At 35.1% G+C, this 72089-nt stretch overlaps 1 protein-coding gene across 1 annotated transcript; it reads left to right on the top strand.

Annotated features, from left to right (window-relative positions):
- The first annotated feature begins 40818 nt into the window (after window positions 1-40818).
- LOC141717208 (uncharacterized) lies at window positions 40819-41549 on the top strand. Its single transcript, XM_074519303.1, has one exon. It carries the CDS (start codon window positions 40935-40937, stop codon window positions 41325-41327), a length of 393 nt encoding a protein of 130 aa, XP_074375404.1. The 5' UTR covers window positions 40819-40934; the 3' UTR covers window positions 41328-41549.
- Window positions 41550-72089: the final 30540 nt, after the last annotated feature.

The raw sequence follows: 72089 nt of genomic DNA, 5'->3' as shown, positions 1-72089 counted from the left end.
AAACTGTTATATTATCTTCTCGTACTTCATATAACCAAAGCGCTGAGACCAAGTTTGTATTTATAAAATGTATAGTTTTGGATAAGTATCTTGAAACCGGTACCGATTTGGATCAGTTTTATCAAATAAACAGTATATTTTATATCCGATATGATCCAACGGGGTACCAATATTCCGTAAATATAAGTAGCCTTTACCGTATTTTATTTTGTATAACAAATCATTTGCAGTCAGTAAATTATATAATTTCCAGAGAAAATACATAATATTCATAGTGTTCTTTAGAATCAAACACCAATTTGAAGGCGTTAGCGATATCGGATTTTGGAGTTCTAGTTGTCAAAACGAAGCTTTTGAAACCTATTTTCGGAATCTGTAATTCATACTACTGCAGAATCAAAAGGTAATTTCTTATAATTTTATTTATTTTCGAATTATTTTGGGATTAATTATGAATTTTTGATTTTGATGTTTGTTAGATATATTTGAGATGTCATGTCTAATATGATTTTTGTTTAGTTTTCAGAACTTAACAACAGGACAAATCAGGACTTACTGAAATCAGGACTTACTGCAAGTTAGAACTTAATATTAGAACTTAAGGTCATATTAAAACTTAAGTGCGGGAAGACTTTCAGTTAAGGAATGAAGCTGATTTACAGGAGAAGATATGAACTAAAACAATAAAAGATATGCATGGAAAGAGTTAGAAGACTGGAAGACTTGTAGAAGATATCTGATTGATATATTTTAGGAGACAGAATTGTATTCCATATCAATTAGAATATATCTTGTAACTGTGTAGTATATAAACACAGACTTAGAGGCCCGCAAGGGTTGGCTCAACTGGTTAAAGAGGGGATAACTATCCTCTTAGTCACAGGTTCGAATCTCACGGGAGGAGAATTTCTGATTATGCCTCCTGAGCCAGAGCCTGTCGCTTAAATGCGGTTTACCTTTGTTCATGTGGTTTGCAGGCTATTGCGTGAGCCCATAGGGTTTACCTAGTGCGCACCCGAAGGGTAGCGGTTGCGGGCTACCTACGATAAAAAAACACATACTTAGGGTTTACACTATATGTGTTATCATTATCGAGAAGATTATACATTGTAACCTAGCAGCTCTTAGTGATATTATTCATCACTGAGAGAGAACAACAGTTCTTATTGTAACAGAGTTTATTCAATATACTTGATCTTTGTTACATACTTGTGTTAAATCGATTTGATTTTATAAACACTGTATTTAACCCCCTTCTACAGTGTTGCGTGACCTAACAAGTGGTAACAGAGCCTTTCTGTTAACACACATACAATAAAGATCCAAACAATCAATCATGTCTGATCAATCAAAAACACAAGACCCTGAAAAGAAGCTTTCCAGGAAAGGTGGAAGCTTTAAAAAGAAAGGTTTCAGAAAGACTGAAGTCAAAGGAGGAAAGTCTGACAATGGCCACATCCCTCCTGATTGCAAGAAGAAAAACCAGACAGACACTTCAGATTCTGAAGAAGAGGTAAACTATGCTTTAATGGCAAATGCTGATAGCAGTTCTGAAACGGCTGAATTGAAGGTACCTCAAACAACCTTTACTTTTCATACTGATGATATTACTGAGTTGAGATTATATCTTAAAACCATGTTCATTAGTTATAGAGATCAGACTTTAACATGTGAAAGGTTAACATCTGAAAATCTTGCTCTTAGAAACAGGAATGACTATTTAGAGAAAGAGTTAGTTATGTTCCATCAAACTCCAAAAGAAAGAGATGATGCCTTTTATGTTAGAGATGAAGTGCTAAAATTAAATGAATCTCTAAAAACTGAGTTAGAAAAGGAAAGAGAAATTATCAGAACTTGGACTAACTCTGGCAGAACAACTCAGAATTTGCTAAGTAGTGAAAACTGGAAAGAGGGCTTAGGTTATGGAGATGATAAAAGTGCGAAAGAAACTGTTCAAATTGAGCCAATTGTTGTTAAACAGACTGCTAAGCCAAAGGTAAATCCTATTAAGTTTGTAGCTAAAACTGTAAAGTCTGATTCTGAAAAGATGAAAGAGTCTAGGACAAAAGTAAAAGAAAAGTCAACTTCTAACAAATGAAAACAGGATAAACCAGCTGAAGTTAACATAGGCTTAATAACAAAGAAGCAGCTTAAGCATAAGCTGAAAGAGATTATAAATGTAAACAAGGTCAAGGAAGCTAGGAAAAATAGGAATGGAAAGGAAGGTGTAAATAAAAACAATATTTATATGCCTGTTCCTAAAGCTCCTAGAAAGAAATGTTATAACTGTGGAAACTCTAACCATCTTGCTTCTTTTTGCAGGAAAAATAAAGATATAAACTCTTTACCTTCTAAATCAGGAGTTAAGAGTAAGTCTGTTAGGTTTAAACCACAAAATCCTTGTTTTGATTGTGGTAGTTTATGGCATTCCATTTATACTTGTAAGGAATATCATAGTTTGTACTATGATTATTATCAAATAAAACCTTCTTTAAAGAAAGTTAGCATTATTTCTTCTAGTATAAGTTCTGATGCAAAGTCTGATATAAAGTCTGATAAACAGCATGTTAGTATAAACTCTGAAATTAAATCCGCTGCAAATGCTAACAAACTTAATAATGCCAAAGGATCCAAGCAAGTCTGGGTCCTTAAAACTAACCAATAGTGGTCTTTGTGATTGCAGGGCAACATGAAAAATATCCTAGTTCTTGACAGTGGATGTTCAGGACATATGACTGGAAATAAAGCCCTGCTATCAGACTTTATGGAGAAAGCTGGGCCATGAGTTTCTTATGGAGATGGCAACATGGGAAAAACTCTGGGATATGGCAATATCAATCTTGGGAATGTCATCATTGAATCAGTAGCTCTTGTCTCAGGACTTAAACACAATCTGCTAAGTGTGAGTCAAATCTGTGACAGAGTTAATCATGTGGATTTCTTTGAAGAACACTGTGACGTTGTAAGAAATTCTACAGGCAAAGTAGTTCTGAAAGGTTACAGGCATGGTAACATTTATGAAGCCAGACTTTCAACAAGTTCTGATGGTTCTGCAATCCTTCTGTTGAATAGAGCATCAATTGAAGAAAACTGGAATTGACACAAGAAACTCTCTCATTTAAATTTCAACAATATAAATGAGCTAGTAAAGAAAGATCTTGTGAGAGGATTGCCAAAATCAGTATTTGCTCCTGATGGCCTTTGTGATTCATGTCAAAAGCCAAAACAAAGAAAATCTTCATTCAAGAGCAAAATTGAATCCTCAATTCTTGAGCTTTATCACTTATTGCATGTTGATCTATTTGGTCCAGTCAATGTCATGTCCATTGTAAAGAAGAAATATGCTATGGTTATAGTGGATGAGTTCACAAGATACATTTGGGTGTATTTCTTGCACAAGAAGACTGAAACTGCGTCTACTCTAACTGAACATGTCAAACAACTGGATAAATTTGTCAAATATTCTGTTAAAATCATAAGGAGTGATAATGGCCTGAGTTCAAGAATTCAATCATGGAAGAGTTCTGCAAAAAGCATGGAATTAAGCAGGAATTTTCTGCACCTGGAACTCCACAGCAAAATAGAGTTGTAGAAAGAAAGAACATGACTCTCATTGAAGCTGCAAGAACTATGCTTGATGAAGCAAAGCTACCAACCTACTTTTGGGTTGAAGCTGTGCAGACTGCTTGTTTTACACAGAATGCTACATTGATCAACAAGCATGGAAAAACACCATATGAAATAGTGAAGAAAAAGAAGCCAAATCTAAAATATTTTCATGTATTTGGATGAAAGTGTTTGTTCTTAAGACTCATCCTGAACATCTATCAAAATTTGATTTAAATCTGATGAAGGAATTTTTGTTGGATATCCACTTTTCACAAAAGCCTTCAAAGTCTACAATTTAAGAACAAGGGTGGTCATGGAATCTATCAATGTATCTTTTGATGATAAAAAGATTACTGGACTTGAAGATTTCAATGATCATGATCAGCTGAGATTTGAAAATGAAGATATAAATTCTGATTCTGTAAATTCTGATGACTTAAATCCTGATCCTGTAAGTTCTGATGGGTTAAATTCTGATGTCATTGAAACTATGGTAACAACTCTAAAGGAAAATGCACCTGTTCAGGGGGAGCAAGCTGAAGATCCTACCACAACTCAAGATCAAGAAGCATTAGAACCTGTCACTGGCTCTTTAAGTTCTGATTCATCAAGTTCTGATGAGCGAAATTCTGATATTTCTAGAAACTCTGATTCTTCAAATCCTGAAGGATCCAACTCAAATTCTGAAGTCTCAGGGATCATAACTACAGGGGGAGCATCAGAAAATGCTGATGGAGACAACATGGATCATGGGGGAGGATCCAGTTCTAGAGAACAACTTCCATCTGCAAGGAAGTGGACTAAGGCACATACACCTGACTTAATAATTGGAGATCCTGAAACAGGTGTCAGAACTAGAACAACAACATCAAATGAATGTCTCTATCATTCCTTTCTGTCTCAGACTGAACCAAAGAAAGTGGATGAAGCTCTTCAAGATGTTGATTGGGTGCAAGCAATGCAGGAAGAGTTAAATGCTTTTGAAAGAAATAAAGTCTGGAACTTAGTGTCAAGACCAAAGAACAGATCTATTGTTGGTACTAAATGGGTGTTCAGAAACAAAACTGACAGTGATGGTATAATTACAAGGAATAAAGCAAGGCTGATTGCTAAAGGCTACTCTCGACATGAGGGTATTGATTATGATGAAACATTTGCACCAGTTGCTAGATTGGAAGCCATAAGAATCTTTTTGGCTTATGCCACTCATAAAAAGTTTAAAGTCTTTCAAATGGATGTGAAAAGTGCTTTTCTCAATGGAGAATTGGAGGAAGAGGTATATGTTGAACAACGTCTAGGCTTTGTAGATCCTAAATTTCCCAATCATGTCTACAGGCTTGACAAAGCACTTTATGGCCTTAGGCAAGCTCCAAGAGCATGGTATGAGACTTTAGCACAATTTCTTCTGGAAAGTGGATTTCACAGAGGCACAATTGACAAGACTTTATTCTACCTCAACCATGGAAAGGACTTACTTTTGGTACATATATATGTTGATGATATCATTTTTGGCTCTACAAATACAAAGCTTTGTGAAAGATTTTCCAAGCTAATGCAGTCAAGATATCAAATGAGTATGATGGGAGAGTTGAGTTATTTTCTGGGACTTCAAGTCAAACAAAATGAAGATGGTACTTTCATCAGTCAATCCAAGTACACCAGAAATCTACTGAAGAAATTTGGAATGCAAGACAGTTCTACTGCTTCAACTCCCATGGCCACTGCAACCAAGTTAGATAAAGATACTGGTTTATCAGTAGATATTACTAACTACAGAGGTATGATTGGCTCTTTGCTCTGTTTAACTGCAAGTAGAACTGATATCATGTATGCTACCTGTCTCTATGCAAGATTTCAGGCTGATCCGAGAGAACCTCATCTAATAGTTGTGAAAATAATTTTTAATTTTCAAGTACCTTAAGGGTACAACTGATCTAGGATTGTGGTATCCTAGAGAATCAGACTTTAAGCTAATAGGTTAATCAGATGCAAATTTTGCAGGATGCAAAATAGATAGGAAAATCACTAGTGGAAGCTGCCAATTTCTTGGAGGCAAATTGGTTTCTTGGTTTAGAAAGAAACAAAAATCAATTTCCCCATCAACTGTAGCAGCAGAATATATTGCTGCAGGAAGCTATTGTGCACAGATTCTTTGGATGAAGAATCAGTTACTGGACTATGGGTTAGAATTTTCTAGAATACATATTTACTGTGATAATCAAAGTGCTATTGCTATGACAGGTAATCCAGTTCAACACTCAATAACAAAACACATCAGCATTAGGTACCATTTCATAAGGGAACATGTGATGGAAGGTACAATGGAATTGCATTTTGTTCCAACAGATCAACAACTAGTAGATATCTTCACAAAACCACTCTGTGAAGCTACTTTTACAAGACTGGTAAATGAACTTGGAATGGTTTCAGGTTCTTTTTCTAAATCTGCTTAATTTTTGTTCTCATGCATCAGACATTATGATCAGTGTTTACAGATTGTCTTATCTTCATGTAATTTGTGCTTAAATTATAATACATTAAATGCTGATTATTATCTGATGTTGATCTATATACTCTGATAGTGATTTGAATGTTTTGTGGCTATTCAATCCAATGAGGATACATGTGTTAGATGCTGACCTAGTAGTCTTTAACATACTAGAAATCCCATGTTTGAAATAGTTGTTTATGTGGAAACTCATTAACACAAGTAAATCCTGATGTTGAGCTTAGTTAAATTTACTTTGTGTATCTTATTACTAAGTCACAAACTAGATTCTTGCTTCTCATCTGTCAAACTCTGATGTCAGTAAATCTTAAGGATGAACCACATGTTTGATAAGCCTCTCTTATCTGAAGAAAAGAAAAGAAAAGAAAATTGAAGTCAGGTACTCCTTTGAGATCTATAGTAAATATGTGGAAGGAAAGACCCAAGTGCATTGCTGGTATTAAGTAATATGCATTAGAAAAGCAAATAAATTTTTCTTGGTGACTTTTCACATTCTCTGATTACTGGAGAAATACTCTGATAATAGCATAAATTCTGATAGCAGTTGTGACTCACTTACACTGAAAAGCCACTGTGAAAAAGAATGTTAAAAGATGCATAAAATGAGCACAAACAGTTGAGGTGGACTCTTGCATAAATTTTTTCTATAGTAGACTTCATTATTAATGACAGATTTTAAGCACTTTTGTTAGTTATGCCTTATTTCTAAGATGTACTGAAGTTTATCAGACTTTAATCTTTATCTGATATTTTGCTAATGCACACACTCTCACTCCATACGAATAATGAAAATTACTGTGGTGATTCAGTTGTTTTAGATAAGCAGTCAAATGTCATTTGCATAAATTCTGAGGACAAGTTCTGATGGAAGTTCTGATAATTAAACTCTGAAGAAACACGTCAGTACTTGTATGAAGAATCACTGATACAAACATTCACTTTTTAAGTAAGGAAGCCATGTTCTGAAGACTGTTAAAATCTGATAATAGTCAAGTTCTGATATTAAATCCTGATGCAAACTCTGATGCTTATGTGGCATTATTTATTTACTTGACTTATTTATGGTAAATACTGTAACGGTCATATTTTATTAGAATATAATTAGGTGAGATAAAAATAGTTATAATCATTTGGGTTAGTGGTAAACGTGTTTGTCTTGAAAAACTGCATATGCCATTAAGTATTACTTATTTCCCGTGCCCACTAACTCCTGCTTTAACTATTGACTGTTCACATGTTGCTAGGTGTAAACTGTCTGCCATATTTCATGTGCGTTGTATAAATAAGAAAGTTAAAAGATTCTACAATCTTTTACCTACATCTCTCATTCTCTTATCTCTCTTATTTTCTCTCACCCACTAATATTCTCTAAAGCTGTTTTTCATACAGGCATTTTATCAAACACCTTACAAACACTCTTTTTCTCATTTAATTTTTCACAGAAATGGCACCAAAAGATATTGTTTTCAATGGAGCTAAGTTGGTTCCCAACAACTACTTGGCTCTTCTTAGCAAGGGTGAAGCTCCATCCGAACTTTACTTTATTCAGGATTTCCTTGCTAACTTTGAGATTGGGTATGCTTTGAGCCAACCAGAAGTCATCTCTGGAACTCAAGTGCTGGAGTTTTGGAGAAGTGGCATGTATGATGATGGTGGCTCATGGGTCCCCAAGTATAATCTTTTCAACAGGGGAGGATGAGCATGTAGTGACTCTGGCTACAATTCGACAGGCTTTACATTTTCCAGAAAACTGTGTCTATAGTTCAACTGTTGAGGAGCCAGTCCTTCAGCAGATGATGGCTAGTTTGGGGTATGAAAAGACATTGGCAAAGCTGGGTCAATTAAAGAGACCTCACATAAGGAGGGAATGGAGTTTCTTCTTTGACTGAATCACAAAGGCCTTCGCCAACAAATGTTCTAATTTTGATACAATCCCTATTCTCAGTCAACAAATTGGGTATGCTCTCATTAATCAAACTCATTTTGATTATGCAAGTGCTATTTTAGGCTTTATTGGGGATAGGATGACAGAAGATAGAAATACAGTTTATATTGCTAGCTTTTGTCAGCTTATTTATAGTTTTTGTTGTTCTGATGCACCCCAATTAGCAAGTGAGTTAATTGAACCATTTAAGCTTGCTAAGAGAGCCTTTACTGACTTATTATCTACTGATAATAAGAAGACTATTTTGAGACCCCTCCAGATTCCTACTTCTGTCAAACAGTTTTTGGTAAACTCTGATTCAGTCACATATTCTACCATATATTTTTGATGTCCAGCCATCCCAACCTCCATCAGCAACTACACAACCAACCACCTCTCAACCTCAACCAACTCAACCAACAATCAAAACTTACTTCTAACCATCAGCTCAATCTTCACAACACCAATCATCAACACATACAATCAGACCTTCATCTTCCAAGCCAAAGAGGGCAAAGTCTGTTCCTCAACCTCCATAAAAGAGAAGAAAAATGATTCTCAGGGATGAGTCTGATAGTGAAGAATAACAAGTACAGGTTCATGCATCAGAACCTGTGACTGTTGAAGCTGACACTCTGGTTTTTCAGAAAGAAACAGAAGTTGCAGGGTCAACCCCACAGATAAATGCTAAAGCTCAAAGTTCTGATACTTTGAAGAGAAAGAGAATTGCTAGTTCTGATGCTTAAGCAACTCCTTCACTAGCAAGGAGATTGAAGAAAATGAGAGCAAAAAGGCACATGGCTAAGCCTCTATCTGAGGATACTACTAAAGCTGAGGAAGGGGATCAGGAATCTCTGATCTCATCAGAACCTGCTGTAATTGAAGCTCTGCTATCCCCTACTCAAGCTCAAGATATTGTGCTAACACCTCATGTCTCTCCTATTAAAGCTATAGATAATGCTGAAGAACAAGACACAAATTCTGAAATAGATATTCATAATCTGAATATACCAACTGTTCTTTATTTGGAAGCTCCTACATCAACTCAGACATCTCCACCTCACTCTCCAATCTTAAATGCTGAGATACCATCTACACCACCAATTCCTAATCTGGAGATAAATCTGATGATCAGAATTTAGATGAAGATGTACCTGAATCTCCAGTTGTCTCACACACTCTAGTGCTGTCAGAACATAATGAGTCTTCTTCAAGTTCTGTAGACAGTGTTTCTGTTGATACTCCAACTCCCATTGAGAAGTTTGTTGAGCAAGCTGCTCCTATTCCTTGGGAAGATACTCACAGAGGTGTGGAGTGGACCAAGAAGTGGAATGCAACTGATTTCATTCCAAGCTCCAAAGTACTGATGGACCATATTGGTAAAGCTGATGAGTTGCTCTCAAATTTTGATTTCAAGACACAACTCAAAGTCACAGCTCTATCTACAAAAAATCTTCAAGGTCTACACTCTCAAACTCATGCAAAGGTTGATAAGCTTCTTGAGTCAGCTGAAAAGCTGGATATAGAGACCAAGCTTGATAAAAAGAGGTTTATCAGACCTATTGCTGAAAAAGTTGAAGCAATTGAAAAAGCTCAAGAGAAGCAACATGCCCAAATTACCGAGGTTCTGCAAAATCAAGCCTCTCAGCAAACTCAGTTGGATGAGATTCAATCTTCAGTAGAACTTCTTCTCTCTCTCCTACTTCCTGATGATGCCAAATTGGGGGAGAAGGTAGTTAAGTACAAATGTTCTAATGATCAAGTACTGAAGAAGAAAGATGATGAAGCTGATGACCAGGGAAACCCTAGCAAGGGTAGAGGTCAAGTTCAAAGTAAAGGAAAGAGCAACAAGGTTTCTTCAAGGAAACTAATTAATGATGTAAACAAATCTTCTATTCAAAAGAAGACAAGTTCTGAAGCTGCTCAAACTCAAAATCTGATAGCAATTACTGATACTCAAAATCTGATATCAAGTTCTGATGAGCAAAGTATGATGACAAAGCCTGATGTTCTGATTCAAGGTGGAAATCAAGATTCTCAGAAGTTTCTGCAAACTCTGAAGCTCAAGGGAAAGCAGACAACTGTCTACTACAAAGATCCCAAGATCCAGACACTTGATGAGGAAATTGCTAGAAGATTATATCTGAAACATAACCCAGGAATGGACTTAGAAAATCTCAAGGAGGAAGAAGCTAGATTTTAAAGCTGAAAAGACAAATCTTAAACCAAAATCTTCTATTGCAAAGAAACCTCTAAGGCCTAAGGTAAAAGGCATTGTGATCAAGGAGAAGTCAAGTACTGAGGCATCAAAGCCCAAAACAAGATCACGGATTGAGATTGATCCCAAAGATAAAGGAAAGGGAAAAGTTGATGAACCTATAAAGCCACAAGAGAAGAAACCTATGTGCAAACTGGTTCAAGTTACTGATGATTTTCTTGCTGAAGATGAAGATGTTCAAACTCTGAAAAGAAGGAAGATTTCTGAAGAATCAAAGACAACCTCTGACAAGGCTCAAGTTGTTCAGAGTGAAGAATAACAAGCTACAACAGAAATAACAAGTTCTGATAAAGTCATCAAGACATCAACCTCTGACAGTGCTCAAGTTGATTTAGACAAGATGGAAGTAGCTGATAAAAAGAAACTTCTGTGAAAGAATGTCAAACCATCAGATCCAAAGAAAAGCCAACTGCTGTCTACTTTTATGACTATTGGGTTAAATGCTAGAGAACCAAGAGACAGGGCTGGGCTAGGTTCTGATGAAGCTAAGATCAAGACAGGAGTTGAAGTTGCTATTAGAGATCCATTTCTACTGACTAACAGACCTCTTGAAGATGTTACACAGAAACACCTTGATAAGGTTATCTCTGTTCAAGTAGTACTGGATGTTCATGACAAGCACAATGTCAAAGAAAATCTGATTCTTTTTCTTAAAGATGGAAGGACATATCAGATGTCAGAATCAGATGTGCTAAACAGATCACTGAAAGAACTTCAATTTTTTCATTATCTTTTAGAGGTAAAGTCTGATATTACCAGGAGATGGTCAAATTTCATATTGAAGACCAGAAGAGATAAATCAAGAATTTCTGGTTCAAGACCAACAAAATTCATTCCTAATATTATTGAAAATGATGGAAGTGAGATTCCAATAAAGTAGGATTATGTTATGCTTGAAGTGATACTGAATGAGAAATGTCTATGCTACAATGAAGATTCTTCTAATCCTAAAGTAATAAGACTGAATGATGGTTTAAAAAGAAACCATATCTCTGCTTTAAGGATTGCAATCTACCAGATTGGAAGTCAGAATGAAGAGATGAAGCAAGTCAAGACTACACTATCACAAGTCCTGCGGAGTAAAGAAGAAAAGCTGATATCAAGCTTTGTCAAGAATCATTTTAGATTCAGATTGACTCAGTGAGATTGGTAAAAGCTACAAGGACTGTAAGTTGTAGTTAGTTATCTATTTAAACTCTTATGTGCATTTATACTTAAATGTTTTTGACATCATCAAATCTATTAACTTGTATATTTTGCATAATTTACAAGTTGGGGGAGATTGTTAGATATATTTGAGATGTCATGTCTAATATGATTTGTGTTTAGTTTTCAGAACTTAACAACAGGACAAATCAGGGCTTACAGAAATCAGGACTTACTGGAAGTCAGAACTTAATATCAGAACTTAAGGTCATATCAGAACTTAAGTGCGGGAAGACTTTTAGTTAAGGAATGAAGCTGATTTACAGGAGAAGATCTGAACTAAAACAATAGAAGATTTACATGGAAAAAGTAAGAAGACTGGAAAACTTGTAGAAGATATCTGATATATTTTAGAAGACAGAATTGTATTCCATATCAATTAGAATATATCTTGTAACTGTGTAGTATATAAACACAAACTTAGGGTTTACACTATATATGTTATCATTATCGAGAAGATTATACATTGTAACCTAGCAGCTCTTAATGATGTTGTTTATCACTGAGAGAGAACAACAATTCTTATTGTAACAGAGTTTGTTCAATATACTTGATCTTTGTTACATACTTGTGTTAAATCGATTTGATTGTATAAACACTGTATTCAACCCCCTTCTATAGTGTTGTGTGACCTAACAATGTTGTTTGTGTGATTTGATGCTTGCATGTTGTAGATAATTTTATCCTGATCATTTCGATATAGCATATATGTTGAATTTGGAGTTCAATAACATGCTCAAATCTGTGTTTTAATTTCGAATTGTGAAATTAGGGTTTATAACCCGTGTTAGATATATTTGATAATGTCATGGCTAATATGTTTTATGTTTAGCTTTCAGATCTTACTTGAACAGGATAAATCAGTAATTAACTGTTGATCAGTACTTATACTGGAAGTCAGGACTTAAGGATATCAGTACATATGTTATCAGGAGATAATCGTCAGAAGATAGATATCAGAACTTAAGTGTTGAAGGACAATCAGATAAGGACAGTAGCTGATTAAAGGAAAGAAGATCAAGATAAACATAAGAAGAGATATGCATGAAGAAGGAATTCTGTAAAGAATGGAATACTTGGAAGAAAAGATATCTGATTGATATATTTTAGGAAGCAGAATTATATTCCATATCAATTAGCGATTATCTTGTAACTGTGTAGTATATAAACACAGATATAGGGTTTACACTATAAGTGTTATCGTTATTAGAAAAGATTATTCATTGTAACCCTAGCAGCTCTCGTGATATTTGTTCATCACTGAGAGGTAACAGTTCCATACTGTAACAGAGTTTATTATTTCAATAAAGTTTGTTTTCTGTTACTTAAGTTCTTAAAGTTCGATTTGAGTGTACTATACACTGTATTCACCCCCTCTACAGTGTGTGTGTGACCTAACAATTGGTATCAGAGCTATCTGTTAACACACATACAGTTAAAGATCCAAACACAATCATGTCGGACACAGAAACTCCAACTAAGCCTACCACAACTGAGGAACCACCAAAGACACAAATTCAGAGTCGGTATGAGACCATCAGAGTCCCCATACTGAGACCATCTGAATATCCCATATGGAAGGTAAGGATGACCATGTTCCTGGAAGCAACAAATCCAGAATACCTTGATAGAATCAAGGAAGGCCCTCACAAACCAACCAAGCTCGCTGTTGCAGTTGCAGGTGAAGCAGCAAAGACCGTACCAAAGGAGAAGAGTGATTATACTGCTGAAGACATAGCATCAATTGCTAAGGATGCTAAGGTACGACACTTACTGCATAGTGCCATTGATAATGTAATGTCAAACAGGGTAATCAACTGCAAGACTGCTAAGGAGATATGGGATGCTCTGGAAACAAGGTGTCAGGGAACTGACACAATTAAGAAGAACAGGAAGACAATACTCACTCAAGAGTATGAACACTTTCACTCAAAGACTAATGAGTCATTGAATGATTTATATGATAGATTTGTCAAACTTTTGAATGATTTGTCATTGGTTGATAAAGAGTATGATCTTGAAGATTCAAACCTTAAGTTCCTGTTAGCTCTTCCTGAATGCTGGGATTTGAAGGCAACGACAATAAGAGACAACTACAATCTTGATCAAACAACTCTTGACGAAATCTATGGAATGCTCAAGACTCATGAGTTGGAGATGGAACAAAGAAGCAAGAGGAAAGGAGGAAAGTCAAGGACAGTTGCTCTTAAGGCTGAAGAAGAATTCCCCAAAGCAGCTTCCTCAAAGAAAGACAAGGGAAAAGCTCTTTTCATAAAGTCTGATACCGAGTCATCAAGTTCTGAGAGTGATGATGACTCAGATTCTGAAAGCTTGCCTGAGACTGATGCTGATGAGGAGATGATGAAGCTGTGTGCTCTTATGGTGAAAGGAATCACAAAGATTGCATACAGGAAGTTCAGGAAGGGAAAGAAGTTTTCCAGGAAAGGCATAAGTTCTGATAAGAAGAATTTCAGAAGATCTAAAGGCAGAGGAGGAAAGTCTGACAGAGGAGATTACACCAATGTTAAATGCTATAACTGTGGTGAGAAAGGCCACATATCTCCTGACTACAAGAAGGTAAAGGGTGACAAAGGCAAGGCTCTTGTCACAAAGCAGAAAAGCTGGACAGACACCTCAGACTCTGAAAGTGAGGAAAACTATGCATTGATGGCAAATGCTGATAAATAAAGTGCTGAGAGCAGTTCTGAAGCTGCTGAAACAAAGGTACCTCAGACTACTTATGCTTTTCATACTGATGATATTAATGAGTTGAGAAGATATCTTAAAACCATGTTTGTTAGCTATAGAGATCAAACTTTAACATGTGAAAGATTAACTTCTGAAAATCTTGCATATAAGAAAAGAAATGATTTCTTAGAAAAAGAGTTAGTCCTGTTCCATCAAACTCAGAAGGATAGAGATGATGCTTTTTATGTTAGGAATGAAGTGCTAAAATTAAATGAATCTCTAAAAACTGAGTTAGAAAAGGAAAGAGAGATTATCAGGACTTGGACTAACTCTGGCAAAACAACTCAAAATTTGCTAAGTAGTGGAAACTGGAAAGAGGGCTTAGGTTATGGAGAAGATAAGAATGATAAAGGAACTGAAGAAATTAAGCCTGTTGTTAAACAAAAGCCAAAGTTTAAACCTGTTAAGTTTGTAACTGTAAAGTCTGATTATGAGAAATCAGAAGTTAAAGAGGAATTAACTTCTGACAAACTAAAACAGGAAAAGACAGCTGAAGTGAACATAGGCTTAATGACAAAGAAGCAGCTTAAGCATAAGCTGAAAGATGTCAAGAATGCAAACAAGGTAAAATCACCTAGGAAAAATAGGAATGGAAAGGAAGGTGTGAATAAAAGCAATGATTATAAACCTGTTCCTGATGCTCCTAGGAAAACATGTCATAACTGTGGAAGTTCTAACCATCTGGCTTCTTTTTGCAGGAAGAATAAGAATATTAACTCCTTACCTTCAAAATCAGGAGTTAAGAGTCAGTCTGTTAGATACAAACCACAAAATCCTTGTTTTTATTGTGGTAGTTTATGGCATTCCATTTATACTTGTAAGGAATATCATAGTTTGTACTATGATAATTATCAAATAAAACCTTCTTTAAAGAAAGTTTCCATTGTTCCTTCTAGTGTAAATTCTGATTCAAAGTCTGATAGTGTAAGTTCTGATAAGAAAAATGTTAACATAAACTCTGATGCTAAATCCGCTGCAAATGTTAACAAACTTAATAAGGCCAAAGGATCCAAGCAAGTCTGGGTCCTTAAAACTAATAATTAGTGGTCTTTGTGATTGCAGGGCAACAGGAAAAATATTCTAGTTCTGGACAATGGATGTTCAGGACATATGACTGGAAATAAGGCCCTGCTATCAGACTTTGTGGAGAAAGCTGGCCCAAGTGTTTCTTATGGAGATAGCAACATTGGAAAAACATTGGGATATGGCAATATCAATCTTGGAAATGTCATAATTAAACAAGTAGCTCTGGTCTCAGGACTTAAACACAACTTACTGAGTATAAGTCAAATCTGTGACAGAGGTTATCATGTTGATTTCTTTGAAGAACACTGTGAAATTATGAGTAAATCTAAAGGCAAAGTTGTTCTGAAAGGATACAGGCGTGGTAACATTTATGAAGCTAAGCTTTCAACAAGTACTGATGGTTCTGCAATCTGTCTAATGAGTAGAGCATCAATTGAAGAAAGCTGGAATTGGCATAAGAAACTCTCTCATTTAAATTTCAACAATATAAATGAACTGGTCAAGAAAGATCTTGTGAGAGGATTGCCAAACACAGTATTTGCTCCTGATGGTCTTTGTGATTCATGTCAGAAAGCCAAACAAAGAAAATCTTCATTCAAGAGCAAGACTGAATCATCAATTCTTGAGCCTTATCATCTAATACATGTTGATCTATTTGGTCCAGTAAATGTCATGTCTATTGCAAAGAAAAAGTATGCGTTGGTCATAGTGGATGAGTTCACCAGATACACATGGGTGTATTTCTTGCACACAAAAAGTGAAACTGCATCTATCTTGATTGATCATGTCAAACAGCTGGATAAAATGGTCAAAGATTCTGTGAAAATTTTAAGGAGTGATAATGGCACTGAGTTTAAGAATTTGATAATGGAAGAGTTCTGCAAAAGCCATGGAATAAAGCAGGAATTTTCTGCTCATGGAACTCCACAGCAAAATGGAGTTGTTGAAAGGAAGAATAGAACTCTCATTGAAGCTTCACGTACAATGCTTGAAGAAGCAAAGCTTCCAACCTATTTCTGGGCTGAAGCTGTGCAGACTGCTTGTTTTACTCAAAATGCAACACTCATTAACAAGCATGGAAAAACACCATATGAGATGGTAAAGAAAAAGAAGCCAAATCTGAAATATTTTCATGTATTTGGATGCAAGTGTTTTGTTCTCAAGACTCATCCTGAACAGCTATCAAAGTTTGATCTAAAAGCTGATGAAGGAATCTTTGTTGGATATCCACTTTCCACAAAAGCCTTCAGAGTCTATAATTTGAGAACAAAAGTGGTCATGGAATCTATCAATGTCTCTTTTGATGACAAGAAGATTACTGGTCTTGAAGATTCCATTGACCATGATCAGCTGAGATTTGAAAATGAAGACTCAAATTCTTATACTGAAAATCCTGACAGTCTAAGTCCTGATACTGTAAACTCTGATGGATTAAACTCTGATGTTATTGACATTGTGGTGACTACGTCAAAGGAAGATGCACCTATGCAGGGGGAGCATACTAAAAATCCTACCACATCTCAAGAAACATCAGAACATGCATCTGGCTCTTCAAGTTCTGATTCGTCAAGTTCTGATAAGCCAATTTCTGATAGTGCTAAAAATCTAAATACTGAAGAATCCAACTCAGAGAGCATAGTTTCAGGGGGAGCATCAGAAAATGAAAATGAAGATAGCATGCATCATGGGGGAGCATCCAGTTCTAGAGAAAACCTTCCATCTGCAAGGAAGTGGACAAAATCACATACACCTAATTTGATAATTGGAAATCCTGATGCAGGTGTCAGAACTAGAACAGGTACTTCAAATGAATGTCTTTACAATTCTTTTCTCTCTCAGACTGAGCCAAAGAAAGTGGAAGAAGCTCTTCAAGATGCTGATTGGGTGCAAACAATGCAGGAAGAGTTGAATGAATTTGAAAGAAACAAAGTCTGGACCCTAGTGCCAAGACCAAAGAATAGATCTGTTGTTGGTACAAAGTGGGTATTCAGAAACAAAACTGACAGTGATGGCATAATTACAAGGAATAAGACAAGGCTGGTTGCAAAAGGATATTCTCAACAGAGGGAATTGATTATGATGAAACATTTGCACCAGTTGCTAGGTTAGAAGCCATAAGGATATTTTTGGCTTATGCTGCTCACAAAAAGTTTACTGTCTTTCAAATGGATGTGAAAAGTGCTTTTCTCAATGGAGAATTGGAGGAAGAGGTATATGTTGAACAACCTCCAGGTTTTGTAGATACCAAACATCCAGATTATGTCTACAGGCTTGATAAAGCACTTTATGGACTTAAGCAAGCTCTTAGAGCATGGTGTGAGACTTTAGCTCAGTTTTTTCTGGAAAGTGGATTCAACAGAGGGACAATAGACAAAACACTGTTCTACCTCAACCAAGGAAAGGACTTACTTCTGGTCCAGATTTATGTTGATGATATCATTTTTGGATCTACAAATGACAAACTTTGCAAGAAGTTTGCCAAACTAATGCAGTCAAGATATCAGATGAGTATGATGGGGGAACTTAGCTATTTTCTGGGCCTTCAAGTCAAGCAGAATGAGGAAGGCACTATTATTTGTCAAACCAAGTACACCAGAAACTTGCTGAAGAAATTTGGAATGCAAGATTGTTCAAGTGCATCCACTCTAATGGCCACTGCTACAAAACTGGATAAGGATACCGGTAAATCCGTAGATATTACTGACTACAGAGGTATGATTGGCTCTCTACTCTATCTAACTTCTAGTAGACCTGATATCATGTATGCTACCTGTCTTTGTGCAAGATTTCAAGCAGATCCAAGAGAACCTCACTTAACAGCTGTAAAAAGAATCTTTAAGTATCTTAAAGGAACAGCTGCTCTGGGATTATGGTATCCTAGAGAATCAGATTTTAAACTAATAGGTTACTCAGATGCAGATTTTGCAGGGTGCAAAATTGACAGGAAAAGCACAAGTGGAAGCTGCCAATTTCTTGGAGGCAGATTGGTTTCTTGGTACAGCAAGAAACAAAAGTCAATTTCCACATCAACTGCAGAAGCAGAGTATATTGCTGCAGGAAGCTGTTGTGCACAGATTCTTTGGATGAAGAATCAGTTACTGGATTATGGGTTAACATATTTCAAAATCCCTATTTATGTGATAATCAAAGTGCTATTGCTATGACAGGTAATCCAGTTCAACACTCTATGACAAAACACATCAGCATCAGGTACCACTTCATCAGGGAACATATGGATGAAGGTACAGTGGAATTGCATTTTGTTCCCACAGATCAACAACTGGCAGATATCTTCACAAAACCACTGTGTGAAGCTACTTTTACAAGATTGGTAAATGAACTTGGAATGGTTTCAGGTTCTTTCTCTAAATCTGCTTAGACTTGTTCTGTGTTATCAGACTTTATGCTCAGTATTTACAGAATTAATCTCATTGTATATTCTGTGCTTAATTGATAAATGTCTTTAAGTACTGACTGTTGTCTGATATATGTTTCTAAACTCTGATAAGTGATATGTCTGTTCTAGTACCTATTCAATCCTATGAGGATAACTGTGCTAGATACTGACCTAGTAGTCTTCAATAAACAAATGATTCCATGTAAGAAGTAATTATTTCAGTGGAAATCTTATGACACTAGCAAATTCTGATAATTGAGCTTAGTTAAGTTTACTTTGTATATCTTATTACTAAGTCACAAATTAGAATAATGCTACTCATCTGTTAAGTTCTGATACTAGTAAAACTGCTGAATGTACTAAGTGCTGATAAACCTCACTTATTAAAAAGAAAAAGCAAAAAGATCAAAGAATAAAATCAGGTACTCCTTTGAGATCTAGAGTAAAAATGTGGAAGGGACGACCCAAGTGCATTGCTGGTATTAAGTAAATATGCATTAGAAAAGCAAAATATTTTCTTGGTGACTTTTCACACTCTATGATTACTGGAGAAATACTCTGATAATAGCATAAATTCTGATAAACAGTCGTGACTCACTTACACTGAGAAGCCACTGTAAAATAGAATTTCAAAAGATGCACAAAATTAGCACAAAATAGTTGAGGTGGACTCAAGCATAAACTCATTCATCAGTAGGTTTCAGGACAATGACAGCTCTTTAGAAAAATTTTAGTGATGCCTTATTTCTAAGATGTACTGAAGTGAATCAGACTTTACTCTTTGTCTGTTATTTAGCTTAATGCACACACTAATCACTCCATCTGAATGATGAAAATTTCTGTGGTGGTCTATGTTATTTTAGATAAACAGTCATTGTGTCATTATTGCACAAATTCTGAGGACAAGTTCTAGTTACACGTTCTGATGATTAAGTTCTGACGTCTCTAACTCAGAACTTGTATGAGGATTTACTAATATGGGCATTCCTTTTTCGAGTTAAGAAATTATGTTCTGATGACTGTTAAGTTCTGGTATAGGTCTAAGTTCTGATTTCTCAGTCTAATCCTTTACTTGGCTTATCTGTGAATAAAATTTGATAACAGTCTCAGTTTGAACTAGAATATGTTGAAGTGGAAGATTAATAGTCACTATGATTAGGATTAATGGTATTCATCCTTGAACAGTCCACTGTTTCTTGTGTCTTGTGCGTTTTAGACCATGATTCCTCTTTCCAATGACTGTTATTCTTTTTCAAAATCTAGGGAGACGAGGTAGAATTAATTCTACCTGTCAGCATTCAATTTCTTTGCGTCTCCTGACATTCTCTTGCCTATATAAGCAACCACTTCACATCAGCCTTCCCATCACACTTTTATCACAAAATCACTCTCGTTTTTCACTTATCATCACAAATGGCTGAATTTGGCTGGTTCTACAATTATGGTGATGAGACTGTTCATGTCTTTGTGAATGGAATTCCAACTCTATACTCTATCACCAACATTCCTCACAATCTCTGAATTCAATTTCCAGAGGTTATCAAACGTGATCTGGTGGCCGTTCGAAGAGAACTTCATCTTCAGCGTCTCCGCCAACAAGAGCGAATCATCAGACTCGCCATTCTGTTTATCGAGAGTAGGAAGAAGAAGATGACTTAATCTCGTCTTCTTCCTATTTTTCTTCATCATCAGCTTTGTCAGGCTTCTTAGCTAGGACTAAGGCTGTTGATGTTAGGATTAGAAGCTTAGGGAAAATCTTGTATAAGTATTGATGTAATTTCCATTTCATAAATGTATTATCTTGATATATTAATGAAAGTTGTTTTTACTTCAAGATTTTGTCTCTGAGTTATTTTATCTTGTGTTGATAAATCCTGATTGATATTCTGATGACCATATAACTTTTGTTTTATATTAAGTTCTGATTCATTTTCAGCACTTACATATCTAATTTATCTTGGTCATTTTCATGTGATGTATTTTCAGAATTTCAATGATGCAGTGAAAAATAATTCAATCAGTGCTAACGGTTTAAATTTTGAATTAAAACTGTTTCTCTTGATAAATGGAACGGTTTTTCCTTGAAACTAGGCAACTGGGTAAGTAATGATTCCTGTTTTCTCGAGCCCAGTAACTGTCCGTTATTACTGCATGTCTGACAGGTGTCCAACGGTAACATTTTTGTTCAGAGTATAAGTACAACAGAGAGAAGATTTCTTTAATCTTTTATTTACTTTATATTTTATCTCTCTCCTTTCTTTTACTCTCTTTCTCTTTCTTTCTCACGTTGGTTTTTCATACAGACATTATCTCAAACACCTAACAGGCATACTTGAATCTCAATATTTTTTCACATGGCACCAAAGGATTTAATCATTGATGGAGCTAAGTTTGTTCCAAACAACTATGCTGCAATTCTTGATCATGCTGAAGCTCCATCTGAATTGCATTTTATGCAAGATCTTCTTGAACACAGTGAGATTGGGTACGCATTAACACAGCCTGAAGTCTTTTCGAGTCAACACGTTCTGACGTTTTGGCGGACTGGGCACTTTGATGATGGTGGTAAACATGGCACTCCCAGTATTATTTTTTAAGTGGGTGATTCATCTTATGTAGTCACTCCTGGTACAATACGCAAAGCTCTACATCTCCCAGAAAATTGTACTTTTTCAATTCCAGAGGAATCAACACTTCAGGAGTTAATGGCTGATTTGGGATATGAAAAGAGTTTGGCAAAGCTTGGGAAGTTAAAAAGAGCTAATATCAGAAGAGAATGGAGTTTCTTCTTTGAATGCATCACCAAAGCTTTTGGGAACAAATGTTCGAATTTTGATGTTATCCCAATTCTGAGTCAGCACATAGGGTATGCTATTATTCATCAAACTCATTTTGATTTTGCAACTGGAATAATTGGTTTTATTGGGGATAGGATGATAGAGAATATAAATATTGTCTATTTTGCTAGAATCTGTCAACTTCTATATACTTTTTGTACTGATGAACCTCAATTAGTCAGTTCCTCAATCCCACCTTTTAGAGTTACAAAACGATATTTTAATGATCTGGTAAATGCTGATACTAAGAAAAAAGTGATTAGACCATTACAGATTCCTCAGTCTGTAAAACAGATCCTAGTAAATGCTGATCCTGATACTTATAGATCTGTTTACTTTGATTTCCAACCAACCACAAACACCCAAAAACCATCATCCTCGGCACCTACCACTCATTCTACTCAACCTACCCTCAGGAATTATCTCAAATCATATCTCTCTACTTCACAGACTGTTCAACCCTCATCCTCCAAGCCAAAGAGGACAAAAACTATTCCTCAAACATCTCAAAAGAGAAGGAGGATTGTATTGAGAGATGAATCTGATTCTGAGGAACAGGTTTCTTCTCGAGAACCTGTTGTTTCTAAAGCTGAGAAAGAGGTTTCTCAGAAGGATTCTGAAATTGGGGGTTCTAGGCTTCTCAAGAGGCTTAGACGAATGATAGTTCCTGAAACTCCCAAGGAATCCAAATCAACAAGGAAGTACAAGAAACAGAGGGCACAAAGGCCAGTTTCAAATGATGAAGAGGAAGCAGCTAAGGAAGGGGATCAGGAATCTTTGATCTCACAAGACAAGGAATTTGCTCCAGTCACTTCTTCTCCATCAACTCCATCTTAGGAAGCTGTATCTGACAAGGCTAACTCACCATCTGTGTCTCTTGTTGATCCAGGCACAAGTGCTGAAATTGATATTCAGAACCTGGTTGTGCCTGAAATACTTTTCTTAGAATCTCCAACAGCAAATAATCCTTTCACAACACCTGTTACTGATGCTGTTCAAACTCCAGAGTTATCAACAACACCTTCTTTGCATCAAGATGCTGATGATCAGACTTTAGGTGAGCATCAGGATATGGCTGTTGATCAGAACTTAGTATCAGATCAGCAATTAGAGGATGCTGAAGCCTCCATTGCTACTCACACTGTTGTCTTATCAGAAGATACTGATTCTTTAAGTTCTGATGCTGCAAATGCTGGAGATACTGGTGAAGCTGCTCCAACTGTAGATGCTGATGAAGCAGGTCCTTCAGGACATACTCCTCAACCGACTCTTCCTAAGTCTGAACTGGTAAAGGAGTTTGTTATCAGGGATGCACCAGTACCTTGGAGTGAAACTCCTGCAGGTCAGGAGTGGACTAAGGAATGGAACTCAGTTTCATGTGTTCCAAATGCATTACATCTTGCTGAGCACTTGACTAAAGCTGATGAAATGTTAAATTCTGATGATTTTAAAACCCAGCTTAGAGTCACTGCATTGAGTACTAAACATCTACAAGGTCTTCATTCAACTACTCATGCAGAGCTACACAAGATTCAGGAGAACTTTATCAAACAAGAACAAGTTTGGAAAATTGATAAGAAAAAGTTCTTTCAACCTACCATTGACAGGATTGCTTATATTGAGAAAACTCAAGAGAAACAACAAGCTCAGATTGATGACATTCTGACAAATCAAGCTTCTCAGCAATCTCAACTTACTGAAATCCAATCCTCAGTGGAATTACTTATCTCTCTTTTACTACCTGCTGATGCCAAAAAGGGGGAGAAGGTAATTAAGTCCAAATGCAAAACTAACAAGACACTGCAAGGAAAGGATGATGGAAATGATGATCAAGGATACTCTGGAATGGGTAGCGGTCATAGTCAAGGTAGAAGGTTTACATCAAGACAAGCTAGTCACAGGACAAGTTCTGATACTGGGAAAAGAATAAGTTCTGCTGCTGGTAAAAGGATAAGTTCTGATGAACTTCTAGATCTTGATGAGGAAATGTCAAGACAGTTATTTCTTCAAGAAAATCTAGGAATGGACTTGGAAAGTTTAAAGGAAGAAGAAGCCAGACTTAAATCAGAGAAAGTCACATCTAAATTTGAAGCTTCTGGTAATAAGTCACTTCCAAAACTTAAAGGCATTGTGATCAAAGAAAGGACACATACTGAAGCAACATTGGCTAGATCACAACCACAGATAGATCCAAGATCCAAGGGTAAAGAAAAGGTTGGTGAACCTATCAAGGTTTATGTGCCTCCTGAGGAAGAAGAAATTGCTGATGAAAAAGATGATCTTGGTCTGACTTCAAGAAAAGTTCTTAAAACAACCTCTGACATGGCTCAAGTTGTTCAGAGTCAAGAAATTGTAAGTTCTGATATTCAAAAGAAGCAAGTAACCTCTGACAGAGCTCAAGTTAACTTGATATCAGAAAATAGATCAAAGAAACTCCTACCAGGATTCACTAAAGCAAAATAGACTTAATCTTTGAAGACTACTGCAAGTGGTTTTGAAGCAAGAGTAGTTACTGGAAAGGAAGCTAGAGATAAAACTGGATTGGGAAGTGCTGATGAAAGAAGAGTACACAACACTACCAATGATCCAACTTCCTTGAGTGAACCAGGTATTGGAGCAAATCCTGAGAGATTGGATCAACTGGAATCTGTACAGATGGTTTACCATACCTACTTGAAAGAATACATCATGTTGTATTTCATGAAAGATGGTAGGGTTTATCATATAAGACAAAATGCCATTCCATTGAAGTATTTTGAAGAATTGGAGCATGTACTTTTCTTACTTCAAGTGGATGACAGAATAACAGAGACTGCTGCAAACTACTTAAAAGAACAGATTCAGAGACAGAAAAGGCTTTATTCTGTTAAGTCTGACAGCATATATGTTCCAAAGTACAGAGATCACAATGGTGATATTGTTGATATGAAGCCTAATACTGCACAGATCAGAACGTATCTTGGTATTAAGGGACTTGAATTCAATCTAGAGTCTGACAAAGCTTATGTCATAAGACTAGATCAGGAGTTGAGAAAAGCAAAGATCAATGATCTCAGAGCTGCAATCTTTCAACTCTGGTGAAGATACTGCAGAGCTTAAAGATGTTAAAAGGAGAATGATTGATGAACTAAGATATGCTGAGAAATGTTTGTTGAAGAACTATCTCAGAACAACTCCTGACATCAGAGAGATCAGAAAATGATGAAGCCAAGTCGAAGATCTACAACTGCTTAAATTCTGATATTTAGACAGACTGGAGTTGTTATCAGAAGTTGAAATTGGTAAAAGCTTTAAGGACTGTAAGTTGTAGTTATCTAGTCTAATTCTCATGCATTTGTACTTAATGTTTTTGACATCATCAAATATCTGTTAAACTTGTATATTATGTTAATTTACAAGTTGGGGGAGATTGTTAGATATATTTGATAATGTCATGGCTAATATGTTTTATGTTTAGCTTTCAGATCTTACTTGAACAGGATAAATCAGTACTTAACTGTTGATCAGTACTTATACTGGAAGTCAGGACTTAAGGATATCAGTACTTATGTTATCAGGAGATAATCATCAGAAGATAGATATCAGAACTTAAGTGTTGAAGGATAATCAGATAAGGACAGTAGCTGATTAAAGGAAAGAAGATCAAGATAAACATAAGAAGAGATATGTATGAAGAAGGAATTCTGTAAAGAATGGAATACTTAGAAGAAAAGATATCTGATTGATATATTTTAGGAAGCAGAATTATATTCCATATCAATTAGCGATTATCTTGTAACTGTGTAGTATATAAACACAGATATAGGGTTTACACTATAAGTGTTATCGTTATTAGAAAAGATTATTCATTGTAACCCTAGCAGCTCTCGTGATATTTGTTCATCACTGAGAGGTAACAGTTCCATACTGTAACAGAGTTTATTGTTTCAATAAAGTTTGTTTTCTGTTACTTAAGTTCTTAAAGTTCGATTTGAGTGTACTATACACTGTATTCACCCCCTCTACAGTGTGTGTGTGACCTAACAACCCGTATGAATGTTTTCAATTGAAATTTGGGGGTTTATGCTCTAGGGGTTATTCGATTGAATGATTGGTATGGATGTGTAGACTTTGAAAGGAATCGATTTGTGGTGGTCTCGTCAACAGATGATACCGAAATCGAGCTTGCTAGAGAAGAGAAGAACTCGCCGTCCAGCGAGTTTTCTTCAAGTTATTCCGGTCAACTCAGGGGTTATCTGTGTGATTTGATTACATGGTTAGATTGCTTTTGTTCTGCAGTTTAATTCTGGAGGAGATGGTGGTGTGACGGTACCGGAGTCGTGTTCTCCGGCGAACCCGTCGTTTTCCAGCGAAGGGTTTGGAAAATTGCAGTTTAGTACCTGTAGTTTTGTAGGTGATGAAGTCTGGTCTCTGTAGTTTCAGAAATTTATAAAAATAGGATTCCTGTTTTAAAAATTTATAAAACATATTTTTTATTTATTTTAATTTCAAAAATTCATTTTTAATTATTAAAAATTCCAAATATCATTATTTTAATTCCAAAAATTATTTTTAAATCAAAAATAAATCTGAATTATTTAATTAATTAATTTTAGTTGATAATTAATTAGTTAATTGGTCAATTAATTCGAATATTAATTGATTTAATTAATTATTAATTGATTTTAATTGATTATTTAATTAGATTTAATTATTTCTTTTGATTTAAAATTTTGAAAATAGTTTCGAGTTTTAAAATATTAATTTAAATTGTTTTCAAGACTCGATAATTATTATAAAATGATTTTAAAGTTAGATTCGGGTATCCGAACCCTATTAATTGTTTATAAATGATACAATGACCCGTTTTAATCCCAAAAAATATTTAAAAATTTGTATTAAATATATGAAAAATCATTTTAACCCTGAATCTTCTTTGAAAAAGTATTTTTATCGAATATCTTACGTGCTATGTGCTATATGTGATCCGATTGATGTATAATATGTATATATATATGTGTGTGTGTATTGTTTGACTGTTTTAATCGTAACTTTCAATCCGTAAATCGGATTTGGGTGAAACGAAGGGTAGATTGAAGCTTATAACGAATAGGATAAGTGAGAAAGAGTATTGATAGATACTTATGATGTTTAACAGAAGAATTGAGGCGTAGGAAAGGAAAGCAAGTAGTCGGTGATTAGAAGTCGGTAGACGCAAGCAAGTGAAGCGCAAGCAGAGTGAGAAAAGGTAAGTGTTTTGAACCTTCTCAAGATATATTGCGAGTAATTGAATAGTTTTATTTTATATTGCAAGTGCTTTGAAGCATGTAACCCTAAACCTTGATTCCAGTTATTGATCTTTGAACCGTATACTTTATTTTTTGTAAACCATTGATTATTGAATACCCATATACGAACCACAAATATACGATACTACTCCACAAATACATACAAACTAAATACCGATCACTGAACCGAAATTGTTTAACATATAAACCTTCATACCTTAGATATCATAAGACTAATCCTTATAACCATGAGACCTTGATTCTTCTAATTATCTGATTCTTTTACCCGCTGATAACCAATCCATGTACTTACCTTGTTATATCCTATGGGTGGATGTAAATCACCTTATGCTTGAAAATCAATGTTGTTTATGATTATCTTTATTGATTTATATTGTTTATTCTATTATTTTTATAGAATTGGATTGTTTAATAAAATGTGGATCAGATTCGTGGTCAGACCAGATTGGTGGTCATGTTAGGCCAATGTGTGCCTTGGATCCAGTAATTAGAGCAGAGTTATGTGCCTTGCTCGGGGTTAGTGCGTGACTGATTAGCAGCCTAACCTTGGTTTTTAAAATAAAAATTGAATATCCAATTATAGTCATTGCTTATAAAGGAACTTGATACCCTAAATCATTTCATTTTGATCACTGTTTAATCTTAGTATTATCACTGTGACTTGCTGAGCTAGTTAGCTCATTTGTGCGATTCTGTTTATGTTCTTTTCCAGTTAAGAAGGAACCTGTTGGTAGCGAGGATCCCCAATCAAGTGTGCGAGCTAGGATTCCAGGTGAAGCGGAATAAGCTAGCTGAAGTCTTTTGTAATAGTTTAAGTTTTAAAGTTTGTAAGATTGTTTAATATTCAGATGTAAGTTTAAATAGTTGGGATTTGGAACGTTTGTAATATAAGTAAGTAAGGTGTGGCTTGTGTGCATACTTTAACCTATTCCGATCCGTGGATGAAGGTAAGTAGGCTCACTGCATATATTATTATTATTGTTATAAGCAGGTTTATATATATGGTGTGTGTGTTGTGGACCCCATACTTCTGACCCGAGTTTGGAGGGCGCCAAAGGTTTGGTATCAGAGCTACAGGTTATACATCACTGACATAAGCCTAGATTGTCTGGAATGGGTAGAGGGTTAGGATTAGAAGTAAGGAATAGAAAGATAGAACATTGAGAGGTTGAGTGCGACTGTATAATAGGTGTTAGTATGGTTCATGTTATGGTTCGAGATTCTTATCTTGCGATTTAATTTTCAGATAGCAGCGATGGCAGATTCCTTTAGTCCCGTACCAGATGATCATTCTGAGTCCTCAGTCGGAGGACCGTCATCTGATCCACGTCCTGCTCTTCTACCGGTGTTAGCTATATTACCTCTTATTGTGACGGTTGCACCACTGCGAGTTATTACAGCTCCTGGTATGAGGCCACCTATCCGAGGACCCCCACCTGCTAATTTTGATTTATTGGGCATTCAGTTGCGGGTTTACCTTTTCAGTTTTCTCCTTACACTATTCCATACCATCAGTTTGATGCTTGCCTTATGGAGCAGCAGCATCTACGAGGACAGATACAGGAGTTACTACACATCATGTGTACCAGAGATATCGGGAGTGGTGAAAGGCAACTTAGAGAGAGGATCTAGGTGTTTCGGAGAGCAGCTGTTGTGAGGATAGCTAGAGCTACTCATGAGGATATTACCCCTGACTTTCTAGTGGAGTGGGCTAAGTGGGTTTTAGAGGACCTTGAGGAGATCGGAGGTCCATATTTTCCATGAGCTAGAGATAGAGATACAGAGACAGAGATGCTGATACCAAGTTATTGTGGTAGCTTTTATATGTACATTAGTGTGTAGTGTGTATCAGCAGACTTTTGGCCTGTATATATAGACTAGACTTGTTGATTAGTGTAGGCTTGATGTACCCTTTTTGCTTTTGCTGAAGCGTTTTCACGCTTGTACTACCAAAAATTATATATATATATATATATATCAGTACCTTTTCTTTTCCACTAGTGTCATTTATATTACTGCACCTGTTTTATCTTACTTTATTTATTGCACCTGTTATAAACTCTTGTGATACCATGTACCCTATCCCCTTAACTGTTTATATTCTGTAAAGAAGCATGCAATTTACTTAGTTCAACTATTACAAATGTTTTCAAAAAGAGATACTTCTGTTTTACAAAAACTTTTCATAAAAAGGATTTGATTTCAAAGGCTAAATAAGTTGTTTGATTCTTTACAGAAAATGTCTCCCAGAAGAAATACCCGTTCTACCAACCAGAATGAAGAAACCAACAACAACAAGCAAGACAACAATAACCAGAATGTAAATCTAGGTCCCATAGACCCAACAGTAGCCCAGACTCTTCATATCTTGGCTCAACAAACAGTTAACCTGACTCAACAGCAGCAAAGATAGACCAATACTCAGGTAACATTTAAGACTTTTCAGGCGGTGAATCCACCGAAATTCAAGGGTTCTTTAGATCCGATTAAAGCGAGAGTTTGGTTAAAGGAGATAGAGAAGTCATTTGCTTTGGTTAAGGTGAGAGAGGAACAGAAAGTGGAGTTTGCAAGTTACTATTTGAAAAATGAAGCCACTTACTGGTGGGAAACTGTTAAGACATTGGAAGGTACGAATGTTATTACTTGGGAAAGATTCAAGGAATTGTTTCTAGAGAAGTATTTTCCCCATTTTGTTCAGGATCAAATGGAATTGAAGTTCCTAGAGTTAAAGCAGGGAAGTATGTCAGTACCGGACTATGAAAGTAAGTTTGAAGAATTGTCAAGGTTTGTACCGTCGTATGTAAATACTGATAGGAAGAAAGGTAAGAGGTTTCAACAGGGTCTTAAGCCATGGATTAGAGGGAAGGTTGCCATATTTGAATTGAAGACGTATGCAGGAGTTGTACAGAAGGCCATGATTGCAGAGACGGAGAGTGAAATGTCACAGAAGGAGAAGGAAAGTAAGAAGAGGAAGTTTGAAGGAAATGAGGGACGGTCATAAGCAGGGAAGTTTCCAAATTTTAACTAGAATAAGGGCAAGTTTCAGCCAGGGAGAAATTTTAATTTTAAAAAGAAAAATGTAGGCGGCGGAGGATAAGGCAACCGTTCAGCCAATGGGAACCAGCCAAATCATCCAAGGCTAACTTTACCAGATTTTTAAGTATGCGGTAAGAAACATGGAGGAGTTTGTAATAAGTTGAATGTGGTTTGTTATAAGTGTAATCAGAAAGGGCACTATTCAAGGGAGTGCCGTAATCAGCCAGCTAGAGAGCCAGTGAACAAGGACCAACCTATCTGGAATCCAGCAGTCAAGGTTCCAGCAATTGGATTTACATGTTTTAAGTGTGGAAAGCCAGGACACATAGCAAGGGATTGCAAGAAACCGACCCCAGTTAGTAATGCATTGCGAATCATGGGATCCACTCTAGTAGTGAATGAGACTCCAAGGGCCAGAGTTTTTGACATGTCTGTGAAGGACGCTATCCAGGATACTGACGTTGTGGCAGGTATGCTTACTGTGAATTTTTTATGTGCCAAAATGTTAGTAGATTCGGGAGCAACTCGATCATTCATTTCTCAAGAGTTTGTTAATAAGTTAGATTATCCAGTTGAATGGTTAAATGAAATAATGACTGTGGAATTAGCAAATCAAGAACATGTATCTATTAATCAAGTATGTTTGAATAGTGAGATTGAGATTTATGGTAATAAGTTTAGTGTGGATTTGATACCCTTTAAGTTAGGAGAGTTTGACGTTATTTTAGGAATGGATTGGCTGTCTAAGCATGATGCTCAGATAGACTGTCATAATAAGAAGGTAATTTTGAGGACGCCAGACGAGAAAGTAGTGACGTTTAAAGGTCAGAGGCAAGCAAAGAAGTTCATAACAATGATTCAAGATAAGAAACTACTGCGACAAGGATACAAGCACTTTATTGCTTACGTGATCGATATAAATCACGAGCCATTAAAACTTAAAGATATTCCAGTAGTCAATGAGTTTTCAGACACATTCCCAGATGAATTACCAGGACTTCCTCCAGATAGAGAAATTGAGTTTGCAATCGACTTAGCACCTGGAACAGAACCAATATCCAAGGCCAAGTATAGAATGGAGCCCGTTGAAATGAAGGAGTTAGCGAAGCAGTTGCAAGAATTATTAGAGAAAGGAGTAACTAGACCCAGTGTGTCCCCATGGAGTGCATCGGTATTGTTCGTTAAGAAGAAGGACGGAAGCATGAGATTATGCATCGACTATCGGGGGCTCAATTAGCTTACAATCAAGAATAAGTACCCATTATCTCGAATTGATGATTTGTTGGACCAGTTGAAGGGAGTTAAGTATTTTTCTAAGATTGATTTGAGATTCGGATATCGCCAATTGAAGATTAGACTAGAAGATATACCGAAGACAACTTTTAGAATAAGGTACGGTCATTATGAATTCTTAGTAATGTCTTTTGGATTAACCAATGCCCCACCAGCGTTTATGGACTTGATGAACAAGATTTTCAAGGAATATTTGGACAAGTTTGTCATTGTGTTAATAGATGATATTTTGATTTACTCGAAGACATCAGAAGATCATGCAGAGCATTTAAGGATATCTTTGGAAATTTTGAGGAAGGAAAAGTTGTATGCTAAATTCTCAAAGTGTGAGTTTTGGCTACATGAAGTTCAGTTCTTAGGGCACATAGTCAGTAATGAAGGGATCAAAGTGGACCTGACAAAGATTGAAGCTATTAAAAATTGGGAAAGGCCAAAAACACCAACATAAGTGAGAAGTTTCTTGGGATTAGCGGGATATTATCGACGATTTGTTCAGGATTTCTCAAAGATTACGACGCCTTTGATGAAGCTTACCAGGAAAAATGAGAAGATTATATGGAACGAGAAGTGTGAAGAAAGTTTTCAAGAACTGGAGAAGAGATTAATCACGACACCTGTTTTGTCACTTCCAGAAGATCAAGGAAATTTTGTAATCTATAGTGACGCTTCTCATAAGGGATTAGGTTGTGTTTTGATGCAGTACGACAAGGTTATTGCATATGCATCGAGACAACTGAAAGCTCATGAGAAGAAGTATCCTACTCATGACTTGGAGCTAGAGGCCATAGTATTTGCTTTGAAGATTTGGAGACATTATTTATATGGAGAAAGATTTGAGATTTATATAGATCATAAAAGTTTAGAGTACATATTCACGCAAAAGGAACTTAACATGAGATATAGAAGGTGGTTGGAGTTGATCAAAGACTATGATTGTACGATTAACTATCTCTCATGTAAAGCAAATATTGTGGCAGACGCACTAAGCCGAAAGGAGAAATTGAACATGTTGACAGTACTAGAAGAGTTATACAAGAAATTTCAGAAATTGGAATTGGAGATCAAAGTATGCAAGCCTAATGAAGCAATGATGTATAGTATGACTTTTCAGCCAGAGTTGTTAGAAAAGATAAAGAAGTGTCAAGAGGAAGTGGATCAGAACATCAATCAATTGGTAGGTGAAGAGTTGTGCACTCAAAAGGATGATCAAGGTATTCTCAGATATTCTTCCAGAATTTGGATTCCACTAGTGACAGAGTTAAAGAATGAAATTCTACAGGAAGCTCACAATTCAAGGTATTCAATCCATCCAGGAATACCAAGATGTACAGAGATTTAAAGGAAAATTATTGGTGGCCATATATGAAGAGAGAAATTGCGGAATGGGTCAGCAAATGTTATACATGTCAGATGGTTAAGGCGGAGCATCAGAGACCAAGTGGACTATTGCAACCATTAGAGATTCCATAATGGAAGTGGGAGGATATTGCCATGGATTTTATAGTTGGATTACCAAGGACAAAAGCGAACCACGATGCCATGGATTTTATAGTTGGATTACCAAGGACGAAAGCGAACCACGATGCAAAATTATGTCATGGAGTTCCTGTATCTATCGTATCAGATTGAGATCCAAGATTTAATTCGAGATTTTGGAAAAGTTTTCAAGAATGTTTGAGAACCAGATTAAATAAGAGTACAACTTACCATCCACAGACAGATGGCCAAAGTGAGAGAACGATTCAAACAATTGAGGACATGTTGCGACTTTGTGCTATTGATTTCAAAGGAAGTTGGGACGAGCATTTACCCTTAATAGAATTTGCTTACAACAACAGTTACCATGCCAGCATTAGGATGCCACCCTACGAAGCTCTTTATGGACGTAAATGTCGATCACCAGTATATTGGGATGAAGTAGGAGAACGAAAGATACTTGGACCCGAATTGGTGCAATAAACAAAAGAAGTTGTCGAAGTTATTCAGAAAAGGTTAATTACAGCCCAAGACCGTTAGAGAAAATATGCAGATCAATCAAGAAAGGATATGGAATTTGAAGACAAAAATTTAGTATTGTTGAAAGTTTCACCATGGAAAGGATTGACGAGAATTGGAAAGAAAGGGAAGCTGAGTCCTAGATACATCGCACCTTTTGAGATCTTGAAGCGTGTCGGCAAAGTAGCATACGAATTGGCATTACCCCCCGCACATGGAGCATATTCTTAATGTCTTTCATGTATCGATGCTTAAGAAGTATAATCCAGATTCCCGACATATACTTGAGTACGAGCCGATAGAACTTTAGGCAGATTTGTCTTATGTAGAGAGTCCAATAGAGATTCTAGAAGAAAGAGAGAAAATGTTAAGGAACAAAGTTGTATAGTTAGTAAGAGTGTTGTGGAGAAACCCAAAGGTTGAAGAATCAACCTGGGAACTAGAAAGCGATATGCGAGAACAGGTGCCTCGTTTGTTTTCTTAGGAGATTCTGAGGACAGAATCCTTTTAAAGGGGAAGGATGTAATATCCGGGATATATCGTGTAATTATTTTTATCAATAAATAAATATTCTGTGATTATTCTATGAATTTTTGGTGAATTATCTGTTAAGTGGTACATATGTTTGGATGTTTAAATGTGATATTATTTGAGTATTTTAATTTTTATATGTACAAAATAAAGTATAGATAATTGTGGTCTTTTCTATTAATTTTTATGTTGTTAAATAATTTTATAAATAATTTATGGATTTAACAAATTATTTTTCCGAGTATTTATAAACTATTATGTGTAATCGGGAACCAACCGACTTCAACTGTTTTTACGTTTTTACAACCCGGATATCTCGGGAAAACTCCATACTAACCTAATTACAATATTCCGAGCATTTTCCATATTTTGACTTTTTCGATCCGGAGTACGGTTTTCCCTATGCGGGTCCCGGCGCAAAATTTTCGATACAATATTCGTTTCGGTAAATCGATAAAACCCATACTTTCGAGAAACGAGATATTTTGATTAAACTATTATATTATCTTCTCGTATTTTGTGTAACCAAAGCGCTGAGACCAAGTCTGTATTTAATATTCATAGTGTTCTTGAGAATCAAACACCAATTTGAAGGCATTAGCGATATCGGATTTTGGAGTTCTAGTAGTCAAAACGAAGCTCTTGAAACCTACTTTCAGAGTCTGTAATTCATTCTACAGCAGAATCAAAAGGTAATTTCTTATAATTTTATTTATTTTCGAATTATTTTGGGATTAATTATGAATTTTTGATTTTGATGTTATTTGTGTGATTTGATGCTTGCATGTTGTAGATAATTTTATCCTGATCATTTCGATATATCATATATGTTGAATTTGGAGTTCAATAACATGCTCAAATCTGTGTTTTAATTTCGAATTGTGAAATTAGGGTTTATAACCCGTATGAATGTTTTTAATTGAAATTTGGGGGTTTCTGCTCTAGGTGTTATAAGATTGAATGATTGGTATGGATGTGTAGAGCTTGAAAAGAGGAATCAATTGGTGGTGGTCTCGTCAACAGACGATACCGGAATCGAGCTGGCCGGAGAAAAGAAGAACTCGTCGTCCGGCGAGTTTTCTTCGAGTTATTCCGGCCAACTCAGGGGTTATCTGTGTGATTTGATTACATGGTTAAATTGCTTATGTTTAGTAGTTTAATTCTGGAGGAGATGGTGGTGTGCGGTACCGGAGTCGTGTTCTCCGGCGAACCCGTCGTTTTCCGGTGAAGGGTTTGGAAAATTGCAGTTTAGTACCTGTAGTTTTGTAGGTGATGAAGTTTGGTCCTTGTAGTTTCAGAAATTTACAAAAATAGGATTCCTGTTTTAAAAATTTATAATGATCATATTTTCTATTTATTTTAATTTTAAAAATTTGTTTTTAATTATTAAAAATTCCAAACATCATTATTTTAATTTATATAATTATTTTTAATTCAAAAATAGATCTGAATTATTTAATTAATTAATTTTAGTTAATAATTAATTAGTTAATTGGTCAATTAAATCAAATATTAATTGATTAATTGATTTAATTAATTATTAATTGATTATTTAATTGGATATAATTATTTCTTTAGATTTAAAAATTTCAAAAAATAGTTTCGAGCTTTGAAATATTATTTTAAATTATTTTCAAGACTCGATAATTATTATAAAATGATTTTAAAGTCAAATCCGGGTATCCGAACCCTATTAATTGTTTATAAATGATTCAACGACCCGTTTTAATCCCGAACAAAATTTAAAAATTTGTATTAATATATGAAAAATCATTTTAACCCGGAATCTTCTTTGAAAAAGTATTTTTATCGAATATTTTACGTGCTATGTGCTATATGTGATCCGATTGATGTACGATATCCATATATGTGTATTGTTTGACTGTTTTAATCGTAACTTTCAATCCGTAAATCGGATTTGGGTGAAACGAAGGGTAGATAGAAGCTTATAATGTATAGGATAAAGTGAGAAAGAGTATTGATAGATGCTTGTGATGTTTAACAGAAGAAGCGAGGAGTAGGAAAGGAAAGCAAGTAGTCGGTGATTAAAAGTCGGTAGACGCAAGCAAGTGAATCGTAAGCAGAGTGAGAAAAGACAAGTGTTCTAAACCTTCTCAAGATATATTACGAGTAATTGAATAGTTTTGTTTTATATTGCAAGTGCTTTGAAGCACGTAACCCTAAACCTTGATTCCAGTTATTGATCTTTGAACCGTAAGCCTTATTTTTTGTAAACCATTGATTATTGAATACCCAGATGTGAACCACAAATATACGATATTACTCCACAAATACATACAAACTAAATACCGATCACTGAACCAGAATTGTTTAACATACAAACCTTCATACCTTACATATCAGAAGACTAATCCTTATAACCACGATACCTTGATTATTCTATTATCTGATTTTTTTACCTGTTGATAGCCAATCCTTGTACTTACCTTGTTATATCCTATGGATGAATGTAAATCACCTTATGCTTGAAAACCAATGTTGTTTATGATTCTGTTTATTGATTTACATTGTTTATTCTGTTATTATTATGGAATTTGATTGTTTTATAAAATGTGGACCAGATTCGTGGTCAGACCAGATTGGTGGTCATGTTAGGCCAATGTGTGCCTTGGATCCAGTAACTAGAGCAGAGCTGTGTGCCTTGCTCGGGTTAGTGCGTGACTGATCAATAGCCTAACCTTGGTTTTTAAAATAAAAATTGAATATCCAATTCTAGTTATTGCTTATAAAGAAACTTGATACCCTAAATCATTTCATTTTGATCACTGTTTAATCTCAGTATTATCACTGTGACTTGCTGAGCTAGTTAGCTCATTTGTGCGATACCGTTTATGTTCTTTTCCAGTTAAGAAGGAACCTGTTGGTAGCGAGGATCCCCAATCAAGTGTGCGAGCTAGGATTCCAGGTTAAGCGAAATAAGCTAGTTGAAGACTTTTGTAATAGTTTAAGTTTGAAAGTTTGTAAGAATGTTTAGTATTCAGATGTAAGTTTAAATAGTTGGGATTTGGAACGTTTGTAATATAAGTAAGTAAGTTGTGGCTTGTGTGCATACTTTAACCTGTTGCGATCCGTGGATGAAGGTAAGTAGGGTCACTACATATATTATTATTATTGTTATAAGCATGTTTATATATATGGTGTGTGTGTGTTGTGGACCCCAAACTTCTGACCCGGTTTTGGAGGATGTCACAGTATATAGTTGTCTAAGCTTGCAACAAATTAAAAAATCTGCAGATTCTTTCGTGATTAAATCCATGAGACCTATACAGAGAAGACATAATGTAGATCACACTAGCCTGCAACAAGGTTGAAGAAAATAAAAGGCCATCTAAAGAGTGTGATTCGATTAAATTCAAAACAACGATACAAAAGAATAATGAAAACCAGAAGTGCAAGCATCAAAGAGTCATATTCCTCATAATAGCGAAACATGCAGTATCTTGCAAAAAGAATTAAAAGCAACAAAAGAACCACAATATCAGAAAGCAGTACATATATTCTTGATTTACAACTTGGTGGGATTCTAAAAGGTCCAACACAATTTTTACCGAAATGATCAAAGCTATATTTCTTTGGAATAAGTACATTATTTTGGTTAAGTACATTTCTTCGGAATAAGTACATTATTTTGTTTAAGTACTTGGAACATTAATAAAACAAATAAATTAGCAAAGAAGTACCTATTTGGGGAGTATCCTGATTAAAATAAGAATTTTCTTAAACAAGTCTTCAAGACACCGAACAATCACATTCGGACCCTGGGGCAAAAATCAGCCTAATAAAATGAAAGTCCCGAATTCGTATCGCTCAGTACCTTAAACACTTGGGGGAAAAAAGGTAATTCCGAAATATGTTTAAAATTGTGTTGAGGTTGAATACCAAATATGCACTAATTAAGTAAATTATGCTAGGTTAAATATTTAATATGCATAAATTAAATAAACTACGCTAGGTTAAATACTGAAGATGCATAAATTAAATTAATTACGATAGGTTAAATACCTAAAATAAACTACACTAAGTTAAAAACTGAAGATGCGTTAAATTAAATTAATTACACTAGGTTATATATCGAAGATGTGTAATTAAACAAATCATGCCAAGGATACCGAAGATGCATAAATCGAAATATTTACGCTATGGTAAATATTAAAACGAAAGAGGCATAAAATAAATCAAATATGGAATATAAATCGAAGAAGTATAAATTATAAATTATGCTAAGGTAAAAATAAAATTTCCGAATCCGAACTGTCCAGTTCTTTAAAAAATTGGGGACACAGATTGAAATCTTGAATACTGTCAAAGACGCATCTAAAATATGCCGAGGCGAGATAAAAAGTCAAAGGGCAAGATAAAAATCCTATGAGGCATATGAAATATGCTAAGTACTTATCTTGGGGGTATCCCAAATAAGATAGAAACTTGCTTAAACATTCAAAGAAAATAATAACCCAAAAGCATAACAAGTCTTTAAGACACTAACTATCTTTCTTTCGGGATTAGGGAGAACAATCGAACTAATTACTTAAAATCTCAAAGCAAAAGCTACTTAGTCCCTTAAAAACTTGGGGGCCAAGAAGGTAGTTATAAACTCTGACTATGCTAAGGTAACTATTAAGTACTGAGGACGCATATATGAGATATATTATGCTAGGTCAAATACCGAAGATTCGTAAATTAAGAATTATGCTCGCTTAATATCGAAAATGCATAAATTTAAAATTACGCTATATTTACTACCAAATATGAGTAAATTAAATAAAATATGTCAAGATTCATATACATACCGAAAATGTGTAAATTGAACAAATTTCGCTAAGGTAAGTTTTAAAACCGGAAAGGCATAAAATAACTGAAGTCTGCAATGGAAACCGAAAAAGAATAAAAATTAAATTATGTGAATGTAAAATATAAGTCCCTTTAAAGAGTCAAAGGAAAAAACAACAATATGAAATATTGTCGAATACACATATAAAATACGCTAAGGCTAGAAGAAAGGCCTAAAACGCATATATAATATGTTAAGGCAAAAGTAATAGACCGAAAATGCATAAGTCAAATAAATTTTGCTAAGGTTAACATTAATACCAAAGATACACAATAATTGGGTAAGAAAACATAAAAATTGACTAGACCAAACCAAGTTTAAAGATAAGGTAATTATAAAACCAAAGATGCATAAAAGCCCGAAGGCAAATTGTGTTATGCTTGAAGGTGGACAAATATTAAGCTCGAAGGCAAAATTATAAGCTTTTCCCGAAGACAGACAAGAGTTGAGCCTCGAGAGAAAGTGTTAAATTACAAATTAATGTATGAACGCGAAGTGACCTCAGGCAGTTTATATGGAAACTTCTCTCGTGTAATCGGGTCCTTGACCCCATCTATATGAACCTTCCTAATCGCTTCATTATAGTCGACCACGAAATAACAATCTTCAGGAAACTTCTTTGCCTTTTTGTTTGACTTTCTGGCTGTACGAAGATGAGTTATCCCGAAGAATCGGACCCTTAGGGAAATCCCAAAAATAAGCTGAAGTAATACGCTTTGTCCAAATGACATCTGAACAAAGCCCATGAACATATTGGAGGCCCGTCTTGCAAGACCCATTACTGGACTGGAGACACAACACAGACAATCCAAAGATGGCCCTAGGATCCAGTCCAAATAAACCTGAACATTCCGTAGCTTGTGGAGTAAAATTATAAGGTGAATGTTACAATAACGTCCATCATGCTAGTTTCTCTCGACCAACACCAAAGAGTAGGGAAACATCTATAAGTATTGATCCATGTTTTCTATACAATTTCATACATACAATTACATCTTCAAAAATCACTTGTACGTTCATATATTACCTACGATGACCAATTACTGATTCTCACGCCGGAGGTAAATCGAGGGATAAAATCTCGCATTATTCTCCTTGCAGGTCCGATCGAAGACCGTCCATGCAGAAATTTGGTTCCGACAATGTGATAGTCTCAAATATCAATGTTAATTGGAAGATAAATCTGACACATTTTAATATTTTAAATTATTTTCATTTTAAATATCATTATTAATTTAGTAATTTATAAGTTAATATCTATTTATAATATTACATAATTTATAATTATTTAAATTTAATTGAAATTCTATCTTATATAATAGTTTATTTGCAGTACATCAATCAAGGTTAATACACATGTATTAATCAGATTTCAAAAATCGGATCGGTCACTTGTATTAGAGAGCATTATTTACGAATTAATCGATAAAATCGAGGATTTTTAGAATCATATATAGGCCAGGTAAATTTGTATTCATGATAAATAATTTCTATTTTAGTTGTAAACCTTTTCAAGCTTATACTGACAAATGAAAATTGAGCCATTTTGGGGAACCGCAAGTTGGGTAAGATTTTTGTTTTTTGTTTTCAAAATATAGTGTAAGTTGATATTTTGAGATGTGTTTATGCTTAAGCTGTAAAGCTCTAAGGCTTATTTTAATACAATTAAATTATAATCAATCGAATCATTACTGTTAATTTTTAGTATTTTTGCTAAGAAAATTACATATACAACGTTCAGATTACGAAGTTAATAATATCAGGGCAAATAATATAGTTGTAGTTTAACTTAATCCTGTTTAAGGTGGCTGTGTTTTCAAATATGTAATGCCGAATGTTATTTTTACGCAGTTAGTAATTTAAAATTAAAACTGATCTTGTCAAAGTATAATCAGCCATTTTATTTGTTTGCACACTGAGAGTGGTTATACCAACCACAACCAGCAAAATTCCGAATGCATATTTTATGTTATAAAACAACGGTATATCTTATTAGATCCGTCCCGTCAACCAGCCAATTTTCGAATACATACTTTTATGTTTAAAAATAGAATTAGTTATATTATATGATAACTAACAATTAAGTTGAGATAACTGACTGTGTTGACTATTTCAATAGCTTCTCGAATAATGAACACAAAACTCTTAGTAATACTTTCATCATAAGCTTAAATACACGGTTTGCCCACACATTTTCCTAGCTTAATTATTCTTCCAAGCAACTTCTACATACATCTGACTAGCTTATACGTTCTTCTATCTTTCACTCTCCCTCTCTTATATATAGACTGTAGTTCCACATACTAATTATTGAGCCATACACACACGTCTCGTTTTTAAATTTCAATAATCACAAAATTTTCAAGCAAATTTGCGAGGACAATACATATCAAGTTAATAAGAAGATGTTGAATAGATTGAGGAACGCGGTAAAGAAGGTGAAATTCTTGTTGAATATGAATCTCCATAGATGGCGGCTTGCTTCGATCCTAAGTAATAAAACTTCTTCGTCACGAAGGCGAACGCTTAGTCTTAATGACAGGAGGCTGGGGTTGAGAGCGTACGCAGATGATAATTATTTCATGAATATTGAAAACTCTGTAGTTCCAACAAATGATCGTCGATTATCTACTTCTTCGAGTAGCAGAAGAATTGAAAGGACGATTAGTTGTTCATCTGAGGATGATATTGATAAGAGAGCTGAGCTTTTTATACAAAATTTTAAGCGGCAGCTACTGATGGAAAGACAAGTTTCTTTGCAGTTGAGGTATAGCAGAGGCAATAATTTTGATCACTAACATGTATTCTTCTCCTTGACGGATCAGAAGTTGCGATCTGCACATATGTGCGCACATTCAGATTTTTTTTTGTCAGAGCACATTCCTATTTTGGAATCAAACAAAACAAATCAAATGCAACGAGCTAGGGGTATAGTAGAAGAAAAGACATTGTTACAATCATTTTTTTTTGTTGCTTGTACTAGTCGATGAAAATAATAACACACTGACATTTTATATTGAGTTTAATAGGCTAAAATATTATTAAAATCACGATTAACTTGTAGTGGGTTATTCAATTCAAAAGGTTTGTTAACGGATAACTTAACTAGAATTATCTTACTATTTAGTCATTGATTATTAAAAAATTTACACAAACGTTACTTCAACGAATTCGTTAACTTATTTTTTGTTCGCAAAACAAAAATCCGTTTATTTTTTTGCTAAATAATTTCGTTAATTTTTTAGTTGCTAAATAAAATACCTAGTGTTTTTTTTCTAAATAAATCAATAATTTTTTGCAAAACAATTCACATTAACATACTTTTTACCTACATATTTTTTTAAATAGTTATAAATTTTACGAAACTATAGATTTTATGAAATTTATATATTTATTAATTTATATATTTTATGACAAATATGTATTTATAAATTTTATATTTTATGAAAAAAGTCGATTACAAAATGTTTGAATTCAGTTGTCCAACTCCAAATTGGCAATGAGTTCAATAATATTTTAGTCTAGAGTTCATAGGTGCAGGTTAACGGTGATATTAACAACAATTATCTTAATGCAAATTTTTATGAAATTAATTAATTGATGCAAATTTTTTGAGTTTAATAACCTAACTTGCAGGGAAAATCACTTATATTTTAGCATATTACTCTCTTTTTATTCTCACTAGGCATATATTCAGCATGTCGCAACTGTCTTTTTTTTGGAATTTATGTCATTTTTTGTGTTTATATGGGTGCTTGTATAGCATTGTGTATTTGCACTTAGACAAGGATAAGTCTTGTACCACTACGTTGCATTTAGACAAGGTCAATGGATGGTAAGGATAGATGAGAGCAACTCTAAGAAGTTTTTTAATTTTCTTTAAAAATGATAATATTTTATAGTATCTTAAATATTTAAGATACAAAATCACATGTTCTTTTCGACAATCCTTCTTTAATTCTCTCTCTATATATTATTATATTGAGGAAAAATTAAGAGCTTCGAAAAATTAATTCGATCCGACGGATATCCGATCCGAAACCCGAAGTTTTAGATATACCGAACCCGAAGTTTTGGATTTGGATTTGAATTTGAATTTGGATTTCGACGATACCGAACCGATACCCGATCCGGAATCTGATATCCAATCCAAACCCGATCCAAACCTGAAATCCGATTAAAACCCGACACATGTATTATAGATTATATGTAATATTTTAGATATAATGTATATAATTTACATATTGTTATTGTATTATTTGAGTAATAGTAGATTATTATCAAGATTGTCGATACTTATTTAGTAAATTATAACTTTTTATTTCAAATTCAGCTTTTATTATGTAAGATGTACTTTGTATATATTTATAAAAAAACTAATTGTCATGAAATTCTAAATATTATGTTATTAACATATCTTATATATTACTCAACATGTCAACCCGCGATAATGTGTTTAACTACTTATTAGTTAATATATTTTAATTTAAGTTATCATATAAATGTAATTAATTATGTTTGTATATGTAAATAATATTAAATTTGACTAAATTATTCATAATTTTGAATATCCGAAAAATACCCGATGCGATCCGAAATTCGACGAATTTGGACTTGAATAACCAGAAAATATTTGGATTTAAATTTGGATTTTACAATACCCGATCTGAACCCGACCCGTTGCCATCCCTATTTCCCGTAAATAATTCCCCCCAAACACGTTGTACTGCCAACAGTTTTGGACCTTGGAGACATTTACAAAAACAACCTATAATATAATAGATGACAGGTCGACTTCTTTCAGAAGAGAAAAAACATTACTAATCGGCTAGAAAACCCAAATTCTTCAAGGTAGACATGAATTAATAGCGCAATAAATTTGAAAAATATTAGAGGACTCCTATATTGTTATAATTTTTTTCTATAATACTTTATAAATGATAATTTTGCCCATAATAACAAATAACAAGGGACCCCGCTTGAATTCATACACGTTCATGAATTAAATTTCGACATTTATATTGTCATGTCATTTTGTAACTATTTTGGTACAAGTTTTGTGTTATCTAGCACAAGTTGATAACCCGTCCGAAGCACGGGCCGAGTAAATTTATTTAAATAATTTTTGAAAATCATAATAGTATAAGTGCCATGTCAAAATTTATAACCTTTACTCAAAGAATCCAACTCAAATTATTGAGTACGATATTTGTGTTATGATTATTATAAAAAATTATAATTATTGTACGATTTCAAAATTTTTATTAATTCATTAAAATATACTATTGATTCATATGGGAAATAAGATTATTGAGTTGAAATTAATATAAGAATTGTAATTAAAAATGGATAATATAAAATATATAATATTATGAGTCATATAAAAGTAAAAGAAGAATAAAACTTATACATTTAGAGTTATAATGAAATTAAAAAAAGAGCAGTGAAGTTACAATTGTTTAAGGGGGGTTGGATACAATTGTATAAATGTTTCGAACAAGTAATAAAATATAACAGCTTTTTATATATCTGATAAAAACCGTTACAAAACTCTCTCAAGAAATACTAATGTTCTTGACAGCTGCTAGGTCGAATGATACTCGAGATCGATATACTACGTGATGACCTAAACTGTGTTTATATACTACACAGCTACAACAAATCAATCTAAGATATGCATTATCAAAAGTTAACTGAAACTGATACATATCTTCAACTGAATAGATAAAGTCCTATAACTCAGACGTAACAGATATCTGCTCCACAATACAAGGAACATAACAAATCTTCTAAGCTAACTGTCTTCAAATACTAATGACATCCAAATGCTGATGATGTGTCAAATCCTGATGACACATCAGATACTGATGACACGCGATCAGCCAGATCATGAGCTTCTTCTGATCATTGAGAATTCAATATGTAACAATCTCCCCCAATTTATTCTTAATGTAATGAAGCACAAATTCCATTCTCAATGATGCCAAAACCAATCTACAAAATGTACAAGGAATAAAGCTCACTTCAGTATCTTCAGATAACTGACAGTTGTTTCTAGAAAGTTTTCAATCTTCCTTCTTCCTTGTCTCGTAGGACTTTAACAAGATTTTTCTTCAACTCTCTCTTCTCTTCAGTGTATTCTCCAAGCTGATAGATGGCCGATCTCAACTTAGAAATTGAGCTTTTTCATATCTCAAGATCATCAATCAACATGTAGCTTAAACTGACATCTTCATGATCAGGACTAAAGGATAACTGAGGACTGTTGAGAAAAACTCGTAGCACTGCAGCTCCCTTTTTCATCTTCATTTCTTGACCAGTATAAGTTTTGTACTTAGGAACATAATCACCATTGTATTTATCATCTTTTGTCATGAATCTTCTTCTGATGACTTCAAGTATCATAGAAGACCAATTTCTGGTGACATTGTTCTCAACTCTAAGAAGATAGTGGATGTATTTTAATTCTGACACAATATTCATTAAGAGTTGCTGCAATGTAAATCTCTTTACTTTACCATCTCTGAGGAAGTACAGAATCTCTTCTCTGGCATCATTATCATTTAACTTTTAATAGACGATCTTCACAGCTTCAACTTTCTCAAGATGTGAAGGAGAAACTCTTTCACCAAGATTCTCTGTCAGAGTATTTGTATCCAGCAGATCAGATCTTAGAATCTCCATATCAGAATGACCAATGCCTCCTCTGGTTCGAGATTTGACAAGTTTCAGTTTTTTATTGTATTCCACCCAAGAAGGTTTCTTGATGGACTTATCAACATCTTCATGTTCTGGAATAGAATCTCTTAATCCTGTTGACACAAATTCAACATGCTTGAACCATTTAGGATAATCGAATGTATAAATTTCTTTCCATCTTCTATCCTTCTTGCTAAGAGGAGCATAGCTTGTAGACAGATCATGAATCTTCCCTTTTTGTCATAGCTCCCTCTTTGATTTTAAAACTCTCTGCAAATATTCTTTGCATGCTTGATCAGCTTTCCTTCTATCAACTTTTTCTTTTTCATCAACCTCTGAAGTATGAGGAGTGACTATTGGAGTAAGGGCTGAATCATTTAATGCTTCGATCACCTTTTCATCAGAGTCAAAATCAGCTATCAGGTTCATAGCATCAGGTTCTGCTTTTACCTCAGGATTTGTGTCTGCATCAGGAGTTACATTCTGATTTGCTGTATCATCTTGATCAATGTCAGTGGCTGATATTTTCTTCCTTGGTATAATCAACTCTTCTGACTTCTGAACTTCTTCATCTCCTTCATGTCCTTCATGTCCTTGTACAGGAACATAACCTTCTCTGGATAGAAAATTCAGAAAAGTAGAGTTAAATGCAGTCACTTGACTTGATTTAGAAGTTCTTCCTCCTCTTCCTCTAGCTCTTGTAGATCTTCCACCTCTTTTTCCTCTTCCTTTAGAAGTGTTAGCTTCAGCTTCAATTTGAGCCATTAGCTCTTTTTATTGCATAACTGCTTCTTCAGGTGTTAGATCATGAAATTCTTCAGTTATATACCCAAGAGCAATCCTAGCATTCTTTTGCTCAAACCTCTTATCTTTGTAGTACAAGACAATCTCTTCACCTGTTTCCTTATACCTGTAAGGAAAGAATAATCCCTTAGCATTTGCTAAATTTGAGATTGTAACATCATCATCCTCAGGAGCACCAACATTAGTCTTGTGCTTGGCTTTGTGAGCACCAGTAGACTTCTTTTGTCCTGAAGGATGAGTCTTCTTGGAAGGTTGAGGTTGTTGAGCAGTAGAAGTAATTTGAACATTTGTAACTGGATTATTCTTATCACCGTCATCATCAATATCTTTATCCTTTGTCTGGATAGAATCTGATGTACATTTTGTAGCAACTATCTTTTCCCCATTTTTGGCATCAGTATTTGAAAGAAGAGAAAACAGAGCATCCAGTTTGTCACCTATAGAAGAGACCTTACTTCTAAGGAGGAAATTCGAGAGGCCATCATGTGTTGAGATTCAACAACATCTATGATAGTATTTTTCACACTTTTGAATTCAGCTAAGGTAGGTGTGTTAAGCAAAAATCCATCAATTTTCTCCCTGACAGCAGCATGAGACTTCTTCATTTCATCAAGGTCAGAGTGAATTCCTTTAACAAAAATAGTAGAGGCCTTAAGATGCAACTTCAGACCAGGAGTTTGAATTTCATCATAGGCACGATGAATATGTTGCAGGCCAACAGCAGTTGAGATGGAAGTATTTGCAAGTTTCCATTTATAATCCCATTCTGTCTGTCTAAAATGCTCAGCATTAGCATTGTAATAAGAAGGATTTTCATTGATGTGCGAAGAAGAACCAACATTGGACTTCTTAGAGGCATCAATTACAGACTTAAGCTGAGTTGTGTCAGAATCATCCGTATCACTGTCATTATTAGAATCAGACAATCCATCAGAAGAATTTGCAGAATCGGGCAAAATTGTTTTTCCTTTATCGAAATCCTTTGCAAGAGGTGCTTGTGGCTGATGAGATCCTGAAACAAAAAACATGGTAACACCTAAATCTCTCTGTTCTTTTCAAGTAATCTCATCACTTCTCAAACAATATATTACTTTTAAGAGTAATATTGTTCTCACAGAAGAAACTTTATAAGTAAATAAAAACTTATAAAATTCTTGTTTCAAAGCTACCTCTCCTTTTGCCAGTACAGGAGACTGCCACTCAAAAATAAAATTTAATATGATATTTTTACCCAGTCTCACAGAAAGGCTCAATCACACATTTAGCTAACACTAGTACAGAAAAGACCTAAGGCGTCGGTCAAAAAAGGCCTAAGGCGTCGGTTTTTTAGCGTAGTAAATGCAGGGGACGCTGTAGGTACATGCCTCCAGCGTCGGTTAAATGGTCGACGCAAAAAACTGTTTAGCGTCGGTTAGATAACACACGCAGATGGCAAGAAAACCGACGCTATAGGTTTACAAACAACGTCGGTCAATTAAACAACCGACGCTATAGGTTTACAAACAGTGTCAGTCAATTAAACAACCGACGCTAAATCTTAGACATGTGGTGTCGGTCTTCTTAAAATGCCGACGCTATTGTGCTTATCAATTGCGTCGGTCTTCTTAAAAAGCCGACGCTATTGTGCTTATCAACTGTGTCGGTCTCACTAAAATGCCGACACTAAAAGTTGTAGAGAAAATGTGTCGGGTCCTAAAATGCCGACGCCTTAGGTCTATAATTGCATTTTTTTTGCCTGATCAATTTTTTTTCCTGATCATTTTTAACCTGTTTACTACACATATTAAAAACAGGGGTACACCCAAAAATTAAAAAAGGTTCACAAATTATATTAAAATAAATTTAGAATTGCTCATAATTTTAGTTTACAACCCAATAATTACAAAAATTCATCCAAAACTAATGTTTTCATGACAAATCCCTCACATTAACTCGATTCTTGATGATATCTAGACTCCTTGTAATTGTTCTGCACTCTCTTCTTGTATCTCCAAGTACCATGCCCTGAAAAAGAAGTTTATATTAGTACATAAAATCATATATAGAATAAATTATTCGACAAAACATGAATTAATGGCAATATTTATTGTGAACATGAATTAATGACACGTACTGAAAAAAATTACCTGACCAATGCTTGGTGAAGGTTCTTGTGTACTCTTCTCAAAAATAGGATCATTTATGATTGCATCCACCTTTGACAGTATTTCCTGATGAGTTTGATTTTCCTGTAGTAGTTGAACAGAGTCAGCAAGAAGATCACTCTGAGCAATATTGACAATGATTTGTGCAGCCTCGGTATCTGCATCTTCCCGTTGAGAAGATGGTTCTTGTGTGACTGGATGTGTTGTAGTTGCTAAATCCCTTTGAGACTTAGGTTCTTGTGTACTGACATCCTTGGTAAGAGGCTGAGTCTTCTTCTTCTTCTTTCTGATGTATCCAACTACTTCTTCACTTTTTCTTTTTAACTGGCTCCATGCAGTTTTCTTGTGTTCAACAGTTGCTTCAATTACTGGAAGCTTGTCAAGCAGAGCACTGGCATCAGTAGTTGGCTCCTTGGTTCCAGTAGTGTCAACAGAATCATGAGGATGTTGATTAATGGATTTCTTGATTTTTGATAAGGACCATATTGGCATCTGATCATCTGAGTTAGAATTATCTTATATGATCAGTCTTCTTTTCCTGACTAGAAAGCAGTCTTTTTTCTTCTCACTCTCACTCAGTGAGGCTTGTTTAGCTTTCTGTCCAGATGTGACAGATTTCTTAACCAGCCTTTTCTTTGTTACAACTGATGTCTTTTGAGAGACAGCAGAGGAGGCTAATTTAGAAGCTAGGTGTGTTTGCTGTTTGGAAGAAGAAGTGCTTGGGTTAGAAACAAGATGGGTGGTTTCTTGATTCTCAACATCAGGAACTGTGGCAAAGGTGCCAACATCAGGATTTGCAGGCACTTGTGTAGGAGTAGGTCTATTTCTTAATAGAAATTTCCTGACCTCTCTAGGAAGAAAGGGAGGTCCTGAAAATTTATTCTTTTCATCCCTTTTAAAATAATCAGTGATAGCCTTTTCAGAAATTTGAAAAATAGGGAGTGATTCATCATCATCAAAAATAACATTAGGGCATAGAAAATTGAAAATCAGTTGTAGAAATCCAGTATACCCTATTACTCCTGAATCATCTACTCTCCTAGCAATTATGAATTGTAGTATAGTATTACCATAATCAAAATTACCAGAGTAAAGAAGAGAGTACCCAATTTTCAGGGAAGTAGATGGAAGAGCATCAAAATTTGTTGTCTTATTCAAGAAACACCTACTGATGCAATCAAAGAAAAAGTTCCATTGTCTTTTCAGTTTGGTCCTTGCCAGTTTTCCAATGGTTGTGATTTCTCCTTGATAGCCTAAAGTCCTTAGCATATCAAACAGCTGCTTAGTGGTATGAGTATTAGGAGCACCATCAAGGGCAGGCAATCTCAAGGCTTGGAGCTGAATATCAACATCAACATCATATCGTTGGCCCTCATATTCAAAAGAAAAGCCAGTGTTTGTTGAATTTACCAAAGCTGTATTACATACCTGCATGACAGCCCTGTATGACACCTTGACATGATTTGTAAGAGCATACCCAATTGGATATTGAAGTAGAAAATCCTGAATATCATGAAAAGATGATGGTAGCTGCTGATGTGTAAGCAAAGCTAAGTAATTGTTAGTACCAAATGTATTTCCATGAATGATTGTGATTTGGCTGAAAAGTGGTGAAACTTCAGACGGTGTCATGATGTGTATAGTTTATGAGAGAGAGTATAAATGAGATGTACACAATGAAACTATGTGTATGATGAATTGTGTCACAGAATTTCTTCTGGTTTTATAACTTTACTACTCTAGAGTATAACACATTCATATGAAGAAGGTAATTTAGTGAATTTGACTTTGAACATTTATCAATTACTGAGTAATAGAATTTGACGGTGGAGTAAATTGTGGAAGTAAAGATAAAATACATACAGATATGTCAAGACACAACTGTAGAAATTTGTTTATCAGATAATCCACCATTAACCAATAATTAAGTGAAATACTTAATTTCAGCAAGAAAACTACTCAGAAATTAATTAAGACTAATAATCTGAATTAGAATATGCTGACATGTCGTCAGTATTTGAGACCTCGTTTCTGTCAGGATTTGACAAACCCAGGATATGTCGATTCGAATTCAACAGTTGTTTGTCAAACCATCACAAATTATTAGCAAACCACAATTTTAATCAAACAATCATCAAAATATACATTTTAAGTGGATGATGTAAAGATTAACAGGCTTCAATAAGAACATTCACATGCATACATAGCGAATTAATTATAGACTAAATCTTGCAATCAAAAGAAATTTCATTAATATATCATAAGAGTATATTTCATGAAATTTGTAGATTATATGCAAAAAGATAACAAGATAGTCCTAGCCTAAGAAGATGAACATCAACAGTCTTAATCAAAGGATGAAGGCTGTTGATGTCGATTTGTTCCTCATACTATTAACAAATAGCACAGCAAGACGGATGATCCGTTCTTGCTGAAGAAGAGCCTCTCGCCGTACTTCTTCCAAGCGATCAAGATGGAGATGATAGTCCATCTCAAAGAACATGAGATTTATCTGATTCTCTTGTGGAACCAAGTTCCACACCTCATCAGGAATGGCAGTGATGTGCCATTCCTGCTCCCAGTCATCATAACTGAACTCGACGTTGAAGTTCTCATTGTTCATGAACATGTTTACGAGAACCATTTTTGTGATAGGAGAAAATAGTGAGAAATAAGAGAGAGAGAATCGTTTTGTGTGAGAATAGAAGATGATATGACTGAGCTGAAATGTCGGTTAAATAGCCAAAGGAATATCAAGGGACTAGGAAACTGACCAATTATTAAGTGAAGAGTTAACTTAATGAATTAACCAAAAGATATCTTCTTAAGGCGCGTCTCCCTAGACTGATTTGAATTAATAAAAATGATATATTTATTCATACATGCACAATTAGCAAATAAATTCACTTAATTTATCATGCATAAAATAAAATACATCTCATATTCCTGGCTTAATATCTAAAAACACAACATTTAGGACATATAAGGATTTGGTCACTATACATCAGGATTTGACCAAATATAAATTGAAATAAATTTATTTTTCCCAACTAACCACGCCAAGTTCATTTACAAGCTTTGTAAATGTTGCTTCAGGTAATGGCTTTGTGAAGATATCAGCCAGCTGCTGATCAGTAGGAACAAAATAAATTTCTATGGTTCCTTCCATGACATGTTCTCTTATGAAGTGATATCTGATAATGATTTGTTTTGTAAGAGAGTGTTGCACCGGATTACCTGTCATAGCAATACCACTTTGATTATCACAATAAATAGGAATTTTTGAAAATGATAATCCATAGTCCATGAGCTGATTTCTCATCCATAACAACTGAGCACAACAACTTCCAGCTACAAAATATTCAGCCTAAACAGTTGAAGTAGAAATAGATTTCTGCTTCTTACTGAACCATGAGACTAATCTGCCACCCAAAAACTGACAGCTTCCTGATGTACTCTTCCTGTCTATTTTGCATCCAGCAAAATCAACATCTGAATAACCATATAGTGCAAAATCAGCTTCCCTTGCATACTAAAGTCCAAGTGAAACAGTACCCTCGAGGTATCTGAAAATTCTCTTTACTGCAATTAGATGTGGCTCCCTTGGATTTTCCTGAAATCTTGCACATAAACAGGTGGCAAACATAATATCTGGCCTACTAGCAGTTAGGTATAAAAGAGAACCAATCATACCTCTATAGCTTGTGACATCTACTGCTGTACCTTCATGAGGATCAAGTTTTGTGGTAGTTTCTATAGGAGTACTTGCAGTTGCACTTTCTTGCATATTAAACCTCTTCAGTATATTCCTTGTGTACTTGGACTGATTGATATAGATGCCATTATAAGTCTGTTTAAATTACAATCCTAGGAAATAGCTCATCTTTCCCATCATACTCATTTGATATCTTGATTGCATCAACTTTGAAAACTTATCACACAGTGTTTGATTAGTTGATCCAAAAATGATATCATCTACAAATTTGAACTAAAAGCAAATCTTTACCTTTATTCAGATAAAATAAGTGTTAGGAATATGTGTATTAGTTTGATGATAAGTTAAACAAAACACTTAAGTAGGAATCCAGTGTCTGTAGCCTCAACGGATAAGACCATTCTGGCTATCCGTTGATGGAGTAGCTTTACTTAAAAATAAGTTTAGTATTGTAGCACATTTCAGTTTCTGTATTCAAGTTATAATTCTTAGATGTTGTGGGAAATTATAAGTCATGTTCACTACTAGTGGATATGCAAATAGGAGGGCTAACTGTAAATATTTCATGCCTTGTAATTTTGTATAAGTGAAGTAGTATCAACTGGTAAGTTAAAAGCCTTCAACGGATAAGAAACAAAGCTTCAACGGATGTCTCTAAAGCTTCAACAGATAGCATCCATCAACGGATGAGTGCATCAACGGATAAAGCTTCAACTGCTAATGCATCAACGGATAAAGCCATCAACAGATAAAAGCTTCAACGGATGCTAAGTTCAATAGAAGTTGACAGTGACAATTCATAAGCTGACAGAGGCACATGGGTTGACAGAGACAATTGGAATGTGACAGCCTCTTGGAGGAATTAAGAAAAAGCAGCATTTCCATTCTGGTGCAAACAAGGAAGTATTCAAAGATTCACAGATGAACCTAGATTGCATTGGATAGAGAAATGAAGAAGAAACAAGTGAAGAATCTTTTCAATTATATTTTATATTTTTGTCTTCACTTGTAAACTTGGTGATATATAAACCAAGTTGCAGCTAGTAATTAGAGTGTGAATTTTCCAGAGCTGTTTAGAAAAACATTGAGAGAAAATTATCTAGTTTGTACTAGGACGTAGCTGTGATCAATTCTTTGAATCACAGATTTTCTGAAATAACACATCGCTGGTGGAACAACAAATCCACCAGAAAAGTTTTTAAGTCTTTTGTGTTCTTTACATTTGTGTTTGAATATATATCTGTCTGCATTAGGTCAAAGCAATTCACACACACTTGTTCATCAAAACACACAGCCTTTGAAACTGCTCAAAACTTGAAAAAGTTTTGAGATTTACATTCAACCCCCCTTCTGTAAATCTCATTGTTAGTTCCTTGGGAATAACAATTGGTATCAGAGCAAGCTCTTAACTTACAAAGAGTTTAAAGATCTATTCTACTAACATCATGAGTAAGAAGGATATTGGTGTAAAGATTCCAATCCTGGAAAGAGATAATTATCATCACTGGAAAGTGAAGATGCATCTACATCTTCTCTCTCAAGATGAAAGCTACATCAACTGCATTGAAAATGGTCCTCACATCCCTCACAAGGTGGCCACAGCTGCAACTGCCACAGATGCAATTAGACAGTCTATTCCCAAGCCAAAAGAAGAATGGACTGATGAAGATATTGGAGAGGTTCACAAGGACAAGAAAGCCATGAAGATTCTGTTCAGTGGTTTAGATCAAGATATGTTTGATAATGTCATTAACAGCCAAACTACTAAGGAAATTTGGGATACTGTGCAACTTATCTGTGAAGGTACTGAACAAGTTAGAGAAAACAAAATGCAGCTTCTCATTCAACAATATGAATACTTTCACTTTGAAGAAGGAGAATCACTGAATGATACCTTCAATAGATTTAAGAAACTGTTGAATGGATTGAAGCTGTATGGCAGAGTGTACCAAGTCAAGGACTCCAACTTAAAATTTCCGAGGTCTCTCCCAAAGGAATGGAAGCCTATGACTGTTTCACTAAGGAATTCTCAAGATTATAAGGACTTTACACTTGAAAGATTATATGGAATTTTGAAGACATATGAACCTGAGATGGAGCAAGATGAGCTGTTGGAATAGGGAAAGAGAAAAGGTGGATCAGTTGCACTTGTAGCTGACAATGAGAAGACTGAAGCCAGGAATGAAGAAAAGACAATGCCAAGTCTCAAAATTGGCACAAGCAAATCAGAATCAAGCAAGGGAAAGGAGCAAGTAACTGAGGTTGAAGATAATTCCAGTCAAGATGACTCTGATGATGTTGATGAACATCTGGCTTTTCTGTCCGGGAGGTTTGCAAAGATGAAATTCAAGAAAATGCTAAATTCACTAAGTCAAACAAGAACATGGTGGACAAATCTAAGTTCAAATGTTATAACTGTGGAATAAGTGGAAACTTTGCAAATGAGTGCAAAAAGTCAACCTCTGATAAGAAGAAATTTGAGCAGGTGGATTATAAAAAGAAATATTTCGATTTGCTCAACCAAAAGGAAAGAGCTTTTCTGACTCAAGATGACTGGGCAGCAGATGGAGCCAATGAAGATGATGATATGGAATATGTCAACCTAGCCCTGATGGCTAATTCTGATGAAAATGAAACTAGTTCATCAAGCAACCAGGTAATTACTACTGACCTCTCTCAGCTTTCTAAGATTGAATGCAATGAAGCCTTAAATGATATGTCCAATGAATTATATCATTTGCGTGTTTCCCTTAAATCACTAGCTAAAGAAAATAAAAGAATCAAAGAGAATAATTTGTTTTTAAGTGATAGGAATGTTGTGTTAGAGGGTAAGGTAATTGAGTTTGAAAAGATTAAAATCAAATGCTTAACTGTTGAGAGTGAACTAGAAGAATCTGTTAAGAAAGTAGAAATTCTTTCTAAACAACTAGAACGTGAGCAAGAGGTAATCAAGGCCTGGAAAACATCTAGGGATGTTAGTGCTCAGTTTGTCAAGGTTTAGGGAATTGAATCACTCTGTGAGAATGCCTGGAAGAAAAACAAAAAGGAAGTAGAATTAATTGATGGATTATCAACGGATGTGGAATCAACGGATGATGAAAGTTATCCGTTGAAGGAAGAAAAGGAGCATCCATTGAAGGCTCATCAATTAAAACAGGCAAATGATTCTAAAAAGAACAATTTCAAAAATCTCAATAAAAAGTTTGGTTCAACTTCCAAGAACTTTGTCAAAGAAGAAGCTAGCACATCCAAAGATGCCAGTAAGGTAAATATAGGACACATGACTTTAGACCAGTTGAAAAATAGGCTTAAGATGGTTGAGGATAAAAAGGAAACTAAAAGAAAATCAAATAGAAATGGGAAGGTTGGGATTAACAAACACAACAATTACACACTTGATAAATATGCTCCTAGAAAAAGTTGTGTGCATTGCAAAAGTGTTAATCATCTATCTGCTAACTACAAGTCAGTTAAGAATGCTCTCATGCCTTTAACTCCTTCTATGCCTAACATGTCTATGTCACCTCTGCATGCAATGCCTGTTATGTCTCAACAGAATCCTCATGCACATTTTACAAACATGCCATATGTTAATAATCCTTATTTTGCTGCATTCAGTATGCCTCAAATGCCATACAACATGCCTATGTGGAATAATATGTTTGCACAATCTATGCCTTATCAAATTCAACCAAATATGCTAAATAATTCTGTGACTAACCCTACACTTCAACCAACTACATTTGAGACCAAGGTTGACCCAAAGATACCTAAGTCAAAAGATGCTGGAGGTATGAAGTCTAGGAAAAAGACTAACAAGGCTGGACCCAAGGAAACTTGGGTACCAAAATCAACTTGATTGATTTTGTTGTGTGCAGGGAAAAAGAAGGAATCTATGGTACTTGGACAGTGGTTGTTCAAGGCACATGACAGGAGATTTCACCCTGCTTGCAGAGTTCAAGGAGAGAGCTGGCCCTAGCATAACCTTTGGAGATGACAGCAAAGGGTTCACTATGGGATATGGCTTGATTTCAAAAGAAAATGTCATCATTGATGAAGTCGCATTAGTTGATGGTCTCAAACACAATCTATTGAGCATCAGTCAACTATGTGACAAAGGGAATACTGTTTCCTTCAATTCTGAAGCCTGTGTTGTCACAAATAAGAAGGACAACAAAGTGGTTCTAACTGGAGTTAGAAAAGGGAATGTGTACTTGGCTGACTTCAACTCTACAGATGCAGAATCAATTACTTGTCTTTTCAGCAAAGCAAGTCCAGATGAAAGTTGGCTATGGCACAAGAAGCTGTCTCATTTGAATTTCAAGACAATGAATGATCTAGTCAAAAAGGACTTAGTTAGAGGAATGCCTCTAGTGGAATTCTCAAGGGATGGACTGTGTGATGCCTGTCAGAAAGGAAAGCAAAAGAGAACATCATTCAGTAAGAAGCTTGAATCAATAATTGATGAACCATTACAACTGCTACACATGGATCTTTTTGGACCAGTCAATGTATTGTCAACTTCAAGGAAAAGATATTGCCTAGTGATTGTAGATGATTTCTCAAAGTTTTCATGGACCTACTTTCTTGGATCAAAAGATGAAGCTAGTGAAATCATCATCAATCATATCAAACAAGTCAACAATCATCCAGATTTCAAGGTAAGAAATATCATGAGTGACAATGGAACTGAGTTCAGGAATTCTACCATGAGGTTGTTCTGTGAAGAAAATGGGATCATGCATGAGTTCTCAGCTCCAAGGACTCCACAACAGAATGGTGTGGTGGAAAGGAAGAACAGATCACTAATTGAAGCTGCAAGAACAATGCTTGAAGAGTCAAAACTCCCAACATACTTTTGGGCTGAGGCTGTTAACTGTGCATGTTACACTGAGAATATTTCTCTAATCAATCAGGCAAAAGGCATGACTCCCTATCAATTGTTCAAGAGAAGAAAACCAACTTTAAACTTTCTTCATGTCTTTGGTTGCAAATGCTACATTCTAAGGAATCAACCTGATCACAAAGGGAATTTTGATGCAAAGGCTGATGAAGGAATATTTGTTGGTTATTCTGCTGAAAAATCATATAGGGTCTACAATCTAAGAACCAACATTGTCATGGAATCTGTGCATGTTGTGTTTGATGATAAAAAGATTGATGGACTAACAGATGAGGGACATCATGAAGGACTCAAATTTGACAATATTGAGATATATTGTGATGATAGTGAAAATGAGAATGATGGAGAAGGCACCTCGAAAAGAATTCAAAATATGCCTTTGGATAATGCACAAAGTGCTGCATCAGTTGAAAGTCACAATTCAGCATTCTGTTGAAAGAAGTAATGCAGCATCCGTTGAAAGACAAAGTGCATCATCCGTTGAAGTACATAATGAAGCATCCGTTGATCATAGTTTGTCAACGGATAATCAATTCACTTCATCAGTTGATAGATCTCCCAGTTCCTTTCAAAGGATCAGTAACTCAGGGGGAGTTTCAGCCAATCAACACTCTATCTCACATCATGACAATACTGAGGCAACCTCATCTATAGCTAATCTACCACTTCAAAGGAAATGGACCAAGAATCACCCTTTTGAATTGATCATTGGTGATGCTACATCTAAAGTAAAAACTAGAAGCGATACTCAAGATGAATGTCTATATAGTAGTTTTCTATCACAGGAGGAACCTAAGAGAGTGGAAGAAGCTCTATTGGATCCAGATTGGATTTTAGCAATGCAAGAGGAGCTAAACCAATTTGAGAGGAAAAAAGTATGGAAGCTGGTACCCAAGCCAAAGAACAAGAGCTCCATTGATACAAAATGGGTATTCAGAAACAAGTTGGATGAAAATGGCATCGTCATAAGGAATAAAGCCAGATTGGTTGCCAAGGGCTACTCTCAACAAGAAGGAATAGATTTTGATGAGACATTTGCTCCAGTTGCAAGACTTGAAGCCATCGGAATCTTTCTAGCCTATGCAGCCCATGCCAATTTCAAAGTCTATCAAATGGATGTCAAGTGTGCATTTCTGAATGGAGAATTGGAGGAAGAAGTTTATGTAAGCCAACCTCCAGGATTTGAAGATCCAAATTTTCCAGACTATGTGTATTATCTGTTGAAAGCACTCTATGGACTAAAGCAAGCACCTAGAGCCTGGTATGAGACTTTGTCAAAATTTCTTCTAGATAATCACTTCACAAGAGGTACTGTTGACAAAACTCTTTTCTTTAGAAATATTAATGGCTCTACAATACTTGTTCAAATCTATGTAGATGATATTATATTTGGTTCTACAGATGATAAGCTTTATAAAAAGTTTGCTAAGTTAATGTAAAGTAAATATGAAATGAGCATGATGGGAGAGCTAACTTATTTTCTTGATTTACAAGTTAAACAAGTTAGTGATGGAATTTTTATTAGTCAAACCAAATATATTTATGATCTTTTAAAGAAGTTTGACTTAATGGATTGTTCATCTGCAAAAACTCCCATGACCACTGCCACCAAGCTTGAATTAAACAAGGCTGAAAAGTCTGTGGATATTACAAGTTATAGAGGCATGGTTGGCTCACTTATATATTTAACTGCTAGTAGACCTGATATAATGTTTTCTACATGTCTCTGTGCTAGATTTCAAGCTGACCCTAAAGAATCTCACTTAGTGGCTATTAAAAGAATCTTCACATATCTCAAAGGGACTCCTAATCTAGGAATTTGGTACCCTAGAGAGTCTGGTTTTGATCTAATTGGCTACTCAGATACAGATTATGCAGGTTGCAAAATAGACAGGAAAAGTACAACTGGCACCTGTCAATTTCTAGGGAATAAGCTTGTGTCATGGTTCAACAAGAAGCAAAATTCTGTTTCTACATCAACAGCTGAAGCTGAGTACATTGCTGCTGGTAGTTGCTGTGCACAAATACTGTGGATGAGGAATCAACTATTTGACTATGGGATAACTGTTGACAAAATTCCAATATTCTGTGACAACACAAGTGCCATTATTAAAAATCCAGTGCAGCACTCAAGAACCAAGCACATTAACATCAAGTACCACTTCATAAGGGAACATATGATGAATGGTACAGTGGAACTTCATTTTGTTCCAAGTGAAAAGCAGATTGCAGACATATTTACCAAGCCACTTGATGAATCAACATTCACAAGATTAGTAAGTGAGCTAGGTATGCTTAATTATTCATAAATTCATGTCCTTATTATAATCTGTATTGAAGCCTGAAATAAATTTGCTACAAGAACAAAGTTGGCTTTAAATAAAGATTATTGTGTCAATGGATATTCCCTATCCGTTGAAAGCCAAAATTGTTCTATCAACGGATGTTCATTATCCGTTGAAAGCCAAATACATTTCTGGTAATTTTATCCTTCAACGGATAAAACTGTGTTAATATTCAACGGATAACTGTTTACCTCATCCATTGAAGTGTCACATCAGTAGTTTTAAGTAAGTCACAACTGTTGATTCTTTTACTTAACCGTTAATACATATATATATATATACACAGTTGTAAGTATTTATATTAAAGGCAGTTTTTAGAATACATACAGTTTTCTTTATTCTCAAACGGCTGTAATTTACTTAAAAATATTATTTAATCATTCTTCTTACATTTTAATTCGAGAAAGTATAAAAGCCTTTTGAATTCTTATTTTCACTTTACGCTTTCTTGCAATCTTTCAAAAGCTTTTACTCTCATTCTCTCCCAAAACTCTCAACTTTTCTCTGCAACCTCTACTCACTACAATGGCACCAGTAGTAAAGATAATGTCCCAGTCTGGATTTGTCTATGAGAAGAACAATTTCGTAGCTTTGGTGGAAAAGAATGAAGCCCACTCAGATTATCACAAGATGATGGACTTCATCAAAAACTGCAAACTAAGCTATTCAATTCTGAAAGCCCCAACTATTTACTGTGAGGTAATTGAGGAGATTTGGACAACTGCAGAGTTCAATCCCACAGATATGACCATCACTTTCTCTCTCAAAGGTAAGGATTACTGTATTAACTGTGATGATATACAGTCTTGTTTCAAACTACCTGAGAATAATGCCATGAGACCACACACTGATAATGATGTATCTGGTATGTTAGATTCCATAGGCTATTCTTTTGATTCTGCTAGTTTAGGGAGCATTAGAAGAAAAGGCCTTAGGAAAGAATGGAGTTTTCTTGGTGATGCCTTTATCAAGGTTTTCTCTGGGAAAATCAGTAATTTTGATGCCACAACTTCATCTCTTGTTAATATGCTCTATATGCTAGTTTCTGATAGGTACTTTAATTTTAGCAACTATGTCATGCTAGAATTAGGTTCCAGGTTAGGTAACAAAGCTAATAGACCTCATAACATCTACTATGCTAGATTCTTTTTGTTATTGGCTAACCATGTTGCTGAAGGTTTGGTCATAAACAATGAGAGTAATAAACTCAAGTGCTGGGCACAAGAGAAAAGGGTCCTTGCAGACCTTTTGAGAATTAACCTCAACAGTCAGGTGCCATTGGTATATTTGCCAATAATGAACGCACCTCAGGTAAGTGAGGTAAATACTTCTTCAACTCCTACTACTTCCAACCCCATTATTTCTTTGCCTTCAAGTGTGGCCATGGAATCTGTGTCTTTGTCCCAACAGATTCCTACCAAGGCCACCAAACCTAAAGTTTCAAGAATAAAGTCAAAGAAAGCCACCTATGTTGTTTCTCAAAAGACAATAGTTGTATAACCTACCATCAACCCTGAGGGGAGTGAACAGGGTGTGAGTGGTGAGGGGAGGGGTGAACATCAAGAAATCCCCCAGGATAAGGTAGGAGAGGTGAATGGTACCCCAGCTAGCCAAGCCACAGTTTCTCAAAAGACTGTGGTGGTTGAAAATGATTCAAACTCATTTCTAGTTGCATCATCCCAAAAGGGTGCAGCTATTGAAAATAGTCCCCAACCAGGGACACAGAGCAAAAGAGGGAGGGACACTGAAGCCACACACTCACCTGTAAAAGCCTTTACAAGAAGAAAGAAGGTTAAAACCTTAATTTCCACACATGGTGCACACACTGCACAGATACACCTACCTGTATCTATGCCTTCTCAAATTCAGCTTGATGTGACTCCAACAAATGTGGAGTCACAGCCCCATTCTCTCAAAATTGACACACATCACTCACCAAATTCTCCATCACCATCTTTGGATGTGGACATGATATTCACATCAATTCCTGATTCTCCCTCTTTACAACTCAGGGAGGAGCCCCACTCAAATACTGGTGATCATCATCTTTTAGATGATTTGTTGGATCATCAGCCAATTCTTTCAGACTTAGTTGAAGAATCTGTGTCTCCTCAATTAAAATCAATCCACACAGATTCAACAATCATGTCCCTTTCAATTTCTACTTCTTTTCTTTCATCAACGGATATTACTCATCTATTGACAGATGGTTGTTCTTCGACGGATAAGCTTAACAGCAGTTATCCGTTGATATCATCAGTTCCTACTTCAACGGATACCCCCTATCCGTTGATAGTCTCTACACAAATAACCGAATCAATTCCAAGTGTAGAAGACATGGTTACTGTACAATCACTTCTAGGATTGAGGGAAGGGAGTGAAAATTTGAGTGAGAGGCTGGGTTGCTCCCAGGCAAAAGGAGAGCTTGAGAGTCTAAATATGCATGCTATTTCTTCCAGCATGGCAAAAAAAAGTGAGAGGAGTGTCATCTTAGTAGGTGAGGGTGAGGGTGTGAGGTGTGTGAGCGAGGGGGAGCCCCTGATGCAAGAATATAGAGAAATTGAGAGAAAAGCAGGTACATAAGGTATAAGGGTGGATCCAACCATTGCTAGTGAGTCAATGATTGTGGATGATGCTGAAAAGGAAAGACAATTTCAGCAACATTACAAAGCTGTAATTGATAACATTTCCTTGGATGCTGACACTTTTACTCATCCTGTGTCAGCCTATCAACTGTTGGCTGCTCAGGGCAATGTGGAGGCAGAACAGACTTTGAACCTAGTACACACTTCAGAATCTCTACAAAGGGATAAAGCTGCTGTCAACATGATGCCTTCTCAAGCTGGTGAGCCATCTGAAGAATTTGGAATAAATTCTAATGATGATGACTCTGTCTCATTTGATGGAAGCATGAACTTAGGGGGAGATGCAGGCCCTAGTTCAGTTCCAAATCTACCTGAATGGGCCTTGACTAAGAAATCTTCACCAGGACAGTTCAGTGTCTCCTTGGTCAAACAAGTTATGGCTATTCAAAAGGCCCTTCAGGAAACTTCAGATGCTGGTACCAAGGCTATTCTTCAAGCCCACCTAGATTCTCTACATCTCATGAAGCTACAAAAACTAAGACATAATCTGAGTGTGGATGAACTCAAGAAGGATATAGCTGACTTGAAGTCCTACAATTCTGAGAAGCTGGATTCAGTCATGCCCTATGGTACCATGCAGGGCTTGTTACTGAGATTGAGAAGAGAATCAGATGCTGAAAAGAGGCTGGCCAAGTTGGAAGACAGAGTTCAAGTCATTGAAAATTCTGTGGTCACCATTCTTGAGAATCAACAGTCTCAAACAAGTCTACTCATGCAGCTGGCAAAAGCACAAGGCTTGACCCCTCTCCTTGATGATAACAAAAAGGGGGAGAATAAAGGGGAAGGGGAAGGAGAGCCATCTACAAACATTCAAATATCCAAAGTGCTAGTTCCTGCCATCACTACTTCTTCAACACTTCAGATCAAAGGAAAGCTTGATGGAATTGATCTAATCCAGCTAACAGCAGCTGAGATGCAGGTAAAAGAGCAAAGGAGGAGAATTGATGAAAGAATGCAACAAGTGTTTGGCTCTACAAAAACAAAATCCTTATATGTGAAACATAGCACAAAGGTTGAGCCAATCACTATGGAATACAAGCCAGTAAGGAGGAATAAGGTTGAAGAAACTTCCTTCAAGAACTTCAAGCCTGTGGTACTCAAGCCCAACACTAGACTTAACAAAGACTCTACAAAGAATCCCCTTAACTTTGCTCAATTGAAAGAAGTGGACTTTCCTCTTCCAAAGCCTGATGTAGACAAAGTTCTGGGTGGCAGCATCATAAAGCACAAAGAGACCAATGATGTAGTGGAAAGAATGAATATGGCTATCATTTATAGAGAGGGGAAGAGTATCTGTGTGATACAAGTACATCCCAAATTCTCAAAAGCCAAGAGGGAAGAGACCAAAAGGCTGAAGGAAGAAGCTAAAAGGCTGAAGGCTGACAAAAGAGCACAAGCAAAGCTTGAAAAATAGCTAGATACAAGCTAGACTGAAAAAAGGGAGAAGATTGAAGACAAGAGTGAAGAAAACAAGATTGAAAGCAAAAATGTGGATATGGGGAATGTGGTAGGTGAGAGTGTAGAGGAAAGAAAGGAATGGAAGAAAGGGAACAGAAAGAAGGCCAATGCAAAAAGGAAGAGTGAAGATGACACTGAAGAAACCCAATCTAAATCTAAACCACTACCTTCTATTCCTGAACCCATTGTGCCTGATCCCTATTTAAATATCCATGGTGAAACAATCATTCCTACACCTTCTTAAATACTTCTCTACCACCAAAGAAACAGAAAAGAAAAACCAAATCAACACCTCCCCTAACCTCAAGAAAATTCACTCAGAAACCCAAGCCTAAGCCACAAGCCTCAAAGGATGATTATGTTCACATTTGTGACATAAAGGAATAGACAGACATTGAACTCTACCTGGATGAGCTGGAGGAAGTAAGGGGAATAGATGCCTACAGATAGCTACCAGAAATATTAGTGTTCAAGTACAAAGGAAATGGGGAAAGGACTTGGCCCCTTTACAGAATTCTGGATGAAGGCTATTCTACCTTGGTTAGAGTCTACTCAGCTATCAAAAGGGATTTTGGCTTTACCAGGATTGCTAAAACTGAGATTCTCAACAAGATTGCCAGCATAAGGAAAACTTGGTGGGAGCCCAATTCCTTGCCTAGAACATTACTCATCCCTGAGCATGGAATTATAATTCATAAATCACCTCATTGGCTGATGGAGTTCAGAGACAATAAAGGATTCAGAAGATTCTTCAGACTTGAAGATCATCTTAAAATTGCCAGTAATGAAACTCTCAAGAACATGCAATCTAAGTTGGACATCAGTGAAGAAGATGAAGCTGAATTCTACAGACAACTTCAACTCCATGTAGAGGAAAATGACAGGAGGCTAGGGAAGAAAACAAGGGATCAAAGGAAAAGAAAATAATCTGCTCAGCCTAAAGGAGCATCCTTGGAAACAATGTAATCCTTCAATTCTAACTCAGTACATATACTTTTGCAGCACTTTTGAATTTCTACTTGACTTCAATTCATATATTTGTTAAGTGTTTTGTTATCATCAAATTAAACCCAAATTTATTCCTACAACTCTAGTAGACATAAATAGGGGGAGATTGTTAGGAATATGTGTATTAGTTTGATAATAAGTTAAACAAAACATTTAAGTAGGAATCCAGTATTTGTAGCCTCAACGGATAAGACCATTTTGGCTATCCGTTGATGGAGTAGCTTTACTTAGAAATAAGTTTAGTATTGTAGCACATTTCAGATTCTGTATTCAAGTTATAATTCTTAGATGTTGTGGGAAATTATAAGTCATATTGACTACTAGTGGATATGCAAATAGGAGGGCTAACTGTAAATATTTCATGCCTTGTAATTTTGTATAAGTGAAGTAGTATCAACTGATAAGTTAAAAGCCTTCAACGGATAAGAAACAAATCTTCAACGGATGTCTCTAAAGCTTCAACGGATAACATCCATCAACAGATGAGTGCATCAACGGATAAAGCTTCAACTGCTAATCCATCAACGGATAAAGCCATCAACGGATAAAAGCTTCAACGGATGCTAAGTTCAATAGAAGTTGACAGTGACAATTCATAAGCTGAGAGAGGCACATGGGTTGACAGAGATAATTGGAATGTGGCAGCCTCTTGGGGGAATCAAGAAAAAGCAGCATTTCCATTCTGGTGCAAACAAGGAAGTATTCAAAGATTCACATATGAACCTAGATTGCATTGGATAGAGAAATGAAGAAGAAACAAGTGAAGAATCTTTTCAATTGTATTTTATATTTTTGTCTTCACTTGTAAACTTGGTGATATATAAACCAAGTTGCAGCTAGTAATTAGAGTGTGAATTTTCTAGAGCTGTTTAGAAAAACATTGAGAGAAAATCATCTAGTTTGTACTAGGACGCAGCTGTGATCAATTCTTTGAATCACAGATTTTCTGAAATAACACATCTCTGGTGGAACAACAAATCCACCAGAAAAGTTTTTAAGTCTTTTGTGTTCTTTACATTTGTGTTTGAATATATATCTGTATGCATTAGCTCAAAGCAATTCACACACACTTGTTCATCAAAACACACAGCCTTTGAAACTGCTCAAAACTTGAAAAAGTTTTGAGATTTACATTCAACCCCCCTTCTGTAAATCTCATTGTTAGTTCTTTGGGAATAACAATAAGGTTTCATCTATTGTACCTCTTTTGAATCCACTTTCAAGTAGAAACTGAGCAAGGGTTTTATATCAAGATCTAGGTGCTTACTTCAGTCTATATAGTGCTTTATCAAGTCTGTAAACATAGTCAGGGTATTTAGGATCCACAAATCCTGGTGGTTGTTCAACATAGACTTCCTCTTCAAGTTCTCCATTGAGAAATGCACTCTTGACATCCATCTTGAAGACTTTAAACTTCTTTTGAGTAGCATATGCCAAGAAGATTATGATTGCTTCCAGCCTAGCAACAGGAGAAAATATTTCATCATGGTCAATACCTTCATGTTGGGAATTACCTTTAGCCACCAATCTTGCCTTGTTTCTGATGATTGTTCCATCAGAATCAATCTTATTTATAAAGACCCAATTTGTTCCTACAATTGACCTGTTCTTAGGTCTAGGCAACAGCTTCCAAACTTCATTTCTTTCAAACTAATTCAATTCTTCTTGCATAGACATGACCCTGTTATTGTTTGTGCCCCAGAGACAAAACTATGATATTTTAGTTTAAGATATTAGGAAAAGCCCCCAAATACGGGGTCAGAGGATTTGGTCGCCACGATGAAACCTTAATCCAACTTAACCTGCTTAATCAATAAATAATAGCCAGCGAAAGATATTTATCATTTATGATCCCAAACTAATCCAAGATCTTTTAAGGTTATAGTTCTAGAAACAAGATATCCAAATTCCACCAATAATTTTTTCACTTTCTTTTAAAACTCTTTTCAATACATTCCAATTCAAAACTAACCTGCTAGTATAACTTTGAAAAGAAGTATACTATGCCCAACTATAAAATAACATAATTATAATATAATATAATATAAACAACTCTTCATAACAGAACTTACACTAGCCCGCAAACCCTGGACCAACCGCCTTCAAAGCTTCTTCTTTGTTTTCTCGAATTTCGTGGCTAAATAGCGCAAGTTAATCCTCACTGGAGGTTAAATATAAAAATAGGAAAGTATGAGCGAAAGAAATGCTCAGCAAGTTCATTATGACATATATAGGGTCTTTTTGATATAAAACCGACGTCTGTAATAGAGCAGAACCTTTAAAATCATAATTGCTGAAACAAAAATTTGTTAAAGAATCGGATAATTATTTCTCACTGTGTTTAAAACTCATTTTTTGATATTTTTGAGCGAAATGCTTCAGCAATACTTTGAATCTTGATGGTAATAAAAATCGTAAACTGTGTTTATGGAAATATCGTAAACAATAATAACAAGAAGCAATGATTATGGATCGAGTCATAAACCTTATTCAAAACGAACTCTTGATATTAATCCTCATTTTATTGTCATATCAAATTAGATATCAATACGAACTTTGATGCTCATAACATCCCATACTAAAGTCAACATCAATCATCTATACTAATACCACCTTTGATATTTAACAACAAACTTAATATCCACTTCAAGCAGAAACTGAATCAAAACTGCATTTCACCATTTATTCAAAACCAGAACACTTGATAAATCATTTATTCTGTGAATATAAAAAATGATATGATAATTTAGATTGGGATCATTCTCCGATGGACGTACTATCACATGTTGATCATCCCGTGTGATAGCACTGAGTCATGATTCGTAGAAATATGACCCCAAAAACACGAGTACTCAAATAAAAAGGCAATATACCTGGTTGTGGCAAAAATTGTGTCATAATATTTCATATGACACTTGAAAATAGCCCTCTGCTGGACCGTCCGTCCCGGTCACTTACGCATTTATGATCCAATCTTAAAACCTTTTATTGAAAATGGGTCATAATAATTGACACCCAAAATAATATTATTCCCCCATTTCTTGGGTAGGAATATTCGCAACCAATCATTTTTCTCAAAGTCCAAAACATTTATAAATCCAGTAATTTGATAAGTAAAATCACTTAGCTATTCTGAATATAGAATAGCAGAAGAGTACTTGCATAAACAGAATCATTTAATTAAGCGATATGTAAAATATTTATCTATTCCGAACTGAGAATAGGGAAAACAATACTTGCATAATGTGTTTCAAAATAAATATCACTTGAACAATAAGTGATGATAGGGATACTTGCCTTTGGGTTTTTAGCAGTTAGTCACACTCGTATAAAAACATTTATCTCAGTCTGGCATCTCAAGGCATCACCGTCATTTACTTCGCTAAATCTTTGATCTGCTGCTCATGCAGTGCTGCTACTCAATATTCCATACTAATCAACTCTAGTCTTCATCCATTCCATCTGGTCCTGATCGTCTTGAAAGACTCGTATCTATAATTAGAAAATATTATTTTAATCGTCTAAACGATAATTACTCGACGAACTGCGCGTCAAAATCCTATCGTCTACCCATACGATAGCCCACACATAATTACAGCAGTCAACACAAGAATCTTGACTCACGTACATACACGTAATTCACATAGCACTTAAACATATAACTCACGTATCACATAATTCATATCACATATGACTCAGTTCGCCAAAAGATTTGACTCAGTACTTTTAAAACTAAAATCGGGTCAAAAATACATTTTTTTGGTAAATACGTGACTCATAATTAACTTGCAAAACAAGCGACCTTTCGAAACAAAAGGATTTGGGTCTCGAAAGTATTTTTATTGAAAGCGGAATATTTTTCTGAGTCTATACGCGTTCGTTTCGTATTAAACGGACGAACGGTTTATTTATTACGAATAAAATAAGAATTAAATAGGAATAAATCAATTAATAATAATATTAATTGACTTTTAAATACCAAAATATAATTTCTAAAAGTTCAAAAGTAATATTTAGGAATTATTTAAATTAATTATAAATAATTATACTTTATTTAACTATTTATAAATAAAATTAATAAATTAAATAATTTAATCAATTAATTAAATCCATAAATAATTAAAGAAAATAAATTATTAATAATCAAATCAATTAGATTTTTGAAAATAATAAAAGAAAATAATTTTTGAAATTAAAACAATTCAAAATAATTAACCAAATTTAATTTTGAATTAAAAAGAATTTTTGAGTTTAAAATAGGATTTTTGATTATTTTTTTAAAACAAAAGTTCCAAGAACACTTTTTACAACAGAATTTGGATTCAGGAAGATTGGATGGTGGTTGTAGAAGGAGGAGCCTCGCCGGAGAAGCGTGGGGAAGGAGACCGGAAAAGATGGTCCCGTCGCCGGTATCTGGAAATCCCAGAATTCCGGCCGACGTCCAGCCATCTCCCGACGCCCCCAATCTTGACAAAACCGGCCCGGTTTTGTCAGATTTTAACACCAAAACGATCCAAATCACCACCAAAATTTAACAATGATTCTAACAGCATCATAGCAACACCGGAATACAAAATCCGATCGAAACAATTAAACCCATGGTCATTTTCCGGCGAGAAACCGAATTTAGCCATTACTCAACCAAATTTGATGATTAATAGCTCAATTTAAAGCTGGTAAATCACACAATCTAATACAATCATTAGTAACATCAATAATTAACCATCACATCAAAAAATCGAAAACAAAAATGGGTAGAATCCCAAAACTCGTCGTGAACTATTTCGCATATAAACAATTACCAAACCTACATGAATCGACTCTGAAAAACATTTTAAAGCTATTTTTAACTTCAAATTCAATCAACAATACCCAGAAATCAAAAACCGATTTCAAGCTCAAGAACACTAAAATTGAATTTCAAAAATACTAAACCTCGATTGATGAAAGTGGTAGCAACAGAAAGAGGGCGATTCAGGCTTCAATTTGGTTATAAGAGCATCAAGAACCGATTCCTATAACTCTCAAAATCTTAGATTCTTTGTTCTTGAAGAAATTTTACCCCCAAAAATGTGCTTGATTTTTGTTTTTAATAAAATAAAATGAAATAAAATAATTAATGAGGCTATTTATACTTTTTGAAAGATAAATACCCTAAAATAAATTAAGGGTGTTTTTATCCCCTTATTAAAATAATTAGGCCCCAAAATAATAATTATGGGGAATAATTTTAAAAACAATAAAATATAAAATTTAAATCAAAATTCCCCAAAAATTGGGAAGAATTCAGAAATATTGGGTATTTGAAATATCTATAATTTTATAAAAATAAAAACACGAATTTTGTGGGTTTTGACGTCCCGATAGGGTCCCGGTCCGTTGATTTTTGAAAAACAGAAACGATTCCTAAATTAACAGAAAATCCCGAAAACACATAAAATACATTCAAATGCACATAAAATGAGATAAAACGAGTAACGCAAATAAACACGCGTCCAAATTACGGATCGATTCATATAAATGCATCTTAAACACATAACGAGTATTCTGTCAGGTCATATCGGATCCGAAAATAGATTACTTAGCCGCTAAGTAACTATAAAAATGATACAATTTAATATTAGATTTGGATAATTATCAAAATCGGGCTTCTTATAAAATACTTTATACAAAAATATTGTAATAATATCCCGTCTTTCGAGAATACGGGTTTTATTGATTTATCGAAATGATTATTGTATCGAAAATTTTGCGCCGGAACGCGTACTGGTCAAACCGTAATCCGGATTGAAAATGTTCAGAATTACCAGATTAGGTTAGGAAGGAGTTTTCAGAAGAGTTTCGGGTTATAAAAACGCAAAAACGGTTGAAGTTGGACGAATCCCGGCTTTATAAAGAGTTTTATAATTATTCAGAAAATAATACTTAAATCCATAAATCATTATAAAATCATATAACAGCCCAAAAATTACCAGAATAATATCACAATTATCTATATTTTATTCTGGTCATATAAAAATTAGAATACTCAAAGAATATCATATATACACATCCAAAACATCAACTCCAATTACCAGATAATCCACTAAAATTCACATAAAATCATATAAACTATTCCAAATAATAATAATAATAATAATATTTGAAAATATGGGATATTACATTCTACATGTCCCAATGTGAGATTCTACATGTCTGTTGTGTCATAAGTAATTCTCACAGTGATAATGATGTAATGGTCCTTAGACCTGAAGTCATTATAATTCTATACGAGAATTAATATACATTAATTCCATTAAAAGTTATCCTTGACCGGGTAATGATAAAAGTGGACATTGGGTATATTATGAATCGTATGAGAAATATGAATGATCTATATGGGATTTAACCCTCCTATTTTAGGATTGATATTATTGGCATCTTGTGTGAGCTAGACTATGAAATGTGTGGCCACACTTAAATGTTGATTTGATATGATAGTCTACTCATTGATCAAGAAAACTTGGATTAAACTATGATGAGGATGACACATTACATGCCTCTAGTTTAATCTATAATATTTGGTTAAAGGGTTTATATTACATCGTACATTATTCAAGAAAGGTTTAATCGATCACCGATTCAATTATTATTACTTGGGTAGCAATGATGTATTACTAGATGCCGCTCATTGTTTACGATTTTAAATTAGATATAAAATTTGTTGCCAATGTAATAATAACCTATAGGGTCACACACAAAGAATGCTTGAAGGATTATTTAATTTAAATTGGATTTAAATTAAATTAAAATAATTTGAATTATTTATAATATTAATTAAGTTTGACTTAATTAATTAGATAAATAATGATATTCAAATTTACAAATATTAATTATGAAATGTATTTTTTAAATAATTAAGTGAGACTTAATTATAATACAAATAGAAATTTCGAATTAATAATAACTCCTAATTAGTTAAGAGTTATAATTCGTTTTTCTACTCTCTTTATAATATCTCTTGTGTGGCTGATTTTGAGGGTGCAAGTCTTTTACTAGAACCCTAGCCACCAAGAGAGTAAGAAGAAACGAGTTTGTGCTAGTACACATCCAATCCTTGAGTTCAAGCATTCGTGTGGATACCGATAGAGCGTGGATCGCGAGATCGGGATGCGTGGTGATTGAAAAAGCTTTGGATCTCTATTCATCAACCAATTGGTAAAGCTTCTTAAGGTAAACAATCTGATCTACGAATTAAATATATGTTTTTCGCATGGATCCTGCGGTAGAATTCGAAAATTCTGATTTTTTATGTTTTTAATTACTGTTTCTGTTACGTTTATAAGCACTACGCCATAAGTGCACATAGGCAACCCTTACTATGCAGTTGTGTAAGGCCTAAATAGTGTTGCATAAGGTAATACGCAACACCAGGGCAGCCTTGCCAATGTGGACGTGGCCATAGAGCCCTACACCAACGATTTGTGCAACACCAATAAGCGTTGCATTGTGCCTCTTTTGTAACAGCAAAGGCATACAATGACAACACCACTTAGTGTTGCATAAAAAAGAAGCCACATCACCACAGTGTCTTACATGGCAAGTGACACGTCATTTTTCCAGGTCATCAGTGGTCCCCATATTGCCACGACAACAAAATGCCACGTCAGTAGTGTGCCCCACTTTGACACGAGTGCAATGTGAAGGAATCCCTGCAGACTAGGTTACAAGTTATACCAATACTTGTGTGGGTTAATGAATGCTTTGAAAAGTTTATGAGAATTATGAGTTTTGACTTGCACAGTCTTTTATCTGTTATTCATTCAAGAAAGTATTTTTATCTCTTTATAAATCTAATCA

This window comes from Apium graveolens, chromosome 4 (assembly GCF_009905375.1).
Source record: "Apium graveolens cultivar Ventura chromosome 4, ASM990537v1, whole genome shotgun sequence".
Taxonomy (NCBI): Eukaryota; Viridiplantae; Streptophyta; class Magnoliopsida; order Apiales; family Apiaceae; genus Apium; species Apium graveolens.
The sequence above is the reverse complement of the archived record's forward strand: the minus strand, read 5'-3'. Positions and strand labels throughout refer to the sequence as shown.

Bases quoted from the DNA above. Each gene is read 5' to 3' on its own strand.
- LOC141717208 (XM_074519303.1), top strand. From the start codon at position 40,935: ATGTTGAATAGATTGAGGAACGCGGTAAAGAAGGTGAAATTCTTGTTG.